We start from the raw sequence: 72,089 nt of genomic DNA on the forward strand, positions 1-72,089 counted from the left end.
ACAACATATGCTGAAAGGATCCAGATCTTGACATAAAGGCCTTGATCTTGGAAGCATGCAAAAACTTTTGAATTTTTTGGTTGTACAAGCTATGGTGCAAGGCCGAACTTCAACTTCTTGTCACAGTCGTTCCAACACCATCCCGGCTTACTACCGCGTACGTCGTACGGAATGGAATTTCTTGTTCTTGGACGCCTAGGGCTTGCTTTAATCTTGATATTTTTGAGTATTAATACCAGCATTGCATCAGTCACTAATCAAAATGTCATTGTCCGAATCACTGTACGATTCTGACATCACCCAGTTGGATTCGCCTGATGACATCTTCCAGGATTCGGTTGAGGGTTGGACCCCACCGTCGAGTCCGGTGGCTTCTCAAGATGTGGTACCGTAGAAGACGCTGCTGTTGAGGGTGATCCAGGTGTGGCTGTGGACATACCCCCTTTCCAGGCTGAGATTTTAGAAGATGCTCAGCCGTTCGTTGATCCAGACCCCGCCAATTTCTATGATCAGGTCTCTCCAGATGATCTGGATTGGTTAGTGGTGGTTCATCCGGATTACGATCTGGATATAGGATACTACGAAATGCGAGTTTGTGAGAATTGTCGTTATTTATTTCACCCTCCTTGGGGTGGCTGCTACTACCATCTCTTAGCATTGAGGAACTACCATCCGGTTCACAAGCATTGTTGTATCAATACAGCAGTTTACAAGGTACTGTTTACTTACCTTAACCTTGTTGGTTTTTCTCGTTTCCTTACAATACGTCTTTTTTGCGTCACATCGCATCGTTTTCACCGTGGCTGCTTTGTTGTCCTTGATATCGCGTTATTTTCTTGTCTGTTCGCCCCCGTGCGTGTGTCACCGTTTCGTGTAATATTAACTCTCGTGATTACCAACATCTCCCACATTATGTCGGCTTTATTGAGTTGTATAAAATACGTTTTGTTTGTTGTTGCAAGCTTTTTTACATGTTTTCAACTTTTTACAGATTGTAGCAAAAGATCACACTTGTTGTAAGTAAAGGCATGACTCAAGCAATGTTTGCAAAGGCAAAGCAGGACTACTTCACGCATTGGGAATGTCGGAAGGCAATGCATCCTGAAGAAATGTCTTGTGCGGATATCAAGTTTTTGCATGCCTGGGGAAATTTAAACATGACCGACTACGACCGATGTCACTGTAACTCCAACAACCTGTGCATCAAGTGCTACGATGATTTGACAGACAATCACTTGTGTGATGATAAACGATGCGGATTATGCTTCCGTCACAATTGTTGTGAGAAGTGTGGTCATGAATACTACTTCAAACGTGAAACCGGCTATCCACCAGTGACACCACCATGTCCGCAATGTGTGTTGGTTGTTGAAACAATTCCAACCAGTCAAAGCAACACGTCAAAGCAATAAGTTGAAAATGTTTGCAATGTTCCTCCTATATGTGTATGTGCCATGGTGGTTTCGTTGCAGTTCAGGAGTTTCTGCACCATGGGCAGACTTGAAGTTAATGAAAACTTTACATTTGTTTGAGAAGATTGATCCCATTGTAGCTTCTAGTGCTTTGAAGAAGCTGAATCACCACCTTTGATACTTAACTGAGGAAAAGATTCCTCCTTCTCTGTTTGATTACCACGTTCCAGAGGAAACGAAAAGGAATTGTTACTGCTTTGTTAAAAATGCAAGCAGTTGATGGTTCAATTCAGGAACCTTTGAAAAGAAAAGGTAAAGGAAAGCTTTCCAGACACAATTGATGCCAACACTTCACTGGTTGATTTGATTGGTAAAGATTCCTGGTAACAAAAAATGCGTAAGACACGGATAGTGTCTCAAGATATAGAAAAGGTCTCTCATGACGGATAAAGGGAGTCCTGCAACAGTATGATATACAACATTAAGGTTATGAAGAAGTTGCTTGGAAACGATGTCTGCAGCAGTCTTCTGTTCCTGCATGCATTCACGGGATGCAAAGAAAAACATAGCTGAGATTGAAGACGCTGGGTGTAAAGCGATGGTGGCATTGTTTGGGGGCAAATCTGGAGACAATCTGTCTGCAATGAGGTATTCTAGTCTCTGCCAAAAAGTTAGTTCAGCCAAAACTTTGGATAAAAATTGTTAAATCAAAATATATAGTATAAAAAATGCAAACTCTTCTGTAACCTACAGCTTTGAAATAAAGAAATATTAGTTATTTTTGTGCGATGGCTGTCATTGTCTTATGACGTCATAGTTAGAACCTTTTGTGGTAATCAATTTTTGGTAAACTTTTAGTATGTTTTTCCCCACATATGATAGTAATAAAAAAAATCATAAAACGCTTTCTTGGAATTTGTTCAGGGTCAAACTGTATTTTGACTGGACTGTATATAAATAACGTATTTCTTGAAAAGTGCAGGCTTCCTGATAGTTCTACTCTATTTCATAATTTTAAAGCTATCTTTAATTCTTTGTGGACTAAAGACTGCAGTTAGCTCTTGAAGAATTCAAATCTGGCACCAGTAGTGTGCGATAAGTTTCCAAGGAATACAATATTCCAGAAAGCACTACACGGGGCAGGATAGCAAGGATGGATGACGTTCCTGCATGAAAAATGGGTCGAAGGCCAGAACTGGATGAGGAAGTAGGCATCCTTGGCTTAGTATGGAAAGATTCTTTGCCAGCATGGGCTTAGCCTACAGCAGAGCGACATTCTGGACGTGGTAGAAGAATATTTAGAAATCAACAAGTTCGAAACCAGGTTTACATCAGGGAAACCGGGTTATGATTGGCTACGCAGTTTTATGAAACGTAATTATCTGTCCAGGAAAAAAGCTAATATGATAAGTAGCGCAAGAAAATCTGATACATGTAATCCGTTTATCATTTATGGTTTCCATGATCTCCTTCGGCTATTACCTGTAACCACGCCAGGTGTGGAATTGCAATGAATCTGGTTTCCCACATGATCTAGCAAGATGCAAAGTCGTAAGTCCATGTGGAAAAACAAAGTGACTTGTGGATCAGGTCGGCAAAATACAACGGTTCTAACTCGTTGTAATGCTGCAGACGATGTGTTATCCCCACTGGTCATCTTTCAAAGGAAAAATCTACAGAGTACCTGGAAGGGTACTAACGAACTTAGTGGCACTACATACGCTGTCAGTGAAAATGTTTGATGACTATTGCAAAAACATTCTCTAAGTTTGAATTTAGCCTGAATAAGACAAAATTTGTGGAGCTATCTGAACAATATATTGAAAAATGTGATCTCAGCAGCAAGTTTGTTAATGGTAAACCAGGACATGAATGGTATGTAGGGTTCATGAAACGCTGGAAGAATGAGTTATCCACACGAACACCAGAACTTTTGACTTCAACAAGAGCAATGGGCTGTAAAAAAACGGTTGTTGATGCATGGCTTAAACTTTTAAAACATATTTTGGTGAAGCATGATTTGTCGGATAAACCAGCACAAAATTTAAACTTGCGATATTGCTGGCATTAGCAAACATGATATTGTGTTGGAGAGTGAAAAGGGATGATAAGGAATTAGAGCAGCTTAAACAGGACAGTTCTGATTTGTGGCAACTTATGTTCGACTTGAAGGAAAGGTTCAATGACCCAGATACAATGTATGCTGAAAGGATCCAGATCTTGACATAAAGGCCTCAATCTTGGAAGCATGCAAAAACTTGTGAATTTTTTGGTTGTATAAGCTATGGTTCAAGGAAGGGAAACACAACAAAGAGTGTTTCAGGGATATTGTCGCTGCCAAAAAGAAAGAAAAAAGAAGCAATAGCCTACCTTCAGATATTTTGCAAAGGGTGAGAGATGCTTACGAAGACAATGAAACTTCCAGATTGATGCCAGGTAGTAAGGATGAACGAGTCATGGAAATAAGCAATACGCACAAAAACGATTGATGCTTTGTAAAATAAAAGAATTTCATACAATATTTTGTACAAAAAATCCTGATATAAAAATATCACCATCAAAATTCACTTGTTTGAGACCAAAGTGGTGTATTATACTAGGATCTTCAGGAACTCACAATGTGAGAGACTGTGCGTATGTAGTATACACCAAAATATCGTTATGCTTGCTGATGCAATTGGTTAAAGGACAAGGAAATTACGTCCAAGCTTGTTTGTGACATGTCAGCTAAAACAGGCATGATCCAACAAAGTGAGAATTGTCAGGGAATAGAAGGTTTACATCAGTATCTTGATAATCATTTTGAAAATTGTGACGAAGATGACTCCGTGTACTCTAAGCAGTAGATTTCAACCGACCTTGCCCAACTGTCCAAATACCGAATAACTTCCTGCCTACTTGCGAATTTATTGGAGTGAAAGACTCAGCACCGTGTTAAAGGCAGCTGAGGCTAAAGCTGGGACAGCAGAAGTTGCACAGCTAAAGGAAAAGATGAAAGTCCAACAAATAAAATCATGTGTCAAGCTGATGGCCTCATCACATAACTACTTTATCAAATAACTCGTTTATCGCCAAATCACAGTTATCGCCAAACTACCAGAGCAATGGACTGTAAAAAAACTGTTGTTGATGCATGGTTTAAACTTTAAAAGATATTTTGGTGAAGCATGATCTGTTGCATTAACCAGCACAAAATTTAAACTTGCAGTACTGCTGGCATTAGCAAAGATGAGATTGTGTTGGAGAGTGAAAGGGATGATAAGGAATTAGAGCAGCTTAAACAGGACAGTTCTGATTTGTGGCAACTTATGTTTGACTTGAAGGAAAGGTTCAATGACCCAGATACAACATATGCTGAAAGGATCCAGATCTTGACATAAAGGCCTTGATCTTGGAAGCATGCAAAAACTTTTGAATTTTTTGGTTGTACAAGCTATGGTGCAAGGCCGAACTTCAACTTCTTGTCACAGTCGTTCCAACACCATCCCGGCTTACTACCGCGTACGTCGTACGGAATGGAATTTCTTGTTCTTGGACGCCTAGGGCTTGCTTTAATCTTGATATTTTTGAGTATTAATACCAGCATTGCATCAGTCACTAATCAAAATGTCATTGTCCGAATCACTGTACGATTCTGACATCACCCAGTTGGATTCGCCTGATGACATCTTCCAGGATTCGGTTGAGGGTTGGACCCCACCGTCGAGTCCGGTGGCTTCTCAAGATGTGGTACCGTAGAAGACGCTGCTGTTGAGGGTGATCCAGGTGTGGCTGTGGACATACCCCCTTTCCAGGCTGAGATTTTAGAAGATGCTCAGCCGTTCGTTGATCCAGACCCCGCCAATTTCTATGATCAGGTCTCTCCAGATGATCTGGATTGGTTAGTGGTGGTTCATCCGGATTACGATCTGGATATAGGATACTACGAAATGCGAGTTTGTGAGAATTGTCGTTATTTATTTCACCCTCCTTGGGGTGGCTGCTACTACCATCTCTTAGCATTGAGGAACTACCATCCGGTTCACAAGCATTGTTGTATCAATACAGCAGTTTACAAGGTACTGTTTACTTACCTTAACCTTGTTGGTTTTTCTCGTTTCCTTACAATACGTCTTTTTTGCATCACATCGCATCGTTTTCACCGTGTCTGCTTCGTTGTCCTTGATATCGCGTTGTTTTCTTGTTTATTCAATATTCACGCTTCACGTTTATTCAATGGCAGTGATTAACCATCCCTCAATCACTGCCATTGAATATTTTTCTGATGGATGTGCTGGGCAGTACTGAAATTTTAAAAATGTGTTGAATTTGTCATATCATGAAGACTTTCCATTAAGGCTTGTTAGTCATTCTTTGCCACAAGCCATGGGAAATCTCCATGTGATGGCATAGGCGGTGTTGTAAAGTGCAAGCTTCATCGTGCTAGTCTAAGTCGACCACTGAACAGTAAAATCTTGACAGCAGATTCAGTATTTCAGTACTGCAATGAAGCCATCGTAGACGTGAAATTTTGCTTCATAACGAAAGATGATATGTTTCCGCACCGATCAATGCTTCAGCGGGGATTTTTACTTGGAAATACCATTCCCGGTACATGAAGTTTTCATCCCCTGCTGCTGGCACAATATACTTCAAACGCACTTCTGATGATGATAGTTTTTCTGGCAGTCACAGATTTTTTGAAGAAAGGATAGACTTTGATATATCAGATTTTCCAATCCAGAGTTATGTTGCATGCAGGTATGGAGATGAATGGTATATCAGTATGGTTCAGCACGTCAACCTGAGCACTCTGATATTCTGGTGAATTTTCTTGAGACTTAGTCTTAGTATTTTCTTGAGACTTTGTCCGAAGTTACGCAATGTTATCTATATTATACATGATAGCCAATTTATATCGCTTGTATCAATTTGATGACTTCCAAATATATTTGTTCTCAGTAGAAGAGTAGCGTTGCCGACCTGCATGCGGTGCAAAGTGCTGCAAAAAGAACTACGGAAGATTTGGGACCTATTCAAGAGTGTGACTTTTTCTACACTACCGTATTTTGCCCCATGCAAAATAAATGTTTTTGATTTCTATGTTTTTGGACTGAGATTTAGTACAGATTTGCATTGTGCACTTTCTATCTGTGACTGAAAAGTAACTAACACAATTGGTTTTATTATCAGGTATGTGCAGGTTATTACATAGTTCCAGACCTGACACTCTTGCAAATAAAAAGTTTAGAATCGAAAAGCAAAAGTGACCGACTGTGGGGGTATATGGACAAAAGCCCCCCTCTATAGGATAAACACCATGGGTTAGAGGTTCAATAATTTTGGGGTAGCCTCGAGCTCGGAACCTTCGAGAATTTTAAAGTTTTTGTGTGAAGTTACCAACTGTGTGGTGTCACCAGCCGGGAGTGGACCAACTTTAATGTAGGCCTATGACTTTTTCTAATCATATTGTTATTTATATAATCTAGGTATTTTGGTCTGAGCTAGTTACTTAATACCTATGCTTCATATTATTTTAGCATAAACTTTGCATAAATAATGGCACCGAAACGAAATTACAACTCGGCTGAGCAAGAGAATATTAACGCGGCTTTAAACGCAATACGTACAAGAAGAATTAGCATCAGATAGCTACTGATGAACATGGTGTAAAGCGATCTACATTGCACAACAAATTGAATGACAATTGATCTACATTGCATGACAAACTGAGAAATAATCACCCCAAGGATGTTGGCAAGTCCAAAGAAGTTCAACCAGAGGATGAAAAGTTATTGGACAAAATGTCTAATTTATTGGACCAGATTGCCGCCTGGGGTTACCCAAATAATGGATTTGAGGTGACGCTAATGGTGAAAAACATTTTTGATCAGAGAGGCAATACGTCGATTTTTAAAAACAATATGCCTGACGACAAATGACTGAAAAGCTTCATTCGTTGGAACCAGGTATCACAACCTCTCCACAAACATTAAAAGAGCCAGGTCAAGCCTCAGCCAGGAGGCTATCAACAGCTTTTTTGATAATATTCACACAACTCTAAAAGATGCTGCTCCTGAATAAATTTTTAATTTCGATGAGACGAACCTAACTGACAGTCCTGGAGAAAAAAAAAGTGAGTGAAACTTTAAATTTGTTAATCATTATGTAGGTAGCCTACATCCCTGTAGTGTATGTATGTACCGATATGTAGGCCTGAGTATAATTTTATAAACTCTTCAAGGTTCTGGTACGAAGGGGAATGAAGCGCATGGAGAATGCACTCAAAAAGCTCAATATCAATCATGTGGTGTGGAAATGCCGGTGGAAAAACTGTCCCGCCAATGGTATGAACCTTTTGACAATGTTAGATTGTGTACAGAAAATCGATCCTTTCAAATGTATATGAATAATTATCTACTTGCGGTTACTTCTGAATAATGAAAATAAACTTAACTGAAATGTTTCAAATAAGATATTTCATTGTTGTATAATGTATACAGAGCGAAGAATAGTTATGAAGGATGAAAGAGGGGTGGTCCATCTAACACCTTCTACGATGTAACTCTCAATGGCTGGTTTGACATCAGAACCTTCAGTGTCTGGTTCCACATTGCTTCCTCCCACTTGTGGAAGGCAAGCCAGGCCCTAAAGTTCTGCTAGGCGATAACCTAGCATCACATTTCTGCACAGATGTTATCAGAAACGCGCAGGAGTGTAATGTATACTTCGCCTGCTTGCCGCTTAACCTGTTAAGTGCGTATGACGACAATTGTCGTCCGAGACAGTCGCTCTTGCTGTGCGTAAGACGACAATTGTCGATTTCGTGATCGCAGCTATTCATGGCACTTTTAATTTCGCTTTCCTGTATTCCCTTTGTCTGGAAGGCGCAATTATGACGTGTGAAGAAACATAGATGCATTGTTTACACTACAATAACGATTGCAGCTTGACAGAAATCATTAATCCCTAAATCACTCTATTACAATATTTGGTGGCTTCTGCACTCACCTACAATATAACCACAATTGCAAGAATAAAAATATTTCATCCTAAACGTTTTCTTCTAAAATGGCTTCTTTCCGGTGTATAAAATTCGTACCACATCATGCGCGTTCAGTCAGTGTGGTCATTTTTATGTAATGTTGCAAGCAGTTTCAGAAATATTTTGTTGTGTTCGAAAACATATTTTGTAACATATAGTCAACAAAACAATAGGGTTTGTGTTGCTGCTAATGTTAGAACAAGCGTCAGAAAATGATACAGTTTGAATATTTCCAAACTAAACTTACGTGTGCTTTGTTTAGTGTCCTATAAATGCTTAGAAATTTTTCTGTTCTGTGAACTGATGTATTTTTTTCTTCATAATAAACAACTAGTTGAATAATTTCACAATGGTGAAAGATATAATCACTTGAGAGAAATGCGATTACATCAGAAAACAATAGTCCAGCCGGAGACTTCTCCGCAAATAGTCGATGAAAAAATAAACCAATATACACAAAAGGAAATTGAACAAAAGCGTGTTGTGCTACGTCATGGGGGTTCCCCAATATCTTAGCGAGCAATAATGCGACGAAAAATACTGCGAGTGATCAAATTAAATACGCACAGTAAGGAGAGTTTCGGAAAATTAATCACGCACTTAACGGGTTAAAGCCACACATCTTATGCAACCGCTCGATGTTGCAGTCTTCGGTCCAATAAAGAGGACTTGGCAAAAGGTACTGGCGGCGTGGAGGACGGAGTCAAGGAGAAAGGGATGCTTACCCAAAGAATATTTTCCTGGGCTACTCCTCCATCTTTCCAATCAAATGCAGTCAACCCTGATTTATTTTGGATTCTATTTGAATAAGGCACTAATGAGTGATGAAACTCTACAGCAGTAGACCGAAATGCATATGCCAGAAATAGGGCTCTGCTAATTCTCCATCCATTTTTAATAAAAAATACTGAACTCTGAATCTGAAGGCTGGCTTCCGAACGTGCAGTCTCTTTCTTGTGAGTAGAAATGAAGTGCTGCGAAAGCTCCCCAGTAAGCCTTTTAGCAGCTGGCTGGTAGCCTACCTACCTACTGTAGAGAGAGAATAATTTTATTTTGCCAATCAGTTTATAAACCACGTTCATTACACATTTGATTTTAAAGATTTATAGTGTTTCCAGTTACGAGCTGGAATTACCTAGTGAATTTTATGCAAAAAATGTGACCTTGGTTATTTTGTGCATTTATTCAGACACTCAGCCCGACAACTCCTAGTTCCGTCAGTATTTTGAATGAGACTCTCATTAATTTGTTGACGCAAAACAGTTCTGTGCGGACAGAGAAGAGAAGTCATGGAGCAAGAGTGTGGTCGAAGTTGAAACCCGTCCTGTTCAAAGTGAAGTATTGTCCCCCCCCCCCCCAGCCAACCGACACCCAACAATTGTTCACCACAGAGACAGCGAAGTCGCCACGCTGCATTTGTGAGATTTGCAGAGAATGGAATGCACCAAATGGGAACGACGAAGAAGATGATGAGTGGTGGAACACACAGGCGAAGCGTTTCTACTCCAAATGGAAATTGTTTATTTAACAACATTTCTTTGGCAATTTATGGAAATGAAACCAGGGCATCTCAACTGCGAGTTTTCACTACAATTGAGTTGTTGGCGTGGCCACAGTACGGAGATATGGCATCAAATACTGACCTCTGTTTGGTGTCACCGAATTATAGAGAAGCGTGTTTATAGTGTGCCCAACATGGGTATTTTTCCTCAACATTAACTATTCAAGCTGCTGCAACTGTTTTACGCCGAGACGTAATTTCTACTTATCCTCCTGTTAACTGTCTTTTGGACAAATGTCACAAAATATTAGATACCATATTTTGTAGCCGAAACAAGTGTTTGTATCAACCCATTAATATCATGTGGACAAGTATGAACCAACCAACATCAGTTGGATTTTGGACCCTGAAACACTTTGTTCCTCTTCCAGTTTGTACTAAAAAAACATCAAATTGTTGGAACTAGCAACAAGTTCAAAGGTGAGAAATGAAAGCTTCAAGATAGCATATAATATGTCATTCAATTCATCATGCAGTAGGCCATGCTTAATCATACAAATTCATACGTAGGCTAACGAGAAGACGATATATTTTATTTACATTGGAGACCTACCTTTACCGTAGCTTACATATCATAACCGCAATGGACTTTGATGAACCAACTATCGAGCTCTCAAATAGGCGTTCAAAATTTCTAAGTGTAGGCCTAATTAGTTGCCCAATATTGTTTTATCTTGAAATTTGAAAATGTGATTGCATTGCCTTCCGCAAAAACAGGCAAGCCTCCCAAGGAAGCGGCCACCTTCTTTTCTATTGATCAACAGGGGTTGTGACAAATTTGTGGCAGTGGCACCTGCCACCAGTTTGGGTGGCATGTGCCACAATTTATGTGACACCTGCCACCAGTTTGCGTAATGTATTTTGTATACACAGCTGCATGTGTCTGTTGAAACAGCATTAAAACTGTTATTTGATGATCAATCCATACCGTTATCACAAATAAGAAACGCATTTTTTCATTTTGCTGCCTTGCAAGAATTTGAATACGATTTCACATGCGTACTTTGTGGAATAAACACTTCAATTCTGGTGGCAGATGGAAATTGGAAAAACACAACTACTGAGTCAGGTGAAACAAAAATGAAACTCTTCCATGTCTTCTGTGTTTGTGTTTTATAAGATAGTATACGAAAGAATCAAGTTGTATGGTTGAACATTTCAACCCTGATAAAAGACAACATCGTTGAAAATCAATGAAAGTCAATATCCACTTTGTGTGTCCATGTATTTCACGATTGCATGTAGAAAAAAAGGCAATGTAGCTAGCCGTGTAATAGAGGAAGGTGGGGCAAAACGGACCAAACAAATAAAAAATTGATTTTCTCGAAATAGTGCTGCCAGATAATTCTAAAGTTTGATAGCAAAAATTACTTTTGTTTTGATTGGGTATGAAAATTATGTTGAATTGAAAACAGGCATGCATAGCAATGGAGGAATTTTGCTCAGCTACAATATAGGACATAGCTATATTTTCCGCACTAGTGTTGCCAGATAAGGTATTTTCCCTCAAATTGAAAAAGTTAAAATATGCTGCTGGTTTTAAAATTGAAAGCCTGAAGACTGCAATAAAGCTGGAGGATAGCCTATCCAGTTGCAAAATCTAAAATTAGAACACCATCGGTCGCTTCATTTTCTAAAACTACACAGATGGATCAAATAGCGGTGGAAATTCTTCGAGATGCATGAAGGGTTTCCTTACACAGGCAAAGCGTTTCTACTCCAAATGGAAATTGTTTATTTAACAACATTTCTTTGGCAATTTATGGAAATGAAACCAGGGCATCTCAACTGTGAGTTTTCACTACAATTGAGTTGTTGGCGTGGCCACAGTATGGAGATACGGCATTGTAGCACCCTGCGCTTTCACTTTAAGGCTTTTCAATCTTCTTAACGCTTGTTACCGCCTTGAGATCAACGTTCTGTTGCACAGATGTAACGTTACTCTGGAAGTCAACCAACTCATGTAGTTTGGCAAGTATGCTTCGGGCCTCTGAAGTATGATTAGGAATTTGATTAGGAATTTGCTTGCCTCTTAAGAAATCGTTTGCCAATCAGCTAAAAGCATTCTGGCAACCTGCAGTTTCAATCACATATGCGTAGCTTTTCGTCTTTTCAACGTTATAGCTTACAGATGCTTCATTCCTCAGCGACTATGTATATCGCGTTTTGGCCAACCATTCAACAGACCGAGAATTTTAGTTTTGGGTGTAAAGGGTATGGTACTTGTAATCGAGAACTTTACTAGACCTTTACTGTAATAGATTTTACCTTACTATTCAACTATATTATTCGAGACGATTCAAGAAGGTTCGCTATTATTTTCTGGTTGCAACCAAGTCGGCTGTTTGATTTCTGCAAGTTGAAGTTCTATTCTTTGAAAGTTCGGTGTTCTTAGTTCGCTATGTTTAAATCTCTGTTCTCCTGAAAATAGTGGATCGATTAATAAACAACGGAGCCTCGTAGAATTCAATCTTATAGTCAAGTATTAGCTGTCAAGCCAGTTAGTAAATAGACAGTGGAGACCATCGTGTCCTGATCATTCCTTGCCAGCTCCAATCTCGTTCTGCCCAGGAATGTCGCCGTCAGCACGGACGGCAGCATATAAGCGCGCACTAACCGACGCGTCCGCTACAGCATCAAATACTGACCTCTGTTTGATGTCACCGGATAATAGAGAAGCGTGTTTAGAGTGTGCCAAAGATGGGTCTTTTTCCTCAGCATTAACCATTCAAGCTGCCGCATCTGTTTTACGCCAAGACGTAATTTCTACTTATCTTCCTGTTAACGATCTTTTGGATAAATGTCACAAAATATTAGATACCATATTTTGTAGCCGAAACAAGTGTTTCAAAAACAAAAAACATTTGTTTCGGCTACAAAGCAAGTACATCGTTTCAAAAGAAATATTTCTTGACAGTATGGAGAGTGAAACGTCAATAATTTTGTGAAGTTATGTTATAGGTTTTGTTTATGCATTGAGTAATTTTTCCAGTTTTGCTGTTCTTATATAACTGTTGGTTGTTTCTTTATCTCTGAAAAATCTTGTTTTCTTTAAAGGAAGTGGCTATTTTTCCACACTTAATGCCATGGTTACAACTAGGTGTTGCCAGAGTTAGGATTAAAGTTAGGAAGGGTTAAGTTAAGGGATAGAATTATGAATGAGAGGACTCTTTCCCCAGAACAAAAAAAATTCCAAAATGCAAGTTTTTATTTTCAACAACTTTAAAATTTTTTCAAATTTGGGCAGAATTCATTATCTGGCAACATTATTAAGGCATCATAACACTATACAGCGCACGTGCACTTTGCTGGATTAGCAGTGCATTAGTCTGCTTGGTGGATGCGTTTATAAATATTTTGTTTTTACAGTTTTTAGACAATATTCTACTTTGAAATCTAGTATTTTGATAAAGAAGTCGTTACTTATCTTGTTACTGAAACAAACAAATTTGCTAATCAATTTCATGACGAAAATACAGAAATTCTCTCATCACAATCACGGGTACATAGCTGGTATGACACTAGTGCAAGTGAAATGAAAGTGTTCATTGGTCTGCTTATTCTGCAGGGCATTGATTCTAAAGTGGCAAATTCGATGTATTTTTCTACTCGTGAAAGTGTTGCTTCTCCTTTTTTTCACAAAGCAAAGTGATGAGTGGGAGAAGATTTGACTTGCTGCATAAATTTTTACCTTTGGCTGATAATGATACCATAACAGATGGGCCAGGAAGAAAGACAGCGAAGATAAAACCATTTATTGACCTCATTTTGAAAAAGTTCAAGGAAAATTACGTTCCAAATCAGAATATTTCTATTGATGAATCTTTGTTAGGATGGAAAGGGAATTTGTCTTGGGTTCAGTATATACCAACAAAACGTAAAAGGTTTGGTATGAAGTTTTTTGAACTTTGTGAAAGTTCAACAGGTTATATTTGGAATTTCTTCATTTATGCAGGAAGTGACACCAGTTATTTAGAAAGATATATGGATTTGCAAGTGACTTCTCGGATTGTGTTTTGTCTAATGGACCCTCTGTTGGGAAAGGGGTATTGCCTTTACACTGATAACTTTTACACAAGTCCGACATTGGCAGATCAACTTGTTGACTGTGAGACAGATATTGTTGGCACTGTGAGAATAACAAGAAAAGACATGCCATCAAAAGTAAAAGAAGCAAAACTGAAAAAGGGTGAGACAATAGCAGCATACCGAAAAAAGTCAATGGTACTGAAGTGGAAAGACAAAAAGGATGTGTGCGTTCTGAGTACATTGCATGATAACTCTATGGAAAAGGTAAAGTCTAGGCGTGGAAAGGAAATGTATAAGCCAAAAGCAGTGGTAAATTACAACTCAAACATAGGTGGTGTTGATTTGTCTGATAATCTCATGGTTCATTTTTCGACGGCAAAAAACAGGCAGAAAAAGTACTACATGAAGGTATTCCGGCATATGTTGGACATGACTCTTCTGAACTCGTATGTTACATACAAAGCTCTTGGTGGAAAAGTAACACGACGTGAGTATATTTTGACGCTAAGTGAAAACCTCATATCTCAATATGCCCCTGAAAGGCCTGCCGCTACACGAAGGCCACCCCAATTGTCAATGAAACCATTGCGGCTAATTGGCAGACACTTTCCAGAATATTGTCCCCCCACTGAAAAAAAAGCAAGACCAGTCAGAGTTTGTGCTCAGTGTCGAAAGAACAAAAAAAGAAAGGAAAGCTCGTATTGGTGTAAAGACTGTGAAGTTGGCTTGTGCGCTGCTCCCTGCTTCAGAGATTGGCACACCAAACAATGAATTCTGTGTTTCAACAAACTTTTGCATACGGCTTCAACGGCCTATAGGCTATTTTGGTATTTCAACACTTCATTTTATGTAAAAAAGTGTGCTGAAAACTAATAAACTGAAATAATGTTCAAAGCTTTTTCTGCATTTGTTATTGTTCTAACATGAAACAATAAAAATCAATCATTTGCAGGGAAAAATATTTTAGAAGACGCTCAGCCCTTCCTTGACCTAGACCCTGTCGATTATTATGGTCAGGTCTCTCCTGATGAATTGGACTGGTTATCAGCGTTTGATCCAGATTATGACCTGGACACTGGATATTTTGAATTGCGAGTGCGTGGAAATCTTCGATATTTGTTTCACCCTTCTTTAGGATGGGTTTTACTACCACGTCTAACCGTTGATGCATTACCACTCGGGTCCGAATCACTGTTATACCAATATAGCAGTTTACATGGGACTGCCTATTCACCTTAATCCATTTTTTCTTGTGTCGCATTGTATCGTTTTCACAATGTCTGCTTCGTTTGTTTAATATCTGCTTTTTATTGAGTTGTAATAAATACGTCTTTGCATGCATTTCATAGCAGTTTACATGGGACTGTTTATTCATCTTAATCCATTTGTTTTGTGTCGCATTGCATCGTTTTCACATTGTCTGCTCGTTGGTTTAATATCAGCGTATCTCTGCTGCATATCTTTTCAACTTTGGTTATGAGCCCTCGGGCGTTTGTTGCTGCTGCTCGTGTAATATGTCTCATTTCGGTGTCGTCATGTCATTGTGACGTCAATCACTAATCAGATTCGGATTGGTGTTTGCTTTACACTATGAAGCCCGCACAACAAGGCAGCTGACGTCATCGCATGATGTCGTTATTCCCGTTTCGTCATCGAATGATGTCATCGATCCAGCAACGTCATACGTGATGTCATAGTGACGTCAAGCACCAATCCGGAGGATTAAGCTCACTCTTATACTACTGCGACCACTTTGGCCCTGGGCGCCCAACAGAGCTCAGCGTTGAGATAGAAGAGTACCTGGTATCTGCACTGGAATATCTTGGAGATACAGGTAAATGTAATTTTGGAAAAAATCATTATAGCAGATTATACGAGTTAGAAAGGTAATAAAGATTGCTATTGGTAAAATTTTTATTGACTGATTGTTCAAAATGTATTGTCAAACTGAGAAATCCACATAGGCTACTTGAGATGCTTTGAACGAACGCTGGGCCCAATAGCCATCACTAGGCCTATAGCACACTGTTCTATATTAAGTAATTTTTTATTTTTTTAGGTTGGCCACTAGAACCAAACCAGGTGTGCTCGGTGGTGAAGACGTACCTTGATGAGTCAGGACAACCAAACCGATTTCCAAACAATAAGCTTGGGGTGGACTGGCTTACTGGTTTTCGCCAACGATGGAAACATTGTTTAAGTGCCAGAAGACCAGAATATGTAACAATCGCCCATGCAAAGGGCCTCAGTCAAGAGGTCCTTGACGGCTTTTTTGAAACTTTAGATTGTCTTGTAGACAGTCTGGGAATAAAAGATATGCCCAATCGAACTTGGATGAGACTAGACTCGCGCTTGACCCCAAAGCTAGGAAATGTTTTTTCCACCGTGGGACGAAAACAGCCCAATATCCTGTGCCTTCCGAAGGCAAAACAATGTACACTGTTCTGTTTTGTGGAAATGCTTCTGGAGAATATTTGCCTCCATACGTCGTTTATAAAGGTGTGGGACACCATATCATGAATTCATGGATGGTAGGGGGACCAGAAGGCACAGCATATAATGTAACTAAGTCTGGCTGGATGGAGGACTTTGTATTCGAGGCGTGATTCGAAAATGTATTATTGACATTTCTGAGCAAGAAAGCCAAGCCCATTATTGTTTTTTTGATGGGCATGGGTCCCGTATGACGTAGCAAACTGCCTCAAAGGCTAGTAAAGAGGGAGTGTACATTGTGTGGTTGCCTCCACACACTTTCAGTGCTTTGCAACCATTGGATGTATCATGCTATGGGCCCGCAAAAAGGGAGTGGTATAAGATTTTAAGTACCTTTTATAGCGAAGCCAAATATAAAACCGTGACAAAGCCGGCTTTCCCTCGACTTTTAAGGGTTTTGTACGAAAAGGCGTTTGTAGCCAAGCCAGAGAATATCATCAGTGGATTTCGAAAGGCTGGCTTATATCCTGTAAATAAGTCAGCCATACCCGAGGGTAAAATTTTGCCTTTTACCATGGTCATTAGGCCTCCGCCAATCAGTCAACCATCTCCTCAACAGCCAATGGCAATCAGCTTATCTCCTCATCAGGCCATGAGAAATGCCATTGTCAATGCGGTTTGTTCCCGTATGTCAGAGAGTAAGAAGGAAGCATTGTTAAATGCCAATTGCAAACGAACACGCGTTTAGAAAGATATAGTGAAGTGATGACATTGGACAAACAAGAGAAGAGGGCTGCAAAGAAGAGAGAAAAAGTCAAGAAGGTTTGCCGAAAGCTAGGCCTGATAGATCAGACCATCTGTCACTTTTGTTTCCAAAAAGAACCGCCAACTCAAGAAGAGTCTTCCGACGATGAAGAAGAAATTGACTGGGTTGGATGCGACAAATGTGACAGGTGGTACCCGTCAACTGGGGTGACTTTGATCTGGATGGGGTGACTTTGATCAGACACTGTTTTAGCTTTTTAATTGCCAATTTAAGTAACTGGACCTCGCTCAAATTCCAACGATATGGTCTGAAGTACTTTAGTATGAATCATAACTTGACTCAGCAGTGTTGCCAACAAACATTTTCATCAGAGTTTCCAAGAGGCCAAAAAATTGGGCGCAGGAAACATTTTTGAATTAATAATTAGCATTGGGCAATTCACTCACTTTTTGGGCCATGAACTGAACATTTGTGTTACGAATGCAAATTTCCATCCGTCCAAATTTTTTTATTGATACCGTAATAGATCAATTATATTCGGTAAATATCGACAGACCATGTGCTTTTAGTTGCACCCAATGACTCACCCGGTTACGCTGCTAGAGCAAGGTTAGCCAGTAGGCTAACTTGAGCGATTCTAATAATAAAGCATTTCTTTTGCCGGTTTGGCCCTGTTAATAACAGCCAGTTTTTCTTGTTAGTAGGGGGGTATGTTAAAATTAAAAAAATCTCAGTACCCCCCAAAATTGTGCCACTGGGTGTAAAAAAATATATTATGAAAAAAATTTTGGGTAGCCCCTCCGGGAACTCCCTGCTACCGGGGGGTCTAACAAGCAATTTCCAAAATGCATGGAATTTGACACCTAACTTTTGAACCGGTGGTCATAGAAAGCTCGGACCAGTCTCAAAAGTTTTGTCTTGAAAAGTTAAGATAGGAATGTAACAGTTTCAGAAGTGTCAGGTATATAGTTTGGCCCGTACAGACCCAGTTTGGCCCAAAATGACCCATTTAGCCTACCGCGATAGTACAAAATCGAAAATTTGGCAATAATTGGCCTTAATGAGTTGGAAATGGGCCAAAAAATTTTGATTAATAAGCTATGATAGGGTTGCAATATATTTGCATGAGTCATATATGCCCGACTTGACTATGCTTCAGGCACATCATTTCCTGCAAACATCAGAGTGTGTTACTTCTTTTTCATCAATTGATATGTTCAAATCGACATTGCCTAAACCAACAATTCTCAGCTCGATCGATGTTTGCTTGCAAGAACACTGTAACGAAGTTAAGAGCTTGCTTGCTCTATTCCTTCAATCTTTTGCAAAAGGCTTGGCAACTCAAAAAGGGTCTCTGTTTGGTTTTGGTCCTGCTGCAAATGAGGACACAGGATCGCTGTTGAAAATTGGATCGGCAAGTGATGATGTTCTACAGAAACTGGATAATCTGCCAGTCCACAATCTGGGTGAAGAACGTAGTGTCGGATTAGCGAACTACAAGATAAATATTTATGGTAAAAGAAATCTTGATACAGTCTCCAGAAGCGTAGTTTTCAATAAAAGCACGGATTTACTTGAAAATATTCAGCAGATTGACAAAAAGAAATGGGAAAAACCAGTACAGAAATAAGACAGCAAAGAAATTAGACTGCAATGGAATGAAAAGATGAAAGCTTATGAAGAAAAAGGTTACTCTAAAAAAGAAGCTCTTAATATCAGAGCAAAGTAAACTTGCTGATTTAGAATTCCTGAAGGCGCAAAATCCACCAGGGCCTTTTACCACTTCTGAGAAAGTGAGTGCTTACCTTCAAAGTGATGCTGTAACAGATCACATATAGGTAAACCGACAAATGCGTGTAACAGCTAAAACACCATCAAATGCGCGGAGGCGTAAATTATAATAAACAAACAAAAAATTTGTAGGTTTCAACTGGTTAATTTTGTAGCACTAGCACCATTCTTGCAATGATAGAAAATGTAACATCTTACCTTTTTGTTTTCGTAGAAAAATTTCTCTTCAAATCTAACTAAATCTAACTTTTTAATTTTAGCCCAATAACAAGTTTGCCGTTAGGAAAATTAACTTTGCCACTGCTGGCTCATCAGAAATCCTATTAACGCCATTTTTTCTTGATTTGCAGCGAAGAGCAGATACTGTCGTCATATCAAAAGAAACAAACCAAATCTCTTCTATTTTTCTCATTTTGGACGAACCACGCTATCAAAGATTCAATTACGTCACCTGATCATTTGAGCGCACGTGTGCTAGGGTTGCCAGATTGGACTTTTTAATGCCAGAATTCCACAGATTTTTTTTTTCTAGAAAGATTCAATTACGTCACCTGTTCGTTTGAGCACACGTGTGCTAGGGTTGCCAGATTAGACTTTTTAATGCCAGATTCCACAGATTTTTTTTTTAGATTCTGTTGGCTTTAGAAATTATACATTTGGCCTTTTTCTAGATTGAGAGTTGAAGTTATTGAATGCGAGTTGATGAAAGTTTGTGCTACTATATATAAGTTGTGATCGAAATTACAGTTATATCATATAAGACAATTTATGCAAAAAAATAAAATAAGGCCACAGAAGTAAAACAGTTTTAATGATAATAAATACGATACAAAAATATCTGGCAGCACTACTTTTTTTTATAAGACGAGGAAGGTCTAATTAATACCGTAGCCTAATTAAAACCCCTAACCCTAAAAACCCCAACCCCCCAAAAAACCCAAACCCCCAAAAAACCCCAAACCCCCAAACAACCCCAAACCTCCAAAAAACCCCAAACCCCCAAAAAACCCAAACCCCCAAAAAAACCCATCCCCAAACCCAAAAAACCCCATCCCCAAAAAACCCCAAACCTCCAAAAAACCCCAAACCCCCCAAAAAACCCAAACCCCCCAAAAAAACCATCCCCCAAACCCCATCCCCAAAAAACCCCAACCCCAAAAAAAACCATTCCCCAACCCCCAAAAAAACCCCATCCCCCGAACCCCTATCCCTTAACCCTATAACAGCAATGATAATTAGGCTACGGTACCCAATAATTTAAAAAAAAATCACCGAATAGGGCTCTCACCGAATAGGGAACTCACCGAATCGGACTCACCGAATCGGGCCATTCTGGCCCGAAATACCCTAAGACCGGCACTGCTGGGGTCACAGGAAGAGAGTTCCGACGTCCCTAAGCCCTGTGAGCCGTTATTCATTCATTCGATTGTGCAATAGGTGATGTAAACCTATTTATTTAAGTGGTTTCCGCGCAATGAAATTTCACGTGCGCAATTCTGTAATAGGCGTCACGCATTAATATTTTTAAGTGCAAATGAGGGTAGTGTGTCTTTAATTACCTGCTTAAAAACGTGAACTGGAAATGACGTAATTTTTTGGGAATACATACCCAAGATGTTAGGCTAGCTACAGGATAAAAATTAACTGAAATGTGCAAGAACTATTTAAGCTACAATAAAGTTTCTTCAAAACCTCCGCGCATTTGTCGGTTTACCTATAAAGAACAAAAGATTTTGCACTGAAGTTCGCTATGCAAAGAAGACATGCCTCTCCCTAAAATCAAGTGCTTCAATATTCCGACTGAAACGAGACTATAAAAATTCCAGATTTGAAAACTATGCCAACAACCTTATCAGCTAGTTAGATAATTAATTCACGTTCATGTGCAACTACAACAATGTCAGACCTCCAAAGTGTGTTTTCTGCTATGCATTTGCTTACAGAGGCAAATTCAAGCTCCACATCAAATGACCAGGAATCTGATTTTGCAGCACCAGCCTATCAAGTTGGTGAGTTCATAGCTGCCATCTGGATTGAAGGAAGCTAATAACACCGGTACCTTGCTAACATTGTTGAAGTTGTGAATGATGATGCCTTACTACTTACATACTTCAAGAAGGTTGGCAACAGTAGAGATGGAGAAATATGGATTTTCTTGAAAATCCTGAACTTCTTGTTACTGTGTCATATGTCAGATCTGCCCGAATCAAATGCTGTGTTTCAAATGAAACAATTCAACTATTGAATGAAGCTCTTAATGAAAAGATAAAAAAACACTAATTTGATATCTGGAACTACACAATACTTCAATCACATTGGACCTTTGAAACATAACTATTATTATTACTTATTTGCGTCAGACAAAGCTGTCCATATCCAAAACAAAACAACGAAATAATACACAAACTGCAAATGCACAAACAAACAAACTATCATTTAATATTACATAGAATCCTGTTCTTATTATTTTATCAGTATAACAGTATATAATACTGAATATATATAATATGTCGCATTGGTAACTGACAGGTACATATATTTATATTCCAAAAGAGCAAACATGGGCAAGAAAATTTAAAATGCTTTATAATGACTGGCTGTATGCCTATATTACAATTTTTACGACATTACCCAAAACGTCTCTGATTTTAAACGTAATGACGTCATATAATCAATCAATTTTCTACAACTAGACATGCATATGATACATTTGAAAGTACTAATTCGAATCATAACGTTTTAAACAAAAAATTACCCCGGTTTCAAACTTATTAAGGTAAAATTTTGAATTTCATACAATCGCGATAGGCCAAACAGGCCGTGTTGGGCCAAAATGGGCCTGTCCATACACCTGACACTTCTAAAACTGTTACATTTTTATCATAACTTTTCAAAACGAAACTTTTGAGACTGGTCCCAGCCTTCTATGACAACCGGTTCAAATTTTAGATATCAAATCCCATGTATTTTGACAATCGCTCATGAAACCCCCCGGTAGCGGGGAGTTCCCGGAGGGGCAATCCAAAATTTTTTTCATAATATGTTTTTTTACTTCCAGTGGCATAATTTTGGGGGGTACTCAGAGTTTGTACTCAAAATTCGTCTTTTAACATACCCCCCTATTGTTAGTAACAGATATTTTTTAAGTAATGCAGGTTTAGTCTAATTATTGTGAGTATAGCTGCTAATTTAATTCAGAAGATGCCTAGACACTATAAGTGAAAACTTAGATCGAGAACGTACAGCTCAGGTTATTCGAAAACAGCGCTATCCAAAGCACTTCGAGAAGTTCGTAGTGGAGTTCTCTCTATCCGAAAGGCTTCCAAGATAACAAAATTCCATTCGGTACCTTGAGGAACAAGGTTAAGGGGCTTCATCGAAAAATGCCTGGTGGACAGAAACGATTGAGTGACGAATGCGAGGGTAACATCATGAAAGCTATTTCTGTTCTGACAGAATGGAAGGTTCCTCTTGGAGGAATGAACATTCGCAATTTGGTAAAAACTTACCTTGATGCTCGTGGCATTGTTGATGCCAAGTTCACCAATAACCTACGTGGTGAAGATTGGCTAGATGGATTCATTAAACGCCACAATCTTACGAAAAGAATCTTAATCACAATCTTACGGACAAGGTAAAAAGCAAGCATGCTGAACTGTCAGCAGAAACACTGAACGAGTATTTCAACAACCTTGACATAACATTGCAAGGAATAGATGCCGATCATTTGTACAACTATGACGAAACAAACGTCACTGATGAACCTGGATCGAAAACGATGATTGTGCCCAGAGGTCTCCGCCGTATCCAACAAAAAAAGGATCATTCAAAACAGTCAATTAGCGTGATGTTTTGTGGAAACTCTGCTGGAGAATATCTTCCTCCAATGGTTGTGTACAAGGCTAAAAATATATATTCCTCTTGGCCTGAGGGGGGTTTACAAGGAGCGGGGTATGATACAACACCCAGTGGCTGGTTTGATTCCAGAACATTTGAAAACTGGTTTTGTAAAGCTTTCCTCCCTAATGTTAGAAACAAAAAAGGAAATAAAGCAATAATTGGTGATAATTTTCCCTCCCATTCTCCCCAATTGTCATAAAAAAACAGAAGAACAAAATATTAGGTTTATGACAATGCCCCCCAACTCGAACCATCTTCGCTAGCCTTTGGATGTAGCGGTATTTGGACCAGCCAAGCGAACCTGGAGGAAGATGCTCAAAAACTGGCGAAAGGAAACCAGGATCAAGGGACCGATTCCTAAGAGTCAGTTTCCTGGGATGCTGAAGCGGTTATGTGATAGCCTTCTGGCTGAAAACTTGGTAGCGGGATTACGTGGCACTGGACTACATTCTTTAGAACGTGAACAACAGGTGTTAAAAAGAATCCCTGATCATGGCAGAAATCTAGGTGGTGAAGAAAGCGTCACAATAATGAATGATTCGGTGTAGGATGAAAAGTTCAACCAGAGGATGAAAAGTTATTGGACAAAATGTCTAATTTATTGGATCAGGTTGCCGCCTGGGGTTACCCATTTAATGGATTTGAGGTGAAGCTAATGGTAAAAAACATTTTTTGATCAGAAAGGCAATACGTCGATTTTTAAAAACAATATGCCTGGCGACAAATGACTGAAAAGCTTCATTTGTTGGAACCAGGTATCACAACCTCTCCACAAATATTAAAAGAGCCAGGTCAAGCCTCAGCCAGGAGGCTATTAACATCTTTTTTGATAATATTTACACAACTCTAAAAGATGTTGCTCCTGAATAAATTTTTAATTTCGATGAGACGAGGCTAACTGACAGCCTGGAGCAAAAAAAAGGGAGTGAAACTTTAAATTTGTTAGTCATTATGTAGGTAGTCTACATCCCTGTATATGTACCGGTATGTAGGCCTAAGTATAATTCTATAAACTCTTCAAGGTCCTGGTACAGAGGGGAATGAAGCGCGTGGACAATGCACTCAAAAAGCTCCACATCAATCATGTGGTGTGGAAATGCCGATGGAAAAACTGTCCCGCCAAACGCATGAACCTTGTGATCAATGTTAAATTGTGTACAGAAAATCGCTCCTTTCAAATATAACTATAATTATCTACTTGTGGTTACTTCTGAATAACAAAAATAAACTTAACTGAAAGTTATTTCGTTATGTTTAGGTTGTATACAGAGCGAAGAATAGTTATGAAAGATGGAATAGGGGTGGTAAGGATAGAACAGGGGTGCCTAACACCATCTACAATGTAACCCTCAATGGCTGGTTTGACAGCAAAACCTTCAGTGTCTGGTTCCACATTGCTTCCTCCCATTTGTGGAAGGCAAGCCAGGTTCTAATGTTCTGCTGGGCAATAACCTAGCATCACACTTCTGCCCAGTTGTTATCAGAAAGGTGCAGGAGTGCAGTGTGTACTTCGCCTGCTTGCCGCCTAATGCTACGCATTTTATGCAACAGATCGATGTTGCAGTCTTTGGTCCAATAAAGAGGACTTGGCAAAAGGTGCTGGTGGCGTAGAGGACGGAGTCAAGGAGAAAGGGTGCTTTACCCAAAGAATATTTTCCTGGGCTACTCCTCCGTCTTTCCAATCAAATGCAGCCAACCCTATCTAACAATCTGAAGGCTTTAAATTTATTTTGGATTTTATTTGAATAAGGCACTAATGATGCTCTACAGTACTAGAGCGAAATGCATATGCCATAAATAGGGCTCTGATGATTCTCCATCCATTTTTAATAAAAAATACTGAACTCTGAATCTGAAGGCTAGCTTTCAAACGTGCACTCGTGCAGTCTCTTTCTTGTGAATAAAAATGAAGTGCTGTGAAAGCTTCCCAGTAAGCCTTTTAGCAGCTGGCTGGTAGCCTACCTACTGTAGAAAGAATAATTTTATTATGCCAATCCGTTTATAAACCACGTTCGTTACACATTTAATTTTTAAGATTTATCGTGTTTAGCAGGAATTACCTAGTTAATTTTATGCAAAAATGTGACCTTTGTTATTTTGTGAATTTATTCAGACACTCAGCCCGACACTCCTAGTTCCGTCAGTATTTTGAATGAGACGCTCATTAATTTGTTAACGCAAAACCGTTCTGTGCGGACAGAGAGGAGAAGTCGTGGAGCAAGAGTCCCTTCCGGTCAGCAGTTGGTGGTCGGTTGAAACCCGTCCTGTTCAAAGTGAAGTACTGTCCCCAGCCAACCGACCCCAAACAACTGTTCACCACAGAGACAGCGAAGTCGCCGCGCTGCATCGTCTCATTTGTGAGATTTGCAGAGAATGGAATGCACCAAATGGGAACGACGAAGAAGATGATGAGTGGCACACACAGGCGAAGCGTTTCTACTCCAAATGGAAATTGTTTATTTAATGCCATTTCTTCGACAATTTATGGAAATGAAACCAGGGCATCTCAACTGCGAGTTTTCAATACAATTGAGTTGTTGGCGTGGCCACAGTACGGAGATATGGCATCAAATACTGACCTCTGTTTGGTGTCACCGGATTAAAGAGAAGCATGTTTATAGTGTGCCCAACATGGGTATTTTTCCTCAACATTAACTATTCAAGCTGCTGTAACTGTTTTACGCCGAGACGTAATTTCTACTTATCCTCCTGTTAACTGTCTTTTGGACAAATGGCACAAAATATTAGATACCATATTTTGTAACCGAAACAAGTGTTTGTATCAACCCATTAACATCACGTGGACAAGTATGAACCAATCAACATCAGTTGGATTTTGGATCCCGAATCATTTTGTTCCTCTTCCAGTTTGTAATCTCTTCCAGTTTAAAAAAACATCAAATTGTTGGAACTAGCAACAAGTTCAAAGGTGAGAAATGAAAGTTTCAAGATAGCATATAATATGTCATTCAATTCATCATGCAGTAGGCCATGCTTAATCTTATAGATTTATACGTAGGCTAACGAGAAGACGAAATATTTTATTTACATTGGAGACCTACCTTTACCGTAGCTTACATATCATAACCGCAATGGAGTTTGATGAACCAGCAATCGAGCTCACAAATAGGCGTTCAAAATTTCTAAGTGTAGGCCTAATTAGTTGCCCAATATTGTTTTATCTTGAAATTTGAAAATGTGATTGAACTGGTGTTCTTTGCCTTCCGCAAAACAGGCAAGCCTCCCAAGAAAGCGGCCACCTTCTTTTCTGTTGATGGATGTACTATTCTGTTTCGAATCATCCATTTTGTCACCGCAAACGTCGCACAGCTAAAGGAAAAGGTGAAAGTCCAACAAACTGTCCAAATACCAAATAACTTCTGAATTTAGCCTATTTCTGAATTTATTGGAGAGAAAGACTCAGCACCGTGAAAACAGGTTAAACACAGCTGAGGCTAAAGTTGAAGCTGTCACCACAGAAGTCGCAAAGCTGAAGGAAAAGGTAAAAGTACAAAAAATAAAATCATGTGTCAAGCTGATGGCCTCATCAAATAACTACATTATCAAATAACTCGTTTATCGCCAAATCATAGTCAAACTACCTGAAGGATAGAAAAGCAAAATTTGTCAAATGAATGCCTCATACTTGCTGACTTTGCTGAAAACTATTAATTTGTGGTACAGGATGAGATACAAAGCTATTACTGGAGCAGTAGGAACCTGAAGGAAAAATTTGTAAACGAAAAACTAGTTACAGTTGGGGAAACATTTCGCAATTTCAATGAACTATCCCAAGCTCTAAAAGAATACGAAGACAAAAAAATTGAGAGCTTATACATCAGAAGAAGCAGAAATGTTGCCGCTGGAAGAATAAGGGCACCAAAGCGACATTTTGCAGATGCCTTGATGTATTTGTCATGCAAACACGGTGGTAGTAAGGTGATGTTGTATTCCACAGGAGTTCGACCGAACCAAAGGGAGGCTACTGTAGCATACTTTTTTTCTGGTTTGGGTGAGTGAAGGACTGATCGGAAGATGAATCCTAAGAAATGCAGTCCCAATGGTGACCATGTTACGATGTCCAGTCATCCTGCTTTGTTGTTTATCTTAATTTAATTTCTTAGTTTGCTTATGTCTTTCATTTATTTATTTCACTGCATCTATTATGATGAGTATAATAATTCTAATTGGTGAATCTGTAGTCTAGACGACTGATACAGTTTGAGGGAAGAAGACAAGCACAGAGGAAGACCTTCACGTGGTCCCCCCCATCAGTAACATACGAAATGTATGCAAAACGAAGATTGTCAATCAAGAGCTAACGCTCATACAACGAAGAAGAAGATACAGTTACTTCAAAACAGATATTTCAGATAAGCAAAAGTGCAAGTTTTGTTGCAGCAATAAAATATTCGGCAGATTGATTGCACACAAAAACAAATGTTTTTTTTATTTTGTTATTATGTTTTTGAAAACATGTAAAAAAAAAAGAACGAGCACAAAAAATGCCTCACGTCCCTTCCTCTCTCCCACCACTAAATCGTTTTGCATTACAGCACATATCTACTCAACTACCCCTTTACAGTGGCTGTACGAGTCGGCTGGGATGGAGAAACGCTCATTGTGAAATCGTGTGAGGATGAGCATAATCATGACAGAACAGAAGTAGGCTAAGTGGATTGGATCAAGTGGGCCTCAAAAAGGCCTCGGTGCTGGAGGTAAACGCCGATGAAAATTTATGAAACTTCATATTTGTGGTATATTGATCTAAACACAGTACCGGTACCACAAAAAACGTAAGCATGGTGAAACCAAGATTTAAATTTCATGGGGCGCCTGCAAAACCCTAGCCTAGTGTTTATCTCAAAATCACATTTCTGGTAATTGGGCCCTTGTTGAATTCATGTATTCAATTACCATTTCATAAGGTATTTGCTTCCTGTTTTATTTAAGCTAACTTATTTTGTTTAAAATTTAAAGGCAAATCTTCAATGTTGATGAAACCGGGTTCACTCTTGATCCAAAAGAACATAAAATTCTAGCTCAGAAGGGGAAACGGAATGTGTACTAAAGCACTGGTGGTTCCGGAAAAAGTCACATTACTATACAAGTATGCATAAGTGTGGATGACAGGGCAATGCCACCAATGATTTTGTTTAAAGGAAAAACTTATACGGTACGACAAATGGACAAGAAATGATTTCCCAAGGACAAAATATGCAACAAACGAAAAAGGTTGGAGGACAACTGACGAATCTCACTTGGTTCCAGGAACTCTTTCTCAAGAATTTACCATCAGAAAGACCCATCCTCTTGCTTCTTGATGGTCATGTATCTCATGTGTCATATGAACTGGTCAACGTGGCAATTCAAAATGGAGTTTTATCTGCTCAAACTTCCACCACATACAACCAGTCACTTGCAACCCTTGGACAAAGTTTGCTTTGGTGTGGTAAAAAATGAATGGCAGAAATTGTTACAACAATATGTGTGACACACAAGGAGTCGAATGCTGGAAGTTTGAGTTTGCTCTGAAATAAAATTTAGTTTAAGCAGAGTTAAGGTTTTCTAGAAGTGACATTGATTTTAATTATACCGGTACCTCTGGCAAAGTGTCAGATCAGCAGCAAGATCTCAGTCTGATGTTAACCACTTCCCATCGGCATTCGCGTGCCATGATCGTGACGCGGTAAACGGCATTTTTTTCTTTTTTTTCTCGCGTTTCTGCATTTTGACTGTCTTGTACAAAAAGTAGTGTCTAGTATAAAAGCAAACCTTTTCAGTGATTGACATTTAATTTTGCATTAAAATTTAAAAAAAAACTTTGTAAAATGAATGCAGCAGTGGTGTCTTGTGTTAAAGCAAACATTTTCAGTGATTGACATTTGATTTTACATCGAAATAAACGAACACTTTCAAAAATAAAAACAGCAGTGTTGTCTTGTATAAAGGCGAACATTGTCAGTGATTGACATTTGATTTTACATCGAAATAAACAAACACTTGGAAAAATGAAAGCCAAAAATGTCCGTCTTCAGCTCTGAGACGGTCAGGGGTGGGAAAAGATCTTTTTCGGCCAGGGTTTAGGTACTCTGGAATTTCTGCTGATTCCAACATCTCAAGGGCTAGCATGACTTTGAAGTTTGGCAAAGTCAATCGTCCGTGCTCTTGATAGAGCATTTTAAATAGCAGAAATGAATTCACCAATGCTATGTCTACTATAGAAAAAAAACTTTTTGTACTACCTCGTGTGCTTTCCTACAGAGCAGCAGGTTGCTGAAAGCTGATCTGAACGATCAACTCCCCCATCCCTTGATTGTACGAAATCACACAAGTGGGTTTTATGATGGGATTTCCATTGAGGTTGGTTTTACCTGTTGGACATAGTTCTGATGAATGCCATGTAGAACATCTTTACGTCCTTCCACACCCAGGGCTGGATTTAGCTGATGGGGGCACGGGGTACTTTTAGATCGGAGGGCCCCATACAAAAATTTTTTTTGCACCAACGGCGCGAAAAACCACCTCTACCTCTGCAGTAGCATTAATCTAGCACTGCACAGCATTTTGCAGAAACTTCAAAGGCTGAAAGGAAAACAAAAATAACACAAAATCACATTTTTCCACGTCGAAGGGCCCTTCAAAAGGGGGGACCTGCACTCTCGGCCCCCCCCTAAATCCTTACCTGTCCACACCATTGCCATCACACCATTTGCTGTCTTGAACACGTGCTCTCCTCTTTTTAATTTTTTTCCCGAAAGATTGCTTGGCATGTGCTTCCGGTTCAGCCTAACTGTACCAACTGTGTGGGTTTTGTTTTGCAGCAATGTGCAAAATAACTGTGGACTGCTGTACCAGTTATCGATAAAAAGATAATAACCTTTTCCAAGTAAATCATGGCATAAATTTATGACCACGTTTGTACTTGCTGGTACAGCACTGTCTCGATCCTGGCCACTGTATTGTTTGAAATTCCAGGTGTATTCACACATATTCCCACATGATTCATAGAGTCGTAACAGCTTGTCCAAACCGTGCCCTCTTGGAAAGATTGTATTGCTTGAACTTTAGCCTGCCGTGAAATTTCAGCATAGATTCATCCACAGAGATGTGCTTCTGTGGCCAATAGACTTCCTGAACATTGTGGAGAAATTCATCAAGCAGAGGTCTTGTCTTGAACAAACGATCGGTTCCACCATCCAGGTGCAGGTGCACCGAACTCCCGTTTTAAAAGGCCCCCAAATTTCTCACAAACAAAATTCCGCTATAACACTGATTTATTACAGCTGAATCATTGCCTCAAGATAGCAGAACTATTAGGTGATTCCCCTCTCAACTGCTAGCAAAGGACGGCAAAAACCGACTACCGCAGTCAAACCAAGAAAAATCTGTCGGGAGTAGCCGACGTCCGACGAATTGGCACGGAAAAAAAATGTCGGCTATAGCCGACCGCCGAGCGGAAGTGGTTAAGCATAAAACTTAGACACACTGGCATCAGAGCAGCACTGTTTTTGAATAAGGAACTGGCTCGAACAGCAAGGGTGTCGTTACAGGGGGCAGGCCTGAACTCTAACGTCATTAGTTCGCCGAATTGGTGTATTTGCATTTGGTTAATACTGTATATATATAATCTTTTGTTTAGGTCATTGACTCTAAAATTTAACTACAATAGTCTAACTTATAGTTTTGCTACTGGTATGGCTCGAATCCAGAAACGAAAAGTAGGGAGTCGTAAATACAAGACCATATACTCTGAAGACATCTTATGTCTGCTTTGCAATTGATTCAGAACAATTCTATATCCATCAGAAAAGCATCCAAGCAATTTGACATACCGTTTGGAACCCTGAGAAATAAAAGTAAAAATTTACATTTGGGAAAAGTAGGCAGACCATTTCGACTGTCAGAAGATTGTGGGGGACTTATTTTGCAAGCTATCGAGTGCTTGACGACGTGGAAAATTCCTTTGACAGGACAAGACATTTGTTTCCTGGTCAAAAATTATTTGGTCAGGCATGGAGTAGAGGATTCGGTTTTTTCAAACAATCTTCCAGATGCTGACTGGTTGAATCTCTTTATCAAAAAGCATGGATTGACCAAGCGCCTGGCAGACAATGTAAAATTGAATCGTGCTGAAATTACGACAACAATCATCAAGAGTTATTTTGACTGTTTAAAAGAAACAATACCGGCAGATGGAATTCCTCATGAAAACTGTTTCAATTATGATGAGACAAATGTTACGAAGATTGTGCGAAGAGGAATCAGAAGAATTGAGCGAAAAAGTGAGCATTCCAAACAAAGTGCATCTATAATGTTTTGTGGAAGCGCTGCCAGCACCTACCTGCCACCAATGGTAGTCTACAAAGCACTTAACATATATTCTAATTGGACAGTTGGTGGACCACCAGGAACAATTTACAATGCTAAAAAAAGTGGGTGGTTTGACTCTTGCACGTTCAAAGATTGGTTTATGAAACTATTTCTGCCTAATGTTACCAGTCAGTCTGGCCCTATACTATTAATTGGTGACAACTTCCCGTCACATTTTTCCCCACTGGAGTCTTTTGGAGAACCATTGTGGATAGCTGATTGTGAAGAAAATGATATCAAGTTTATCAGTTTAGTACCCAATGCAACCCATCTACTTCAACCACTGGATGTTGCCATATTTGGGCCAGTAAAAAAGATGTAGAGAAGGATACTGGAGGACTGGAGAAAGGAGAGCAGAGTGAGGGGCAGCATACCAAAGACCGTGTTTCCAGGAATGGATCCAGTCTCTAATTTTTGGGGGGGTGCTGCTGAAATGTATTTTCATTCAAGGAGGTCCATCAGTGTGGCACTGTCAAAATGTGTCTCTACTGTATTTGGCATAATGATAAGAAAACTCGTTACAAAGATCATAATGGAAGGGAAGATAAACGGTAAAAGAAACAAAGGCAGACCAAGAATGATTTGGACATCAAGCATCACTAAATGGACAAAATTAAGTTATGAAAATGCAATACGGACAGCTCATGGTCGAGAACAATGGCACATTGTATCCAACCCTCAATACGGGGAAGGAACATAATGATGATGATGAATATTCATTTTACTTGAGATATCACCGTTTGCATTTTACGGTAAAATGTTGTTAAATTAAGAGTTTTGAAATTCTTTATATATTATATATTAGGGTGTTGCAGGTGCCCCATGAAATTTAAATCTTGGTTTCACCATGCTTACCTTTTTGTGGTACTGTGTTTAAATCAGTAGACCACAAATATTTACCTCCACCGCCGAGGCCATTTTGAGGCCAATTTTTTGAAATTTTTTATGTATTTTGCCCCTAGAGGGCAGTGTATAAGTTTTGCAATATTGGGGGTATATTTAAAGAATGCCCTATGATGTTCTGAATTGTTAAAAAAAAAATTGGAGAAATGGGATAAGTATATCCAAAAATATACAAGTTTCGTCACTAATTTTTTGCACAATACTGCCCCTAGTGGTGAAAAGAAAAATTAAAATAACTTGAAAACTACTCATCATATTATTATGGAACTTGCATGCACCCCCCCATTTTTGTGGGTATGGAATTTGATTTTAGCAATATTTTTGCAAAATATTACCACTAGAGGGCGGTAATTCTAATTTTGAACTATTTTTCTGTAAAAAGGCGATATTGTTGCATTTTTTGAGCTGTGCTTCTGAAGAATACAATTTCATGGCTTATGCTCAACAAACTTATCTTCAAATTGTAAAGAAACTGCATGCATACATGTACTATATATATCAATAAATCCAAACAGGCAATGTGAGTCTTAGTTAACACAATTTCCGCAAAGGCAGTTGTGCATCTTCATTGGGTTGATAAACGACGTTTTCTAAGATTTGGTATCTTTCTTCGATCCTCCTCCACCGCTTGAATATAGTTTAGCAGATTTTTTTCTTGTTTTGCTGCATGAAGAAAGTCGGATACCAGTTTTACCCTTCTCTCTGCTGAATCATTATAGGCTCTGAGTGCACTTATGATACCATTAGCAGAAGCATAGCCATCATCTATTTCCTACTCTTTCGGGTGTTTGGCAAGAAAAGTTGTTGAAATGTGCAAAAGTTCAAAAAACATTTTGCTTCTGGCATTTGCATAGGAGCACAATCACAATGAGTTATCATTAACAACATCTGGCAGCTCTGGCTTACCATATCCATTACCAAACCTGTTTGTAACCTGGCCATGGAAACTTGCATTTAAATGCAGCAGAGTTCTAGCGAAAGCTTTCTTTTCATCCATAGTGACTTGTTCGAATGTTCGTCCCATAGAGCTAAGGGGATCAGCTCCCCAGTTACATACCATGAGTGCCTACCTAAAGCTTTTAAAGCACCAATACTGATAGTTTTGTCTACTGCACCATAGCTTTTGATATTACTTACCAGTTGCAAATCGTCAAATCCGAGAAGGTCGGGGCGCCTGCAACACCCTAATATATATATACCTTTAAATTTAGGCCAAGGAAGCTAGGAAGATGTCAATTTAGTTATTTTCAATGACCAGACAAACTTACAACAACAAAGACATTGCGAAAAACAACAGTATAAATTGGTCGCGCGACATTTTATAGCTAAAAATGTGAATATTTTCAAGGTAAGTGTGGAACCTCAAAAATTAAATTATTGTAAAAAACTTTTGGAAAAATGTTACACCCTATTGGGTAAATAAATATACGTCTGGCATATATAGGGAAGGCATATACGTCTGAAATAGGCAATTATTTAAGCGGCCAGAAAAAGCTTCAAATGCGGCGGGCTGTTGGATTTCAACTCGATCGTTAATGCCGATATCGTCTCAACGAGATTTGCAATTATTTACACCGCCAGATAAAGCTTCATATGCGGCGGGCTGTTGGATTTCAGCTGGAGCGTTAATGCTCATGTGTAAACATGAGTACATTCATTAGTTTTACAAACACAAAACAATCAATACCGCACCATTTGCAAAGTCTCTGATTTTATTCGACTACATTTCCAACATAAAAGTTGATCACTTATTATGATTTTTTTCAGATGCTTGCTAGGCTGGGTTAATCATTTTGTTTGTGATGAGAGCACAGTAGCCTATAGGCTTACTGAAGTTACTGCACCACCAACTATATAAATTTGTTCACTTTCGTTTAATTGTGTGTCTGAAAATACGCTATCGTGTAATAAGCCAAATATATACAAAAAATGTATGTTTTGAATGATGATCAAGACATGAAAATAGCCCAGCCTAGTCTAAGCTACTAAGCCTAAGGCTGGGCTATATCCCTGACAGCGTGTACAAACAATCTTTTCTGTAAAGCCACACCAAATTAACAAATCAAACATCCAAATACACTAAATTTCTCTCTTCAAATTATAACAAATCCGCAGTTTTATATAAAATAAATCCTAATCTATACACTAACAGGCCTAGGCCTACAGAAAAATCAAGCTAATTACTTCTGCTTGGTGTTGGTCTACATTTAGGTAAGATAAAAAGCAGATTAGTTTTGGCATGGACGATTAATTATTGTTGTTTAAATGTGCAAATTGGTGCCAATGAAATGGCCCTTCAGGTATTATGTGCTTCTCCAAATAAAAACACTGTCATGCAGTTGGTGGTTTGGCTTTTTGATAGTCACACTACGTTGTCCAGACAATACAAAAGGTCACCTATAGCACAGTGAAATTCGGAAACCACAGTTTGAAGCAGTGACGTAGCTACCCATTGGATCTTGTGGATAAATCCAGGGGCGGCATGTTGCTGGAGGGCTGCAAAATGTCAGAATGTTTTAAACAAACAAAGATAGTCACATTAAATTATTTTCAAAGAGACTCAGACTTAAACGGCCTAAGTTGACACTGGTATAAGTGATCTAAGTCAATGCATCGCAGTTAGTGGGTTTGTTGGACTTGCAGCCCACAATACCAAACAATGTCGATGCATTGACTAAGATCTAAGTCAATGCATCGACATTGTTTGGTATTGTGGGCTGCAAGTCCAACAAACCCACTAACAGGGCCGGCGTGTCCATTAGGCGAACTAGGCAGTCGCCTAGTGTGCAGCCTCCAAGGGAGATGCAGAACTTTCTTTTTCTTGGAGTTTTACAACTTTGTTGAAATTAATTTTCTTTAAACAAGACATTTTTGTGCTTGAAATATTGTCGCACGCACTGCAAGCCTATATATACTTTATGAGCTAATAAATAAGAAAGTCGCTCTGATGCTTAGCAACCGCAAGTTTGGTAGGCTACAGGCTCATCTAAAATTATACGGACTTGTATTTGCAAAGCCGTTACAAGCCTTTTGGGATTGTTGTAATTTGTTTAAAACGTTAGTACCTAGTCCACAAACCTATATAAAATTTCAAATTGTAGAGCTTGAAAAACATTCTCATCATAAGTTTTTGTTGGCTAGGCTGTATTGTTAAAATCGTTTAGACACAAAACTTTTCCTCAACACAATTTCTTTGTAACGTTAGCCAACATTGCATTAAGTCTTTAAAAAGAAAAAGAACACTAGCAGTGTTCTTTTTGAAGGGTATTCAATTCCAAATGGAAGTTGGATTATTTCATGATCGAGACGGCAGCGCATGCTATGATGTGTCTAATATGCAGTCAAGTACTGTAGTTAAAACTGTTTATGGAGATAATGCAAAGCAGCATTTTCGTCATCATATGTCACACAATTACGCAAAATTAGGCAAGTTGAGGAAAATCTATGTCGAAAATAAGCTAAAGCTTTAATTTTGACAAATCTTTTGACTTTTTTTGACAAGTCAAAAAGTAATTGCCCTACTTATTAGCCTACATATCATTAGAGCAAACTTGAAAGTTATACACTTTTTATCTTTTGTCAATTGGACATTCATTTAGTTGCCACCTTGAAGCAGAATGCGCATCAACATGGGCTATCAGTTTTATGAATCACAGTTTTAAACTTGGCCTATAGCTCGCCCAGTGTCGTCAAATTGAGTGTCAGTGCTGTCCATGCATGAATGTTGACATGCCATGTTTTTGGTGGTCTGCTTCGTTTCTATGCAGATTTCGCTGACTCTGTATTTTGATCTTTTAGTATGGCCAAACAGTTCCCGGTATAGAACTTTTCATTTTATAATTGCTGCAATTGGTTGCAGCTTCGTTATAGCCTATAACCCAGTGATTCTTAATCTTTTTGGCTCATGGACCATATATTTAAAAAATATATCTGATGGACCCCTTTGCTATGTTGACGTCTCATGAACGCCACCAGTCGAAACTGTATTACACACAGAGATGGGCGTGATCTTGAAGATCACAAGTGCTTGGTGATCTTGATCTTGCCCGCCCCGATAGCTCAAATTCGTTAGCGCGTCACTTCTGGAACGAAGAAGCCAGTAGAACACAGTAGTCTACAAAGCTGTTGTATTTTTTCTATGGCATGTGTTCGGCTGCAAGAGAAATTTTATACTTTATACGGTGGAATGGCTCAGCTGATACGACGCTCGTTTTCCAATCATGCACCCTACTCTCCTTAGTAGTAATGGCCACCTCAGTGTTAATACCATAACATTTGTAATTATGTTTTTAGGAAGACGATATATCCGAACATGCAAATGCCAGATCTTTGCTGAATTCTTCTCTTGCTGAGTTCTCTTACAGCGAAATTCTTCCTGTTGCAGCAATGATACAAGAGACATCTTTCACTGACTCAGAACCTGAAGATTGTGCGCCAACTGGAAGGCCTGGGAGAGATCAAACAGACGAGTTGAGGTTTTGGATTGTGAAAGGAGGCACTACCAAAGGCAAGAATAAGCTCTTTGACAGTCATGGATATTCATACACTCTTCAAAAAAACACACCTTCTTCTGCCATTTGGACTTGTTCTATTAGAAATAAAAAAGTTACCTGCCGTGCAAAAGTCCAACAGTCTTGCCGTAACCCTTCTCATTTTCAGAGAAATCCAACCCCACACGTCCACCCTGGAACTTTTGGAGCTAAAGAAGCAGCAGTTCTTGCGAAGAAATCAAAAACTGAAGGCCAATTACGACCTTTCGACTCTGCTGCGCAAATAGTTAAAAACGTTATGGTTAAAGAGGCCATCGACGCTTCAAAATGTGAAGCTTTATCTTCAATGAACAACCTGTCCAAAGTGGTCAACTACAGCAGGCATAAGCAAAGGCCAAGAGATCCAGATTGTAAACTTTTCAAATTGTTAGTCGAACACTTGCCAGACGACTTTCTTTTAAATGATATTGTCCTCGGTGGGGAGAGACACGTCATATTTGCGACTAAAAAGCAAGTCAAACTATTGCAGTCAGCAAAGACGTGGTATGTTGATGGGACGTTTTCTGTTGTAAGAAAATCTTTCTATCAATTGTTTTCGATACACGCGTTTGTTCGCAAAAACAGCGAGGTAATTCAGCTTCCCTTGCTCTTTGTGATGATGTCTTCACGCAGTGCAGCTGATTACCTGGCAATATTGCAGGCTGTAGCAGCAATATTCACCACACCGCCGGCAGTGACCGATGTCGTGCTAGATTTTGAAAGAGCGGCATGGAATGCTTTCCGTCAATGTTTCCCCGATGCACATTTACATGGCTGTTCATTTCATTTTACACAAGCAATTTTTAGAAAGGTGCAGTCTTTAGGTTTACAAAACGACTATATGGAACAACCTTCTGTGAAGAAATATATTCATAAGGTCATGGCATTATGTTTTCTACGGGGAAAACACCGCGGTTAGCATGTTTTCTTCCCTTAGAAAAAAAGCAACAAGCGAACGACTTCAGCAATTGGTTGCGTATGATGAAAAAACATGGTTTTCCACATGGCAGCCCAAAGACTGGAGTATACATGGAATGCCAATCAGAACCAACAATGACGTTGAGGGATGGCATAACAAATTGAAGCGGAAATGCTGACCAAGCACATCCTTTTATTTGTTGGTTTCGATTTTGCACCAGGAATCCTTGGAAATTCCTTTAGGTTTAGAATTACTTGATCAAGGAAAACTAAAGAGGCGGCAGAGAAAAGTGTACAAGCACTAGCACAAGCGAATATTCCACTACTGGAATCAGTACGAAAGTGGTGAAAAAAGTGCAAAACAGCTTTTATTTGCTTGTGCACACCTTGCTCACTATCCATGTAATTCGTCATAGCTTTCTTACAAGTTGTAAGTTTACCTACAAGCTTTCAACTTGAAACCACTTTTCTAAAAAAAAAACTTGAAACCTTTTACGGATGTGTTTACAAGCACTCTTGTATTCTACTGTACTTTGTCCCTTCTTCTTTTTCTTGGGACTCATGTTGTCAACCTCCACGTGGTGAGTCCTGATAACTGATCAACAGTCAGGCAAATGACACTTGGGACATGCAAAGTCAGATTTAGGTTTTGTTTGACAGACGAACTTACTGGGCTCTTAGCTTCGTAGTTAATCGATAATATGGCATTATTATCACTGTTCGTGTAGGTTGTAAGGTGCAGGTCTGCTACTATTCGGTGAGTCTGATTCGGTGAGTTCCTAACTTCTAACCCCTAACCCTTAACCCTAAAATGGCAATGATAATTAGGCTACGGCACCCAATAATTAAAAAAAAAATTGAAAAAATCCCCCGGTAAGGGATCGGACTGACCGAATCGGACTAACCGAATCGGACTAACCGAATCGGACTCACCGAAACGGGCCATTCCGTAAGGTCCATTAGTGCTGATAAGGGGGGGCCGGGAAACTTTTGGACCGAGGATAATTTTAGGGTCCATCATGGCCACGTGGAGATGCAACCTGACTTGTCACATTTTGATTACAGCTACTGCTAGTGTTTGACCGACATTTTCTGAGATTTTTTTTACTTTTTGTTGTTTCTTTGTGATATAAGCGCTTTCTGTTGCCTTGGGGAAGCAGTAGCAAATGAGAAAAAGTAAGTTGAAAAACACGAATCAAATTGTTATTGAAAAATTAACAGTATGACTAAAATCTTCGAAATCAAATTTTCTTTGTTTTTCAACATGTGAGGATGTTAAAACCTATTGTGTCATCTGGAGAAAACAGTAGAGAAAGCGTAAAAATATAATATTTAGAAAAATTTATTTAAACATTCGCCCAAAGTTAGCAAAATCTGGAAATGTCTGCAAAATGTGGCAAATCGGGCCATATCTTTAGGTAGCCATGGGTCCATAGAACTGGAAGAAATCAACTTGCATTCGTTGAATTTTGAGCGTTCACCTTAAAAGTGTTTTAATTTAGGGCCCTAGGATCTCATCAGTAGCCTATTGGGGCCATTAATTGTGACGGTACTCAACTAGTCATTGTTGACTTGAAATGCTCTAAAAATCAGTTTGGCTTCATTTAAATCACATAGAGTGCTTTTAATTGTTTTGTCAAAATGAATTGAAACGTTTTAACAATCGCTTGATCCTTCAAAAAACTAAAATAGCTAGGCATACTGCTAAAAACTCTGTGAAGTGTGAAAAGTCACTCTTAAAGCGTCCTGCAAAACATGGGTCTGCTACTATTCGGTGAGTCCGATTCGGTGAGTCCGATTCGGTGAGTCTGATTCGGTGAGTTCCTAACCTCTAACCCCTAACCCTAACTCCAAACCCCTAACCCTAAAACGGCAATGATAATTAGGCTACGGTACCCGATAATTAAAAAAAAAAAATTGAAAAAATCCCCCGTTAAGGGATCGGACTCACCGAATCAGACTCACCGAATCGGACTCACCGAATCGGACTCACCGAATCGGACTCACCGAAACGGGCCATTCCGGCAAAACATAGTATTTTGCTGTTGGTTTTTGGCTAGAAAGGTCGTCTATGATGTCGCTGGTTTGCAACGTCATTATACTTGCTACCGTAGGCCTACTGCTATAATCAACTAATTAAACAAAACCTCAAAGCAATATCGCCTAACAACACATAAACTGAACAGACAGCAGCCTCAAGCCAGACGTTATTGTTATGCAATAAACTGTTGTAGCCAGTTGCGTATGCAGAATTTTCTAAAGGGGAGGGGGGGCATTGAGAGTAGTGTAGTAGGGAATTTTGAAAGGGGGGTTTTGACGACCAGCGAGTAAAGCCCGACGGCGTTTTCACTTAAGACGAGACCTAGTGGCGGGGGGTCTGGGGGACCTCCCCCAGAAAATTTTGAAAAATTGCTTTGAATTTGGTGCATTCTGAGAGCATTTTCAACAAAAACGTGAGTATGAATATTCCTGTAAAATGGCGCTGTCAGGTGTCATAGCAAAAGGATAAGATCATGTTTTCTTTGGCATTTTTCGGAAATAAAGCTAAGTCTCTATGTTTTCTTGTTGTTAATTCCTGGCTGAGATGTTTGAATGTTTGATATTGGCAAAACTCTATCTTTTAAAGCAGTTTTGTTTAAAACTAGGCAAGTTTTTTTTAGACTGAAAGCATCATTCCCAAAGCATAAAGAGACTGAAAGCATCATTCTCAATATTGTAACGTCACACGCGTGCCAAAGTGGAGTTGTAACCCCCCCCCTCCCCCATGTACCGGTATTTCATATTGGCTTAGTCTATAAAACAACATTGTTACAGTAATTGCTTTGACAGAGCAATGCAAAACATTAAATGCCTTAACTACAAAAAATTTTTAAGGGTTGGGGGGCATTGGGCCATGCCCCCCCCTGCATACGCCACTGGTTGTAGCTTTCGGATGACAGCAGCTGCGTAGCCTACTGTACCTTGATTTATGCTGGATAGCCACTGGTTATGACATTTTACTTTGTGTTGTCACAAACGTCGCACGTTTGAGGTCAGATCTTTACTTCATTGCTGTTGAGTTGACTGCCATTGCCAAGTTAAGTCAAAACATCGTTAGCCTATAACCCTGCTTATTAGGGTGTACCAAAAAAAATAAAGTTGTTTGGATTTTTTAGCCTATTGGCTAAAACTTGCATTTGGGGTCACAATCAACTTTACAACAAAAATTTTTCAATTTCAAAGACGTCTTACGCCGGTACTCTGCGTTTCCGTGACGACGCGGCCAAAACTTCATATTTTGGTCATATATTCAGATCCGTAAGTGCTAGAGACTTCATTCTTGGTGCTATGGATGCAGAATGTCCACTTTCCTATCACCATTCAATACATTTATATACCCTAAAGTCTTTACTTTTTGAGTTTTTTGCTAAAAACTGATTTTTGCCCTGTTGTCATAGAAATTTATCCAAAAATAATCTTAAAAAACATGAAATTCAACAAATAATTCATGCTAAATGTGCATATTTATACTGGTACAGGTATGTATGATAGTTTAAATCCAGCTGCTTTACTAACTGCTTTTCATTTGTTTTTGGAGACAATGCAATTTAAGTGGTATAATATAATTAGCACAGTACCGTACAAACCGGCATAAGCCAGTTATATTACAAAGCAACATTACAAAGCAAGAAACACAAACTGTTAAACAAGAATGTTTGTCTTGTTGCAGACAAATATCAAATTAGCCATAGCTAGACCATTAACACAACTTGTATTTGCAATAGGTTCAGACTTAAACAATATCAAAAAGAACCAGAAAATCGTACATGTGGTATATCTGTAATGACCACCAAAAATACGCGGGATAAAATTAGAACTCAAATGGGTAGTCAAATTAAGAGACACAGTGAAAAACTCTCAAAAATGCTCAACATTTGCGATACAATCTACTGTACAATGGGATGGCCAACTTTTGCATCCTACAACACAGCACACTCAAACAAAAACGCAACACATGGCTATACTTTCGCAATGCCTCATTGAAGATAAAGAGATCCTCTTGTCTCTAAGTGATGTGAAAAATAGTGACTCTGAATCTAATGCAAAAATTCAACAATTACAAAAATATTGTGTTGATATATCCCAAATTGTTGGTTTAGTGTTTGATACCACTTCTGTGAACACTGGTTGTAACAAAGGTATTGTGATTCGTCTTAAAGAATATTTTAGACGAAACCTCCTTCTATTTGCTTGCCGGCACCACATCTTTGAGTTAGCATGTGGTGCTGCATGCAAATTGCACAACTGTTTATGGACTGGTGAGACATCCTCTCCAGAAGACAGCACATTTAATGCTTTAAAGGAACTCTGGCCATCACTGAACCTTAATGATTACGATATTTGTGACAACAGTGCTTGGCCACGATGGACTAAGACCAGATGTGAACATGTGCTGATGTTTTGTTACCTGGCCCTGAGTATTCAAACAAATTCCGTAAGGATTATACAGAACTTCTTGTGCTTTCTGTTGTGTTTCTCAGAGGAGCATTATCAAAAAAGGAGAACTTTGCTTTTAAAGCTCCAGGTGCCACCAGTTATGCTAGATGGATGGCAAAGCTTCTCTACACTTTTAAAATTGCTTTATTTCAATCGCAGTTGAAAGCAAAAAGTATTTTCAATGAAGAAGTTCTGAATAAGGTGTATTCTTTGGCAACTTTTCTTTCTCTATATTATGTAAAAAGCTGGTTAGAGTGCACTAGTGCATGCGATGCCGCACTGAATGACTTACTGCTGTACAAGCAGCTGAGTAAAGATATTCCATTAACGAAGAATGGTGCATCTTATCTCCCTGCTCAATTGAGTCACATTGCTGAGGAAAATTTGAAGAAGCTAGACTGCCATCTCTGGTATCTAACTGAACGCTTGGTGGTGATGAGCTTGTTTGGCGAAAAAGTAACTACAACGGAAAACTCTTTGAGAAAATCTTTTTAAAATGAAAAAAAAAACAACCACACGTCAGCATAAACCAGATAACTGAACAGCAAATGCCCAACAACATCAGCAAGGACATGCAGCTGCGAGATTTATTTGGCTCCGAATCATGGATTCTTCGGGACACAATGGGAATAGACTCTTCTTTTCTAAACAGCAATCCAAGGAAATGGGCAAAAGACAGCAATTTCTTGAAAGATGAAGAAATGGTTCACAATATTTGTGTTGTTAATGATTCATGTGAAAGAGCATTAGGTTTGTTTACAAAATTCCACAGCAACCTCATCACCACAGACAAGCAACAGAAACAGTTTTTATACAAAATAATCCAACAGTTTTCGAAAGAACAAGCTATTAGTATTACAGCAACATCATCCGAAAAATTCACCAAACGTAATATGGTCAAATACTTTGCTTAGCTTCTAACACAAAGAGCTTTTGAAGACTGCTATAATGCTATATAGTAGTTTTATAGAAGTTGTGTTATTCAGATTGGACTCCAGGGTTAAGTTGTAGATTATTCTGCATTGTTGCTGTTAGTTTTAACTATTTTTTAGGCAAGTTAATTGCTTCCAATTTTCTTTTCAAAACATTTTAGTTGGTATGTAAAACTAATGTCTCATATGGTATTATCCTATACACTGAATAGTCTTCTATTTTGTGTACAGTATTGTGATGTTCTGCCACAAGCTTGAACTGCTAGCATGTAACTAGCTTACTGCAACATATCAGCGCTTAATCAACATAATTATACATCACATGCTAGAGTAATGAGTATGAAATAATGTAGTTTGGTATATGCGACATTGATTCTTAAATGTAATGGTACATTCTACATTCACTTACTCAGTAAATAACTGATTGGGTGATGTATGTTCATTAGCTAATTCTTTTCTTTGATTTATAGTAATCACTGCCTGTCAGCTGAATACCAGAAACAGGTGGAACATACCAGCATAAATATTCATATTTCCATGAATTTTTTGTTGAACTTCCTGTTTTTTAAGATTTTTTATGGATGAATCCCTATGACAACAAGGCAAAAATTAGTTTTTAGCAAAAATCTCAAAAAGTAAAGGCTTCAGGCTATATAAATGTATTGAATGGTGATAGGAAAGTGGACATTCTGCATCCATAGCACCAAGAATGAAGTCTCTAGCACTTACGGATCTGAATATATGACCAAAATGTGAATTTTTGGCCGCGTCGTCACGGAAACGCAGAATACCGGCGTCAGACATCTTTGAAATTGAAAAATTTTTGTTGTAAAGTTAATTGTGACCCTAAATGCAAGTTTTAGCAAATAGGCTAAAAAATCCAAAGAACTTTATTTTTTTTGGTACACCCTACTGCTTATTGCCAGGCGGAAAAACTGAGTTACTCATTCTGTATAGTAAAGTCTCAAGTTTCGATTCGCAAAGCATTCCGAATGCCTCCTCCTCCCTTGAAGAAATCCCGCGTACGCCAGTGGACCTACCAGATAACCTACCACACTTGTAAAAAAACATAACAACTACCGTGAAACCTTACAACTTTGCCCGGGTGGACAACTTTGCCCAAAATTTGTGACTTGTATATCCGACCACAATACGGTTTTCATGATTTATTGGTTTTGTTTAATGAATGATATTGTTAAATATGAATATTTTATCAATTGTTTCAGCAGAAAAAAATAACTTTTTAAGATTATTTTCATTAAGTTAATTCCAAATGAAAATACAAGGAAAAAAAATGCAAAAACTATGTGTCGGAAATTTCACATGGAGGTCAAAGGTCATTTACCCATGCAGAATGTTTTCCATATGCAAAGCTTCTATATTTATTCATGAGTATGTGCAAATAAGTTTTTATTAAATTCAAAGAAGTTTGATATTTTTTTGGACATTATTAGTGGTTGTGACCCCTTATTTTGTGCTTTGGGTACAACTTTGCCCACTCTTCATGATCACTCTAGCAAACACAAACTGCCTATTTCTTGCATATGACTTTTATAAAGTTTGTACCTAAGGTCATGAACTTGACTACAAGTCACTAAAAGACACATTGCTGTGATTGGTTAAAATAGCATCATGAATATGAGGTGATACCTCATTCAGCTAAATCTCTAATTGCTAGCAGTTTTTAAATCAGCAGAAACAAGCTGGATTGATGGCTATGATTTTTTCTCTGTTGTTTAGTTAGAATTTTTAGGATAAGCTTGCACACAGCTCTGGTTCCAGAGCTACAGCTTGCTCCATCACTAGTGCTGTCTACCAGGTTGACGTTCCAAATCACCACATTTTGGCACTATATGACATCAGACGACGTTGTGCAGAAAAAATACGGGAATCTATATCAATGCCGACATGGAAACAACAGCAGCTTTTTTAAAACCAAACAAAGATGAATTAATGGTGTCTAATTGCGTAGTGGTGGAATTTAATATTGGTTCAACCTCTCGAAACACAACGGGTGACAATAGCAAAATGTATGTGGGCCAAATCAGTTTCCAATTCAGTTTATGAAGTCAAATTCTTAAGGCCCCCATACAATTTGTCTTGTGACAAGTACTCATGGCCCTTGAATGAGGATCAGACCTTTGATGCCATATCTCGCGTTCTTCCAGAACCAATCTTTGATCGACGAAACAATATTTTCTTTTCTGTGTAATTTGTCACAAACTGTAAAACATGTATTGTAATCGTTCTGCTGTTGGTATCCAAAATTAATTTTTGTAACATCCACTGTTGCCGCTGTGTCACAGAAAGGTGTATGATTGATGATACTGTCGTTCAGTAGTTGTTCATATTTCTTTACTGTTTATGTTAGCAATTTCTATTCAATAAACAAGTTGATTTCAATATACAATCATTAAGCCTGGTGTGGCTAATCGCGACCATGAAGGTAACCAATTGTATCAAGTCCCTACCAATTGGGCAGAAAGTTATTTTTCTACTGTAAGTTATTTTTAAAAACACTGCTTGTGGGCAAAGTTGTATGATACCATGTTAAAATTGCTTGATCCACAACTAAATGTGTAAAATATAGCCAAAAAACTAGCTGTGGGCAAAGTTGCCACTTTGGGGACAACTTTGCCCAGCAAAATAAAACAAACAAAAAAATAATGAAAAAGATTACTTCTGATAATTTAAGTTGTTACATGCTTTGGCACATGTCTTTGCAAACCAAATAAGCCATTGCAACAAGAATTACCTCTTTTACAACAAAATTTACAACAAATAATTGTCAGCTAACTCATGATATCTGGGCAAAGTTGTAAGGTTTCACGGTATTCATTTTTAAATCATTGAAAGCTATTGGCATGACAATTGCTACATGTCAGAGTTGACGTTTTTTGGCTGTTTCTGTGCTTTTTTAGTCTTATAGGATAGATATGTGTGCTTTCAGTGAGTTACGTTGGACTTGTCAAAATAAATGTTCACGAAAACAAACTGAGTGGTGACTAGAGGAACATGAAATCCATATTCCTCGGACGAAAGAGCAGTGCAAGATTCATTAGTAGTCAGCACAATGTTATATTGAAATAAATGTTAAGTTTTCAATGTTGCCTGATAGCTTAACGCCAAATCAACTTGTTCGATCCTACTATTGCTTCGAAAAACATTCCAATCACACTTTCATTTGGCTTTTCATTACAGCCCGACTTCAAAAGTATGGTACGTTTGGCATCTCAAGCGCCAGTGCTTTCTCTTCGCTTTTTTCCTTGACTTCAAGTGGGGTAAAAAAAATTTTTTTTCAGAAAGGTTGTTCTAGATTTTTTAGCTTATCAAGTATGACCACTAAAGTTGGTCACAATATAGAGACAATGTATGTCCATCATCCCCCAATGAAATTTTTTAAATCCATTAACTGGTTTGAAAATTATGCCCAAAATACCTGAATTTTTTTTTTTAAATTTTTCATGGGATAAAAAAACACTGTTAGTATATATAGCAGCTTCCTCATCTTTATTATTATAATATTGATTTCATATGTTTTGCTATTGATTTCATATGTAGTGTAAATGATTATCCACCAGAGGAAAGAAGCTTTGTGTAACTCATATATATATCAAAGACTGTGAGAGATGCTGAACCCATAGTCGAAACTGACTGAAAATTTTGCCCACAATTTTTGCATGCAATTTTTGCAAAAAACCTTTAATAAAACTCCTCCGAACCTTTTTTTGCACCCTTTGCTGGCCATATTTACTCTATTTAACATAGCTCTTCTTTGTCAAATCCAATCTTTTTCCTCTACCCCTCAAAGTAATCTCCAAAGACCACTTAAACAGACACTAAAAAAGTTGAGTGAATATCATTTTAGATGTGAGATGGGAAGTGCTTTTTTTTACCACAATAACCCCACTATTTTTTTTACCCCACTTGACTATATGCCAGCCAGCTTTGCTGAAGCTGAGCGTGGCTTCAGTCAATTGAAAATTGTCAAGACGAAGCGGAGGGCAAGGCTCCGGACTGACCACGTAACAGATCTTCTGACCATTCAGCTACAGTCAGCAGAAATAAAAGATTTCGACCCCAAACCTGCCATACATCTATAGCTGGCAAACGATTCATCTGTGAGGTCAAAAAGGCCCGACACTGGCTATGTGTTTACAAGGCCAGACAAACACACATCGGATTCCGATTATGACCCGTGATCATCCGTCATCATATTCCGATTATGACTCATCATTGGATTCAGAAATCGAAGAAGAGCCCCAAGTAGATTGAAGACTCAACGTAGCTTGAATGTCTTGTCTAGATAAACTGTTGTTACTGTTATTGCCACCATTGTCGTTTTAAGGTGGTTTTTTCTGGGTTGGCCTTGTGTTTCCCACGACAATCTTGTTTTTATCAGTAAACAGGACTGACCAGTGCGATCTCGTGCGGACCAGTGCAAATGGTGAGCCACTGGTCCGGTTGGCCAGTGCGAAAAAAAGTTAGGGTCGAACCCTGCTTGGGGTTACTATGATAATATTTTGAAGTTTTAAAAAAATGTGTACACCTGAAGAAAAAAAAACTTGTTTCTCCATTTTTGAAGAGTTCAGACCTTAAGTGTTACTCATTCCAGGAATAGACATTTTTTAAGCTACAAGGGTAACACACTGTAACCAAACATCTCAAAACCTATCATAGTAGCCCCAGTTGACGGTAACTTTGATCAGTTTAGTTCAGTTTGTTTTTATTTCTGACCATCACAACGAAAAAACAATATATGACAAACATGGCAGAGGTCTAGAAAAAGGTAGAAGAGACATAACGCAGACGTTATAACGTGCATGATAGCAAAACAGGACAATCAGTTTAAAATATGGCACTGCCCCAACACCGGTCGGTAAAGCGTGGAGCCATGCATGCCTTATGACGTCATTGCGGTCTTTTCATGGATAGATGAGACTGTTACGTTCGGACAGAAAGCAGTTTTCTATTAGTAACAGGGATGCTGTTTTAAACGTAAAACCATCTGTTTAACTAGCCTACTGGTGGGGCTATAATGATCGGTTAAAACATTTTTAATAAGGTTGTCCTGATCTCACACAAAAGTTTTATTTAGCCTGAGACCTAGCCTATACATTTCTTGATATTGAAGAAAACACAAGACAAGAGCATGATCGTTAAAGCCCCACTTTTCCCTAGTGTAAATATAGCAATCAGTGGTGACTAACCTTTGTTCAGGTGATTTATCCATTATGTTGTCTTCCCAAATGCTGCACTTAGTGGAAAAGCAAGTTCTACTCTACTGGAGGTGGAGAACGGACACTGGACAGTGGAGAGTGGAGACCTGCAATCCTGCATCACTCCAATAAACCCTAAAAAAGGCATTTTTCATTTTTGAACAGCCATCGTTGATTCGTTGAACAACAAAGGAAGTGGCACGTCATCAGATTTTCATCTACCTTGGAATCAACTATTTATCATAACAAAAATTTGTGGGGTTAAAAAAGTTTTAAAAAATGGATGATTACTTAGCATTTGTTTCGTGGTGTGGGCACATTCAATTCAATTTATAATGTTTTACTGCTGGCACAAACACATAGAGAACGACAAAGAAAACACGCAAATTTGACTCTAACAAAAGAAAATGTTCAATGATATAATTATGTGTAAACAGTCAAACAGCCTAACAACAAGAAGTAACTCTCCTTATATTCCTATATATTGCAGAATTAATACTTGCAAACAATCAATACGGTACATGGGGCCAACAGTCTGGAACAAACTTCCAACTACTTATGAGATAAATGTAAAACTGTAAAAGGCTTTAAATCAAAAATAAACACGCCAAATCTTCCTTGAAATAACCCTATCTAAGTATTACATACACCCAGGGTCCAGGGATATCTAAAGAGGGTGATGCGAAGGCTCACAACGATTGCCTTATTCTCATGACAATAGAAGGGAGGTAATTTGTAGCGTGTTAAACATGCGGTTCTTTTTTAAATTGTAGAAAGGTTTGTAGCGCAACTGGTACAGTCAGCTACAGAAGACAGTTAGTAAACGCAGTGGTGCCGAAGTAGGGGGGATGGGGAGGATATATCTCCCCCAATATTTTGGGAAAAAAATACTTGCTATGAAGTTGTACTTTGATTTAGTTGTTTGCAAGCATCTCGAATTGCTGTTTTTTTTTTATTGATGTTTGATCACAGTTCTAAATTGTCTTGGATTTGACGCTAGGCAATGAAGGACCTTCATTGAAGGTACTTAGGACGAGTTGGACCAGGCTACTGGCCACGGCATTGCAGTAATGCTTATGAGGGGACTCATTGTATTAATCTCCTGTGCAGGCCTCGTGTCTCTAGTTTTGAAGCTTTTGGCACATATGGAACAATTAAGGAGCAACCTTGTAAGGAGAAAAGCTTGACATTGGCTCTTGTGAAGAGCTGTTTCAGACCCTGAAAATCACTCCAGAGAAATATCGTGATTTAGAGTTTGAGAACAATTACAAAATGCAGTTTCACTTCCGGAAAAATTTGCTGCTAATGTTATCACGCCTTTGCAAGCACCACGGCAAAGAAGAGTCCTTGAAAGAGTGGGTAGAGGCTCGATGGCAGCTACTGCAGACACTCGACTCAACTGCATTATAAAGTACTTTACAATCAGTTCATGGACAGAGACAGAGTTATCTCTGAACTAACCGATCAGTTTGAAAGTAGCCTGAATTCCGATTCGGCAAAGTATAGCCTAAAGAACTTGCATGAGTTTTTAAGACCGGCATAGTTCATGAAATGGTCAAAAATTATCCAGAGCTGAATAGACAATCGATGAGTTATCAAATTGATTCATTCAGAAAGACAGCAGGAGAAAAATCTTTGTCCTCCTACTATAAGAGCTTACCAGGCATTGTGCGAGTTGGAAAAACCTCTCTATTCTCAAATAGTCCAGCTAATTAAGATCCTCTTAGTTTGCCCGGTAAGCTCTGCTGCTTGTGAGAGGTCGTTTTCCAATCTTCGTAGATTGAAAACCTGGCTGAAAAATACTTTGGGACAGGAAAGGCTTAAAGTGCCTCTGACAGGTAAAAATAAATTCTCTAAATTTATCTAAGACACCAAAAAGATGACATTAACAAACTTCCCTGACCAGCAAATCGTAAAAAATATCAACAGGCTACCGGTACTAAATTATACGCTTGCAAACTTTCGTTGACATCGGCGAACCTGGCAGTCATTCAATTGCGAAAATAAAAACGGCAACACCGCTGTGACGTCACAGTAAGCGGAGAGGATACATTCTTTTTCTGTGATGACTTGGTAAAGTATGGTACGGCTACTGCAAAACGTGAATGTGTGGGGCTCTGTTGGTCTAAATCTAAAGCATGTGCAAATTAAGAATTACTGAAATGAAAAAGTGATTAGGCTATTACTATCAGGTTTCGATCAAATAGGTTGAGTTTACTTTTATCAAATAGCATCTCCATTCAATTGAAATTGCAGTTTCATACGGCTACAATTTTCATACTTTTTTATTTGTCCTAATCTGGCTATAGCCATTTGCAGTGTAACAAACAACAGTAGGCTATCTCACAAACAGTATACCTTTAATTTATGGTTGAGGCAATGCCTACAAATTGCTGTTTATGTGACATTGTCAGTGACAAAGACCGTGTGCTTTCTTTTCCCACAAAACAAGGTAGGCTACTGAGAAGAAAATGGTCAAAGTTTTCTTCAAGTGTTCGAAAGTGGGATGGGCCATACAAAACTAGTCGTAGGCCTATATGTTCACTTCACTGAAGATGATTTTGTTAATACCACTCAAGTAAAAATGCCTACAGGCATGTGTTGGAGTGTATACTACAAGGTGATGCTCTCGGAAGCAACAATCGGATTGTGATGCCGTCATGCATTGTTTGGCGAATCCGAAACAATTTTCCACATCCAGATGGCCGTTACACTGGATTTCAATGGCCAACTGAAGGTACATTATGAGAGAGAGAAAGAACTTTTATTTATTTTTGAATAGTGATGATGAATTAAATATGAATGATGATTCGTACGATTTCTTCATTTTTTACTTCAAGTATATTTTAGGTTTTGTAGGAACGTATCCGGTACAGTTTTATTAAACTGCAAAAAACAATAAATCTTCGAAAAAAGCAACCGCTTGTACCAACTCCGACCAAACTGTGATCCACCAATTACATCTAAGAAGCGTTTGTTTCATCCGTTGCTAACGACGTCCACTTAGGATGACGTAATACCACCAAAGTCGTCCCAGAGCAGTGAAATATGGAGTTTCTCGTTTGATTAAATTATGCCCTAACCAGTCGAGCTACGAGGTTAAGATTAAAAAGTTCGCTAAGTAGCCTATGATTCTGCGCTAGGAAATGCTTTAAAAAGTTACTATACTTGGATCCAACCTGTCAGGGGCACTTTAATGCTAGTAGGCTATTGTTTGCAACATTCACCAAAATATTCTTCAATAACACCAGCATAGGCCTAAATGACATTGCTAATGAGTTTTCAATGCGCACTACCGCAAAACGCAACCAGGAAACAAGAAAACATAGAGACTTAATTAGCTTTATTTCGGAAAAATGCCAAAGAAAACATGATCTTATCCTTTTGCTACGCCACCTGACAGCGCCATTTTACAGGAATATTCATACCCACGTTTTTGTTGAAAATGCTCTCAGAATTCACCAAATTCAAAGTAATTTTTTTAAATTTTCTGGGGGAGGCCCCCCAAACCCCCCGCCACTCGGTGTCATCTTCAGCGAAAACGCCGTCGGGTTTCGCCCGCCGGTCGTCAAAAAAAAAACTTTCAAAATTCCTAGCTACGCTACTTTCAATTGCCCCCCCCTCGTTGAGAAAATCCTGCGTACGCCACTGCTCCTGACTAATGACTTTGTCCTATAGTGCACTAAGTGCAGTGATTCTAGTGAAGGAGAGGACAAGGAAAAATTATAACTTCTGGGTTTTTTTGGAAAAATTAAGTATTCATTAGAAGGTCATAGGTTCGAATGCCGCATAAGATTTTTCTTTGCTTGTTTCTTAATCTTGCAGCAGTCATTCACAAGAGCACTGGTAGCACTTTTATCTCAATGATTTCTTATCTGTATATTATGCTGTTAGCAGCTAATTTACTGAGTGGTCACAGCGGTAAACCATAATCGCTTCGTGGGAAAATTGTAACATAAAATTCCCAAATCCGTTCGTCTGTATGTACTGACCGAAAAATAAACACACTTTCGAAACGTCTATTCAAACAGTGTATTCCTGTAAAATTAGCCCGAGGCTACCGAAAATCGAGATGCAACGACACCTCTAAAACTGTCACTACAATACAAATTACTTGGATAAAAGACGGAACTTTTGTCCAGCTAGCAAGCACTAAGCCAACAGTTAAATGAGCGGCCAACTTTCAAGCAATCATTTTACGAATGACCAGAATAGATATCAATATCTCAAATTCACGTAGAAAGTAACTGTGACGCAATAAATGAAAGACAATTATGAAGTCATTCCAACAGGTGTTTAAAAGCTGATGTAATATTTCCTGTTTAAACAGGCCCAAACAAGTCCAAACAAGTCTATGAACAATGGTGCAATTTCGGCACATTTTCTAGCAACTTCCATGACGTAATATTCAGTAGACTTGAACGGTTTTATATGACGTTTGAATTGTACAGAGATTGGCCGTAACATAGCGGCCCCTAGTTATGACAGTCTAACATGGCATAACTAAAAAAGAATTGAAGGACAATCGTGAGCCAATGAATAAAACACACGATACACAAATTGTTTGAGTCACTCACGTTAAGTTAATACGTAAATACAAAGGGCATGCAAAGAATGAACAGCAATAAGAATAATACACGACGATACATGAACTTGGTACCATAGGTACACGCTAAAAATGACGCTATATACAATAGTTGCGATAATAACCGACTGTTCCGGGCTCAGACAAGTATCGGCCACCGCAGACAAAACCAGGCTCAAACCCTAACACTTAGGTGTTCTTTACGGGGGCGAGGCACGAAATATCCCTCAACACGTAGTCTACTTTCACTTTCCCCGTACTCTCATCATAGTTGCAGACGGCAACTTTGGCTCTACGAACCACAGGCTTCCCTTTCCTAATTTGTGGAACTACCTCATGCACCCTCCCAAGTTGATACTTCCCACGTTTACCAATGTCTTGGAGAGAACCTACCACTACAAGTTGGCCAGGCTCCAAATTCTCGGCCATTTTTAGCCATTTTTTCCGGCCCTGAAGACCTGGCAAGTAAAAATCGATCCATTTGCTCCAAAACTGCTGAGAAAGTGACAAATTGAACCGATAATCCCTTCTTAATTGGTCACGATCATGTGGTTGCCCAACAGCACAGTATGGGTCTAAGTATGGGGTCAAAAGTGAGGCAGGGGTGATGACAGTAAAATCCCTAGGGTCGTCACTCAAAGGTACCAAAGGGCGTTCGTTCACGATCCGAACGGCACTGCCTGTGTACGTAAGCAGTTCAATAAAACTGGGCTTACGTATTGAAGAGTCCAAAATGTGAAAAAAGTATTTGGTCACATCAGCCATGAAACCAAATCTTTCAAGCCGAAATCTAGCCAAGACATCTGCCAGAGGGTTTAACAAGTCAGACAATTCAGGACAGGAAGACATTACATCATTTACACAAGTTCCTCGGAATTCAGATTGTTTTAAAGCCTTCTTCTTTAAAGCAGCAGCTCTATCTGACGCCAACACAAAATTGTTAGGTAAATCAATATCTTCCTTCAACGGAACAGGTATCTCAAATCGACCATCTTTCAACTCAATATTCGGTTCGACAAGTTCTCTAGCCAAAATATCATTGCGAGACAATTCACAGGTTTCATTTTGCAAAGTTAAATCCTGAATGACTTTATTCAGGTCTGCTATTTCCATATCACGAGACTCAATTTTACGCTGAAAGCCAGAGATGACATCCGACTCTGAAGACGTCTGCACTCTGCACACTTTAGCAACGCTTTCAACTAAGGGTGACTTACCACCACAAGCCAACCAACCGAGAGGTGTGAGCAAAGCATGCGGTTCACTACGATTTTCACCAACACGTTCTTCTTTTGTCCACATCAAATAAGCGTTGTCGTTGCCAATCAGTACATCTACAGTACTACAATCATTCAAATGAAACATATTCACGTCATGAAAATGACGGAAACCACTTAAATCTTGTTTATGAGGTAAAGTTTTAACATCGTCAGCCCAAGCTGGGTTAACCACCGAAGTTATATCACAAAACAGTTCATCTGTCTCTAACGACTGGATGTTGAGTTTGACAAGGTCAGCACAAGTAGCTTTCTGACCAGCCAGAGTATCCATTTTAAACGACGCTTTATCGTACGGTTTAAGATCAAGTTCACACACCAAATCACTCGAAACAAACGTCAACTGCGAACCAGGATCATGCTGACAATACACCAATTTCGATTTGCCAGTCATTGGATTCAAAACACGAGCAGCAGTAACGCGGTTAAAAGCTGCTTTAACATTTCCAATCTTAACATTACGCACAGGAACTCTGGCACTAGCATCATCTTTGCTGATCGAATCCAGAGAATCACGTGACGTCACATAAAAATCATGCAGAAGAAAATAGTGTTTCCTATCGTTGTTAGGCCCACACTTACGACAGTTATTTGCATGAACGCAATCCCTAACCATATGCTGGCGCAAACAATTCAAGCATTTGCCAGCTTTCACAATGACATCTCTCCGATCTTTAGGTGTCAAGCGCAAAAATTCTTTACAGTTAGACAAAAAATGATATTCAACTTGACCACGTGACGAACAACAAAAACACGCCGGTATGTCACTATGTCTGGCCACACCGCCGCGCGGTGCGCCAACAGCAGTCGAGTACTGCGAACTCCCTGAAATCACATTATCATGGGGTTTTACCGACGTCTGCCTAACCGGACATGAAGGCAATTTTCCTTTGCCAAACTTTTTAAAATGCTGCGACTCACCAGAATCGCCCATTAGCATAATGCTAAAATCAGTCGACTTGCGCGTTTCCTCCCGTACTACAAAATCAAACAAACTCTGAAAAGTAGGTTCCTCAGTGCTACCATACTGATCACCTAAAAAGTCAAGATAACGCTGCTTAGCGTCAAACGGGAGTCGTTTAGCCAAATCCAAAACAAAACGTCCTTCCAATTTGTCACGCTGACCATAAGCTTGCGCGTAAAGCAGACACTGCGACAATTCATCTTTAAACTCTTTCAGATCACTGGAAGAGGTCGAAGTCAATTTGCTACCACAGCGATACTTTCTAATTTCCGGTTCTGCGAAAAGACCTCCACGAACCCCAAAACGTTGGGACAAGCGAGCTAACGACATTTCTATTCTGTCTTCCTCTGACAAGCCAGGAGTGTCGGAAACCAAATTAGCAATCGTTTGCGCAGCTGTTCTAACACAAGCTGCTTGTAACAAAGTCAAACGAGTTCCCTTAAAGGGCGAAGCTGCCATCAAGGCCATAACACGATTTTTAAAGAAAATAAATGGCATATTATTACCATCGTAACCAATCAAGGCCGCCTTATCGAAAAACGTCCTACTATTTTGGTATTCAAAAAAGCAATCCTGCTGTTGAGAACTCGATTTAGCGGGAGAAGACAAGCTATATCCCTTAAGGGGTTGAGAGGGCTCAGTCATATGCACAGCCCGATCACGATCCTCACAAACGTTAAAATCAGGAGACGCGATGCGCCTCTCATAATCACCCAAATTACGTGTAGCTGGGCGATCAACAACTAGCGGTGCAGAAAACTGTGAAGAGGGCAAAGCATTACTGCTAATGGCGGCCCCGTGACCTGTACGCTCTGGGGGAGGAGTTCTGTTGTAATTCGCAGGCCTTGGCTCTACAGCCTTCGGAAGACCCTTAGCCGCGGCCCAGAGACCTCCTGAAACAGCTGGAAAACGTGTGGATTGCACTGGTCCACTTACAGATTGAACAGGCGTCTGGAAAAGGTTATGTAAATTAAACTGTGATTGATGTTCACTTCTGGAATGCCTAGAAGATCCCTTCTTAGAGCTACGCCGGGAGCCCACATCTGATCGATATTCAGCCAAAGCTACCTCTTTACGTTGTTCAGCCCTCAACTGTGCGTCTTTGAGTGCAAACTCAGCAGCTCTCGCTTCGGCTTTCGCGGCAGCCTCAGCTCGTATGGCCTCAGCTCTTGCTTCGGCCTCGGCTTGTATCTGGAGCTCCTCTCGTCTTAGCTGTAGGTTAATTTGTGCAACTATCCGTGACGAGCTCTCAGACATCCTAGTGCTTACATTTGAGGCGCTATCCTCAGGATGTATGTCAGCATCCCACTTATCTGAGAACTCACTTACTTTTTGTTCGAAGTTAATTTTTAACGAGTTAAATTCGGGATCTACCCTATCACGAAGTTCTGCCAAGGTTGCAGAGTTAAAAATTTTACTCAAGAGAGCATGGAAATGCCGTAATTCCTCTTCTAAAGTAGATAACTTAGATCTAAAAATTAACAGTTCCTGCTTATCACTCAAAGAACCTAGGGCTACAGAAAGTTCCCCAATTTGAGTCAAAATATCCCGTCTAAGATGCCGGGCCTCTCGAACTGACTTAGCCTCATCGTTAATGGGTCCCTCCCCAAAATGGCCTGCCCGACCGCAAAGAACACCATCAGGCCTAAACTCAGTCGAGTCGACGGCGGTCGAGTCCCTGTCACCACCGAGTGTAGACATATTAAATGTTAGGGCTAAATTTTACAATTAAAAAATTAAGTTACACAAACACACAAAATTATTACAGTAGTTATAAAAAACTTAACTGCAAAGACCGTAAAAAATGTAAAAAGAATTTAAATGCACGATACCGTAGCTGTACGAGTATATGAAGTCCAAAAGTCCACAAAACTTGCTTGGATTCTTCCACTTGAATCTTCAAGCACAGATGGATTGTCTTTAATCTTCTTTCTTGCCAATGAATGTCAAAGGTATTCTTCTTCAGTACCAAACTGAGAAGAAATGTCTTTACTTTTCAGCTTAAAGTTCTTCAGTAGCCTACCAACCGAGAAGAAATGTCTCCAATTTTCTTTGCTTCTGTAAGAGTGTAGACTACCAACCAACAAAATCTTCTTTATTATTCTTTGTGCTTCTAAGTTCCAACTGACAACAACGTCTTTTAATTTTTTATGCTTGCCTGTGCTTCCGTACAAACACTAGCCAGAGAATCGTCTTTTATTTTTTATGGTCACAGCGGTAAACCATAATCGCTTCGTGGGAAAATTGTAACATAAAATTCCCAAATCCGTTCGTCTGTATGTACTGACCGAAAAATAAACACACTTTCGAAACGTCTATTCAAACAGTGTATTCCTGTAAAATTAGCCCGAGGCTACCGAAAATCGAGATGCAACGACACCTCTAAAACTGTCACTACAATACAAATTACTTGGATAAAAGACGGAACTTTTGTCCAGCTAGCAAGCACTAAGCCAACAGTTAAATGAGCGGCCAACTTTCAAGCAATCATTTTACGAATGACCAGAATAGATATCAATATCTCAAATTCACGTAGAAAGTAACTGTGACGCAATAAATGAAAGACAATTATGAAGTCATTCCAACAGGTGTTTAAAAGCTGATGTAATATTTCCTGTTTAAACAGGCCCAAACAAGTCCAAACAAGTCTATGAACAATGGTGCAATTTCGGCACATTTTCTAGCAACTTCCATGACGTAATATTCAGTAGACTTGAACGGTTTTATATGACGTTTGAATTGTACAGAGATTGGCCGTAACACTGAGGTCCGGTGATTGTTTAATAAACTTAATACCGGTACCATTAAAATTGTGTATAAAAATATATGCATCCCCCTCCAATGTTCAAAATCGTCTAAAATTTGAGAAAATGATGATTTATCCCCCCCCCCCCAATCCTCAACTAACTTTGGCACCACTGAGTAAATGTTACATAGAGCATATTCAAATAATACTTGTTTGGAAAGACAGTTGAAAATTTGCCTGTAAGCTATTTTTCTTAACAAAGCCTTTGCAGTTGGCTAAATGTAAAGCAAGTATACGGGTAGTTGAATTAACAAACAACCATGAGCATGCAGTGAGTATCCAGGCCTGATGCTAATAGCGCAATGCAGGTTATCATAACAAGATTTATTAAACTACTATCGGTGCCAATTGTCATTTTACAGTAAAGAGAGATTATTTACGATAAACAGAAGCCCTTCTACTGTCAAACTAATAAAAGCCTTCATATCCCCTTCTCTAGATAGGTACCGTAGCCTATCCTTACATTCCTACATGGTACATTCTCATATAGTATATGGGATAACAATTTGGGGTTCATGCTGTAAGACACAAATGAACAAGCTTAGCACCTTACAATATAAGGCTGTCAGAATACTATAGTAGCAGGTAGCAGGTGGTCTGATCATGTCACACCTTTCTATAAACAACTTAACATAGCCTACTCAAGCTTAACGATTGGTACGAACACGAAATTGCTAAATCCATGTTTAAATTTGATACGGATGTATTGCCTCTGCCTTTCGCACACTACTTTGTAAAAACCAAACTCATGTCTTACTACGAACAAAAGTCTTACTGGACATTCTACCAATGATTGTTATTTTGTCCCACGTTACGCCTCATCCCAACTCCAACGCAGCATTAAATATGCCGGAGTGAAAGTCTGGAACTCCTTACCAACGAGCATGCGTAAATTGTCTTTTTATTCTTTTAAAAAGCAACACAAATATTCACTCATCGCCAAACATTAGCACGACTAATTTTGTAGTACCTTCATGCTACTGATAGGCTACTTCGGCTACTAAATAGGCTATATTTCTCTGTGTAAGACTATCATCTAACACCTTGTCTCAATTTTTCGTTATTGAATTATTCATTGTGTTCTCTATCCTATGTCGCTTATTCGTAGTGATCTTTTAGATTACGTAACTAACTATTATCGCATTTTTAGATCTTCTATTAGAATCTGGGGTATCTGCTTGACTCGAAGACCCATGGTCTCTTCGCAGATTCCCGTTGCTAGGAATTCCTTTTTCATTGCTGTATTTATTGTAGCCTACGGTACTATATTTACCTACAACGAAATAAATCAATCAATCAATCCCTGACTTACACCAAACATACTAATATTTTTTTTCCCAGCAATGATAGGCCATTGTATGTAGATTTATTAGCAAAATAGCAAGGTTGTAGCCTAAATAGGCTACTCCTACTGGCTATCTGGTTCTTGTGTTTTTTGTCCACAGAAGTTCTACAGAGTCTGCAGAAGTTTTTCCATCCTCTTTGAACAATCCCCATCTTTCGGTGAAGCGGTGGCCATGTGCTCCAACCAGTTGTTTTATATCAATATCTTGGCCTGGATCGTCATGCTATTGTCTGATTGTTTATCTATTTTTGCAACGTAATGTGCCGAATTGGAGTTTGTTTTACTTTTATCATGGTTTAACATGTAAAACATGCGATAACCCAAATTTCTCATATTACTGTGACATGCCACTATTACACCCCATGCAGCTAGCGATGCATGTCATTTTTGCATTATAGCAAAACAATATCATCATCTTGCGAAAATTCAATTATAGCCTAGCCTACCCAGGGAAGTTATGTCTTGAGTATATCAAGCGTGCTTTGATATAAAGTTGCGTTGATAGAGCGATAATTTTAGACTCCCGTCAGGTAAACTCGTCACCTCCACAACGTTCGCTAATGTTGGATCGGTGTGGAGGTGACGAGTTTAGCTAACGGGAGTCTAAAATTATCGCTTTATCAACGCAACTTTGTATTAAAGCACGCTTGATATATTCAAGACATGACTTCCCTGGGTAGGCTAGGCTATAATTGAATTCCCGCAAGATGATGATATTGTTTTGCTGGTTTGTTTTGCTTGTTTTTATCATTGTTTTCATGTCGTCAAGTTATAGCCTATCTATTTTGTGAGTCCTGCAAGGCCTGGTGCGTTGGGCTTGAAATGGCTTTGCCCGTGGTAGGATTTCTTTGTGGGGTTTTCTTTGCCTGCCTTGCTCTTTGCTATGATCTAAACGCATCAAGACGTGTTCCCCTTACGACCATCAGCACTCTTGATAACGCACCATGGCCGATCTTCATAGCAACTGTCCATACAAATCTGAAATATATCAGCTAAAGCTATGTGGGCTAATAAAGCTATAGCCTAAATATATGTTGTTTATTTTATTTTTTTGTTTGTAACATTTTCTTTTCTTTTATTTTCCCTTTATAAGCTATCTTAAATTTTTCTGAAGGCATTGCGACCGTGCCAAATTTCTTTCAACTCAATAACTTACTTCGGTCACAAGAGTAGTTGGAGATGGATGTCCATTGCCCCGTGGCTATTGGCAACGGGTACCGCCAGGTACTGGCGTCATTACTTTTCGGTGCGGTTATATTTGTGGCGTGACGTCACTCTACAATGTAGTAATTTGTTTTCACAAGTTCGGCAACAACAGAAATGACCGCATGATAAAAGTATAATATTGGTTCGTTTAGTGTTTGATCAATTGTTGTTACTGTAACATCAATTATATTTTATACAAGTAGGTTAGCTACATGAGAATAGAATATAAGGTACCCTTCCCTAATAAGGCCCGCCTTTTTGATTTTGTCTCAAATTGATCATGAAATGAAAAAAGCTGGTACCAATGTGTGTTTTATTGTGTTTCAACATCATTAAAGCACTTCTTTAGAATGATTTTAATAACATATTGACCACAGTTTTAAAATTATAGTTGATTTCCTAATTACTTCTGAGTGTGCCTTGAAAGGGCACCATTGCCTTAATAAGGCCAGCCTTCTCAACTCAATTTTTTGAGCCATAAAAAAAACAATACACAACATCAAAACAGTGAAAAATCCCCAAAACAATTTAGTTACCATAGGTTATTACAAAAAGAAATGTTACACTTCACGTAGTGAGTTCATGTAAGTTCTTTTCCAATCAATCGTAAGCTCGTGCAAACAAGTTTTTTTTTCAATCACAAGTTCAAATAAATTTTTTCAAAGATATTCTTTTTCAACAATAAAACATTTACATATCACAATCAGGGCATATAAATTTATCATGATCTTTTATTAAACCAACACAGTCTTCATGGTTGCCTACCATATTTTACAACTTTCACGTTGCCTCATGTCGGAGACTGTATTTTCTAAACATAGACCTACCGAGCAACACCAATCTCCTACACTTGGACGTCTATGCATATTTACTGTTTTTCCCTTTCGTTTTGCCTTTTCTCTCCCTTTTCCATACGTGTCAAACAGAGACTTCGATACAGTTGTTGCTCGATATAATTAATGTTCCTTTTTGTTTGCCCCGCTTCTTGCTTAGGGTATTTGCTGACGGTGTAGCGATAATGCTATGACATGGTGTTGATATGGGGGGCTGTGTTGAGATCCCATGACTTGTTGGTGGTTGAGGATAGATCCGATGACTTGTTTATATTTGTGGAGACATTTCATGACTTGTTAATGGTTGTTGAGATATCCTTTAACTTGTCTTTTTAAGATTTTCCATCCGCTGAATCTAAATCTTCAACAGCCAAGTGTAAGCCTGGATAGCCTACAAACAAAAAACGGAAAATTTACGTTAAACTTTACGTTTCGTTCAAATGCACAGCTACAAGGTGTACATTGCTGTGGTGTAGATTTCACTGGTAGGTTTTTGTCAAAATGTTGAACTCTCTCTTTGGTAGCAAAAAATGAATAGTTTTATTGCTACATCACAATGTAAATTGTGACATTGTGCTACATCACAATGTAAATCATTTGGTTTTGTGGTAGGTAGGCTAGGCTCCTATAATAAGTAGCCTACGGATATTCAATAAAATATTAGTTAGATTTGTATGCCTTGTGTTTGAAATATTTTCATTTTTGTCAGAAAAATTAGGATGGGTTTGGTTATAGTGTGCAATTGAAGTAGGTAGCCTACATGGGAACAGTTGCTCAACCTACCTAAAAAGAAATAGCCTTGTAGACTACTTATTTTTTGAACCGCTTGAATTAGTGTTTCTTGGCTTTATTAGACAAAAAAAATCTGAAATTAAAATATCTCGTCTAAAACTAAAATGCTCGGCACGAAGCTTAGTTAAGTTCATTGATAAGCTAATAGAAATAGGCTAGAGTTTAATGTGGCGCTCTAGGTTACAGCAGTGTGACCAGGCCCGGATTTAGGGGGGGGCAGAGGGGGCAGTTGCCCCGGGCCCCCCGACCTTTGAAGGGCCCCCCGACTTTTGAAGGGCCCTCCTATGTGGAAAAAAATGTGATTTTGTGTTATTTTTTTTCTTTTGGCCTTTAAAGTTTCTGCAAAATGCTGTGTAGTACTGGACTGATGCTACTGTAGACGTAGAGATGATTTTTCGCGCCGTAGGCGCAAAAATTGTTTTGCACGGGGGCCCCCCGATTCAAAAGTGCCCCGGGCCCCCCATCAGCTAAATCCGGCCCTGAGTGTGACCACTGACCAATACCATATCCAGGTATTTCACCGCATTTGGTCACGTGCGTAGAGCAAGGTGGTGACACTTCAGACAAATTATCAAATTTTTACTAAAAAAAAATTGCACACTCAACATGTACACAAAGAGTGTGAGTCTATAACTAATGACATTGCTTGGCCACTATATACACAAAAAGCAGAACAGGTAGCCTTGCCTACAAGTTATTAACATCTTGGTGGACAAGCCCCATTACTCCTGCCAAACTATTTGATTCTGATGGTGTTAATTTTTACTTTGTTCAACTTGGTGCCCCCAAAATTTTGTCCAGATCCACCACAGCAAGTGACACACGAAAAATTATCTGTTTGCATGTTATCTGCATAGCCTTAGTCCTCATAAAAGCATTTGTATCAGATTATCGAATTTGTGAAAATTTTAAAAACAATGTAAACAAAATTATTCCTGACCGAAGTGGCTGAAGCATTTACATTCTTATATTTTTGCGCTTTAATGTAAGCTATTGTTCACATAAGCTTTATTTTAATTTTGAGATGACTGGAGTTTAGCTGTCGTAAAAACAACAAACTTATTTGCATTTACCACGAGAAGAAAAATCAAACGTTTATCTAGCCTACATGGAAACAGTTTTGTAGTGGTTTCATGCGTTGTTACAATGTCCATGAAATACTGCCGCCTCGAGTCACGTGTCTTCAATCATTTGTAAACATGGCTACGTCATAGGAAGTTATATTATTTATAACATCACAACTCAATTTAGTTCCGAATTTGAGTCAAATCCGAAGAACGTTTTATTTATTTCAGTACACTACTGGGGATTTCTATAAAGAGCAAGACAGGGGGGTATCGAAAGTAAATCAGATAAAAAAAGATTTTGTGTTTAAGTTGCAATTGCTTTCATCAGTTAGTTTGCATGATTTAGTCAATGAAGCAAGCGCATGTCAAAGAAAAGAATGTTGACAAATATACTGATTCTTATCTTGTGCTTGATGCTGACAAACTCTGGTACATCATCTTATTCTTCTCCTATGACTTCGCAGCAGAAGTTGAACAGGACAAACGTAACTGAGCAAGCAGGTGAAGAAATTACAAAGACAAATATTTCACACAAAATTACTCAAGAATTGAAAAGATTGCGATGTTCTTACGCACCGGGGTTGAGCGTGGGTGATCGTGAAAGAACAGAAAGATGCTGTGCAGCAATAAGTAGACAATATAGAAGGAATTGGGCCCGTATAAACCAGCCATTGTCTCGGTATTTGGAAACATTAAGAGGCTGGAATTGTACACAATTCACAACTGAATGCGGTGCCAGAGTATTTGCATTCAACCAGTTTACAACTTTGCTGTATGATTACTTTTGCGAGTATCCTACTTTTGTAAACCAGTGTTTGTCTGAAGTAAGCAACACCTTGGTGGCGACGAAGCTACGTCAAAACATATCCTTTCATGTCAAAAGTAGTGCAAGTCACAATGCGACGAAACATTCAAGTTCTGTCATATCACAATGGAAAAGCTTACTTCACAAGATGAATATATCTCAATTAACAATTAAAGAACTGTTACAGCCTTGTTTGCAAGTAGCCCAATATGATATGGAAGAAATACATCGGGGGGATTTTCAAGAGATAAATAGTATAGAAGTCCCTTCATGTGAGTTAGTGTGGTGTGGATTTGGTGGAGATGCCTTGAAAGAACGAGTCATTTCACTGTGGACTTGCATGTCTGCCAGGTAACCTGCAGCAATTGTGTGAAAATTAATGAGGCTACTTTCTAGTTATAATATACTCCACGCAATCCATTGCAATTTTCTAACCCTAGTAGGCTATGTCTAAGCTAATACGTGACATTACGGTAATTTGGCTACGCAAGTAACATTCGCGTCACTGTTATTCCAAAATTCCTGCTTGCATAAGTTTGCTCATAGTTTCAACATCGATCGATTAAAAATACTATAAATATCCTAAGATAGGCCTATGTACTACTGTAAGTCTACTCGGGCTAGTCGCAAAGAGAAATAAAATAATGTAATAGTTTCTTGTCTTCCTCTTGCGTTTGAGGCCGCCGCGGGCCACGTTGTTACATCCAGGCACAGAATGCTGTTATCCAGGCTAGAATAGTTTCTTGTAAGCGTCATATCACCGCGACATGCCTGTAATTTCGTTTAGCCTTCACTGTTACAATTTGTAATACAGTATATTACAGTATAGTATATTATTTAAATATCTTTTTAAATATGTTCTTATTGTAATACAGCAGTCCCCGCTTGTTAAGCCCAAGGTTAATAGGTCCTCCCGCTTATTCAGTCCTAATTTGTCCGGTCCCGAGTAAGGGATTAATAGGACTAGGGGACTAGCTTACTGCAAGCTACTACAATTTTAGAGTTTACTTTTTTAAATGCAAGAAAAACTAAACAAATTACGGCATTGATGATAAAGAAAGAAGTTTACTTTTTGTTTTACCGGATTATGCCTAATAACCGTGTTTTTACTTGGTTTTGTTTTTTTATTGTAGGCTATTACAATTTATAACTATAGGCTATAAGTATTTATGTGTATATTAAATTACTACTGTTATAAATTATCATTGAAACGTAACCTATGTCCATGTAGTGTAAAACCTATTGCACGCATGCATAGCTTTCTCATACGTAGGCCTACTTGTACGAACAACGAAAGCTACGTCATCACTTTCATGCTTTTTGTACTCATAAAACAGTGACATGAGTTGCTGTGCCGAGCTTAAGTCATAAAATAGTCTCGGAGCGTTCATATTATATAAACAATTAATTAAAGGAAATAATTTCTTTCAAACGTTATTAAAAATGATGCATTGGACTGATGTAAAATTAGTTCTCAGCAGCCAAACCACGACTGTGGAGTTTTAACGTCAAAGTACAGCTACGATAACAGGGCATCCAAATTCCATACAAGTGTTTCAATTAAAATAATGAGACCCTTGATGCTTCCTCAAGTTACTTATACTCATATGATGAACCTCAAGTTCTCCCCAGTGGCGTATTAGCTAGGGAATGTGCCGCCCGGGCGGATTCAGATTTTGCCGCCCCTTCAAGAAAAAGCATGTGCAAATGAAATGCGTTTTTTTATCAGATTATAATCAAAATCAAAAATCGTAGTCTGAAAGTGCCGCTCCCAAACGTGCCACCCGGGGTGGTCCACCCTCCCCGGCCTCCTAGCTACGCCACTGGTTTTCCCCACTGCGCAAGCTTTGTCCCATCCTTTTCGGAGGTATTTTACGGGTTGGGGGTCGTCTGCAGAGATCACCTTTTTGCTTGGAAATGAGACACCCCATTATCTTGCCTAGTAATCATCATGTCACAGCCCTCATTGTAGATTTTTCCCATCGCAAGGAAGGACACTGTAGCACATTACACACATTCAATGCGAAAATTTTAGATTGTAAAAGGCCATTCCATAGTAAAAAGTTTTTCAAGGAAATGCTTAAAATGTCGCAGCATTGGCGCATCTCGTGGCCAACTAATGGCCCCCCTTACTGAGTTTCCCGTAGCTCCTGGGAATGCGGCATTTTTGTGCACTGGGGTAGATTACATGGGGCCTATTCTTGTCAGACGTGGTCAGCGATAATTGCTTGACTTGCAGCAACAATAAGTTTCAATAGGAAAAACAGGTTGGAGTAACGTTGATCTAACATTAAGAAGCCGGTTCTCTTAGAATGATAAGATTTTATCTCTAGATGTAAAAATTTATGGCTAAAGTTGCAGCAGAATGGAAAATAGTTCTCGTTTCGAAAATTAAATTTAGACAAGCCATATTTGTTTATGCAAAAGTACGTGATGATGACAAAAAACTATATATAGCTTTGTAACCCATGATTATATTTGTTTATACTAGGCATTCCATGTTAGCGATGGCATTTGTTCTTTGAAAATTACTTTTAAATTTCATCGAATTACATATCAGCTGAATAATTCTTAGAAGTTTGGTATTTGTCTGCACTTGATGAACTTTATACGAATAGCATCTATATAGCCATGTCCTTCCGCAATGGAGTAGGCTATAATTAGAACATTCTTTTTATAAAATACTTTTTTGGTTTGAATCTTCTAACAACTGAATCCCATCTCCGTATTTTCATCTGGGCAACTTTTACATTCCTAATCGGGATTAGTTGATCCACCAAGGGGTGGTAAATGTATTCCCAAAGGGAGGTAGATGCTGCATCTTTTGGATTGGCAACACTGATTTAAAAAAGTAGAATCTATTAGAAGTATACGATTCCTGGTAGCAAAATCCGTCGATTGCACATTGTTTCAACGTCTGCAGACGTTAAATCAATGTAAAAATGACAAATTTTGCAGTCTGGGATACAGGCATACCTATAGCATTCATGTTCTGATTTGCAACAGTAGTTTGGTTAATTAAAATGAACAAAATCAAATTATCTATTTCTGCACATAAGTTAAAGAACCCAAAGTTTACCAAAACTATAAACCAAGTTAACTTCCAATATGAAATAGAATTACCTCTAATCAAATCAAGTGCTTCAAGATGTACACTACAGTGCTAAATCACCTTTTCGTCTATCGTACAGTAGAAGCGAAACAAGACATTGATTTTATTAATCGTTTGTCACTTGCAAGAGGTGTATAGCAGAAGTTGCCACATAAATAATGAATTTTTTCTAAAAATCTGACTGGAACGCTGAACGAAGTTGTCCAAATCCGCTGTTTCATTAAGTTATTTTAGACTTAAATTTATTAGGTAGGCGGGTTGCTCGCAAACCAGTAAGGTAATTTACAAATAGGTTGACACCAACGTTTATTTTGTGCAATAGCAGGAGTTACTGGTCTATTTTTGTTCACGTCTTGTTGTTTTGGTAGCCTATATGAAAATTTGTATCATTGTTCTAACTTTATCCATTAATTTGCTCCTGTTCATTTTCAGCTGCCATGTCAAAATCATCGTCATCATGGCTGTTTGTGGAGCTATGGCCTTGGCGGTCACTTTTGTCAACTTGAGTATCATTCTTGTCATGGCAACAAATCCCTCTTTACGAATTCCTCAGTCAACATACCTGATATCACTTGCAATCGCAGATCTGATTGTGGGTGTCATAGTGCTTCCATCCTGCATAAGCAGCCTGGTGAGATTGCTTTGGACTCGGCATGAGCGGGAAGGATTTAGCTCCGTGGAAGGATACGAGATAATTGACGGAAATTTTCGAGAAAACACAAGCTTTGTAAACGTGACAAACCTTTCAGGGACTCTTTCTGTTAAGCTGCCTGATAGTTATAGACAATCCGTTGGATTTTTTACAGCAATTTCCATTTTCTCTTCCGTTTACACTTTAGCTGGAGCAGGAGTTGACAGGTACTTTGCGACGGCAAAACCAATGCTGTATTTTAGAAACAAAAGCCGTTCAAAAAAGATTGCAAAATGGGCTTGTTTGCTGGCTTGGTTGGTAGCTAGTTTTTTTGGTACACTTCCGATTTTTGTACCAGAGTTGCCCTATGTTCTTCTGTTGTCTGTATTGATAACTACTAGTGGAGAGAATGGAGCTTACCTTTTTGCAATAACTTTCATCCTTCCTCTAGTATTCGTTTGGATCATAAATGTCGTTACTTTCAGAAGTTCGAAGACAGATCCTGTATTTTTGAAAACGCAGTCCGTGCAATTTCAAACCCAGAGACACAAGGAAGAGAAAAAAAGAGCAAGAACTATAAGGTTAATAGTTGCAGTGTTCACACTGAATACTTTACCATCGGCAATCTTTCCACTTTTTACTTTGATTTTCTCCAACGCCAGGTCTGACAGTCCTCAAGATTTCAACATCCAGTTACATTTCTACCTCCTTATCATTGAGTTTAGTGCTGTAGTTCTACTGTTGAGCAACAGTTTTTGGAATTTTTTTATTTACTGCGTCAGAAATAAAAAGTTCAAATCGGCAGTGATCGAAATGTACTTGAAAGCATTGAAAGCGATTAATGTGATCCTATGGCTTCTCGCAATAGTAAAACGCTGCAGAAGGGTAGCTCACGATGGAAAGCGACGAATCTCTAATTTCTCTTTTATCACTAGTTACGCGGCAACGCGAAAAAAGAGCTCGACACCTACAGTGTTCACCCATGTATCAGATGAATGCCCAACCCACCCAAGCCATACTACCAATGACACGACGCATGTGCCTTTCAAATCGACGTCACCAAAGTTACATCACAATTGGGAGACAAATAATAAGGCAGCATCTCGTGGCCGTATCGATGTAGTCTACATGAACAACGATGGAAACAATGAGCTTTGGAAGAAATATAAACATGCAACAGATGAGGAGCTTTCTTCTTCTGTTTTTGGAAGTAGCTCAAATTTACAAGCTTTCTTTATTGTTGAAAAACAGGTTTTCGCGGCCGAGTCTGCAACAAGCAAGCCTGATAAACAAACGACAATCGCTGATGTTCGTGAGGAGTAAACAACCAGACGTAAAATTACACTGTAACGTCTATTTTATACCAATTACTGCATTTTCAAACATTTTGTAACTTACATGAAAGAAATGTGCGCTAAAATTCTGAATCCACGCTGTTATATAGACAGAAGACAGGTTCATAATTAAACTAACTCTTCTGGAAAACCAGAAACCTGGAATAATTGTTTTCCAGAGTTTTTTTCTTTCGTGAGCAATAACACTTTAGGTATGGGACAACAAAATGGGGTGGGATTGCAGTACACCTCTCACCTTTGAGGAAGTTTTCGGACCCTTAAAAATATTCTGGGTGTCAGTCTAAAAGTAGCCTACCCTTAAGTTCTCTTATTAATGCCAGTATTCATAATTATATTATGTAAAAGTTTTAAAATATACAATGTAAGATTATAATATTTTATTTTCCAGTTCGATTCAGTTGTATGATAAACTGCAACATGCTGTATTTTATTATTATCTCACATGTGTTGTGTATTGTAACCTACAACAACCCACAAGGCGCACTTCCAACATAAAAAAGGTTTTGATGCAAATGTGATTTGAAATTTTTTTAAACTTTTGTTGCAAAAACGGTTTTTAATGCTTGTGTGTCTTTACGTAAAACACAAAGCTTTACTTCTATCTATGGTCAGTTAAACTGATAAAGTTTTTTTTTTTAAATAACGTGTTGTCACCACCTGCATTCCTGCAATGTCAGTCTGTGTATGGATAGATTGCACTTTTTAGACTTTAAAGTTTTTTTCTTACAATAAGTCTTTTATAAAACAAATTTTAAAGTCTGATATTTTGTATTGTTAAAGCCTTTTTGTTTGTTGAAATATTTGTCCTTTATATTATGCAGTTTCGTATATTTATCCGTTTTCTAGCAACAAAGACAGGTGTATTTTATCATTTTTTTTTAAACACTTTTTATTTTTTTGTAAACTTATCTCTTCAAACAAGGTTTTCATGTAAAACCATGCAAATCTAACAGCATTTTTGTAATCTCAATTGATTTTTTTATGCCTGTAAGCTATAATCCTGTGAGTCAATATTGTCGCAAATGAACAAAGGTTATGTTACCTACATGTCACCATGAAACCTTTGTTTTGTCGGCTGTATACCTGAGTGGTGAGAGCGTTGGAACGGCAATCGAAAGGGCGCAGGTTCGACACCGCTCAAAAGCATGCGGCTGTGTCTTTGGCAGGACACCTAAATGCATGCCTGAAGGTGGACAAGAAGATTGGCTTTCCTTTTCTTTCCGTCCACTCAATCAAGATTTCAACAATAACCAGAAACTTTAGTTTATCAATCTTGGTGACCGGGTTAGCGGTTCAAAGCCTCTACAAGTATGTGAAACTATCAGGATTAAGATCTCAAAGAAGCTTTCTCAGTTCGAGCATAAAGATTCAATCAATCAAGTTGATTCCCTTCTTTACACGCAGACTTATAATGATATACGACTATCGATTATAATTCTCCACTTTTTTGTGTTGAATGCACGACGGGTTCTTCTTCTCTCGTGTTGTCGCTATATGTCATGGCATCCGTTGGTTAACCACTGCCTGGTGTCGTCATCGATAGAAACTAGGCCTTCCATACCATGAGGAGGTCTGTATAGCCGGCAATTCTTGATGATGTGTGCTGCCGTCTGCATTTCACCACACTCACAAGCAGCACTCTCTGCCGAGCCCCAACGCAACATGTCTGCACCATAGCGTCCAACACCAGTGAGCAAACGGTTACGCCTTGATGAGGCAAGCCTAGAGAGGCCATGGCCCAGCTGGTTCTCGGGCGGGGATCTGAATACTTGGCGAAGTGGGGATGTGCTGCTTGACCATTGTTCACACCACGCCTCGTGGCACCACTGTTTGCTAGGGCTTCCACCAGAGACTGCCAGATGGTCTTGTACAGCGCGTACAAATGGCTTTCTTGATTTTAGCCGCTGCTTTGGTGGGTATCTCAGCGTGGCTATGTGCAGCAGATGGCCGGGGTTTAGAGCTTTACGGCTCAGGGAAAGAACAGCACGTTGTCGCCGTAGTGCAGCTGACTCAATGTTTGACTACGGGTTCATTCAAGGATTTAGCTGATCGGCCGATTATGTAGGCAGTGATGGGCATTATCGGCGATAATTCATCGGCGATAATTATCGGCGATAATTATCGGCGATAAATTTTTATCGCTTATCGTTATCGCTCAATTATTTTTTCATTTATCGTTTATCGTTATCGCCAAAGGCAATATTTGATTATCGCCGATAATTAATCGCCGATAAATTTTATTTCGGATCAACACACAAGTGGTAAGACCATGAAAAGTAATATTTTTACTAGCCACCTAGTTAATGAAACTAAAATTAAAACCAGTTCTTCTTCAGTGCCTGAAGTGTGTGTGCACAGGTCGTTATCAGGGGTGGGGCACGCCCCCCTGCAGCGACGGCCCTGACAACACAATAATTTTTAGAGTTGTAAATTGCAATGCAATGAAATGCATGCAACAAGTCTCTTATTGTTTTGCTGCAATGGGCAATCGCGAGTGAATTTTACAATTAAAATGTAAGCGCACAGGCGGCACAACCTCCTTTGAAGCGAAGCGAAAGAAATTGGTAAGTGGTTTGTGAAAGTGTCGCAATACGAGGCCGCTTTTACATCGGAAACGTGGTCTTTCGCGCCACCTCACCATCAACTATTTTATTCTTGTGTTTTCTTTTTTCGTTGGAAGTGTTAGTTTTTAGTAATTGTCGTAAAAAAATAAAATCTCTCTCGTCAAAACATGAAACTTACTGTTTTAAGCGCATTAAATCTTTAGATGAGTAGATTAACTAAAATTGCAAGAACTTGCCTTGAGACGTGCGGTTACGTCACAAACTCAGATTAAAAGACAAAATTCACACACAATAACAACACAAGATCGGTTATAGACTGTAAGATCGATTTTTTTCTAGCTTGGCGATATAACTTTAATCCAAAAATAATAACCAAATCCATAAGTGCCATTTAACTTAAAAAGTAACCCATTTGTGCCGAAAGTGAAAGTACTTAAAAAAAATTCGGAAAATTTAAATATTGCATAATTATGACCTAAAA

Source organism: Aplidium turbinatum, chromosome 1, assembly GCF_918807975.1.
Source record: "Aplidium turbinatum chromosome 1, kaAplTurb1.1, whole genome shotgun sequence".
NCBI lineage: Eukaryota > Metazoa > Chordata > Ascidiacea > Aplousobranchia > Polyclinidae > Aplidium > Aplidium turbinatum.